Raw genomic sequence first — 72,089 nt, 5'->3', positions numbered from 1 at the left:
TTTTGCAATTAATAAATTAAAATAAAAAAAATCTAAAAATCTAAAATAAATGTATGTTCTTGTATTTATTCTAGGTGATGATAACCTGCAACCGTCTCTCACTTTAACACTATGCACAATGCACGTAACTAAGAGTTAAGACGTAATGCTATCATTTGTTATGCTAAACCAGTATAAGTAGGCACGTTAAAAGTGCCCTAATGACACACGGACGTTATGCCGGCTACACAAATTACAGGTGTAGGTGAAACAGGTATTGTTTATTTATAATGAATTAATAAGATTATGTAACGTAGGAGATAATTTTTTTATATACTTTACGATTCACACTTTATTAGGTAATAAAAAAGTGCAATTTTTGAAGTTTTTGTTTTTGCTAGTGTCCGATCATGAAATCCGCTTTCTCACATGTAATGGGATGGGGATGATGACTACTAGTCCAATCAGCGACTTTTTATCAAATACACAGATGTGACCTCATAAACGTTTGATGCTATTTGACGTACTTTTTTAATTAAACCGATAATTTAAAATGGTTAGCAAACTTAAAGCTTACAGCGGACGTAGATTTTATGAAATTTGAAAACCCTCTATTTAATAGTTCCTAAGAAATAATTTGTTTTTGACAAAGACATCATCTACTAAGTAGAATAATTTTTTTACATGGACTTTTTTACTTTTTTACTTTTTCACGACGCATCCCGAACTGAGTCCCTGTGAAAAAGAACCCCGAATGGGTTCGAAAATTAGTCGACTAAGCAATGGAGTAGGCACAGCCGGATTTAGCTATATATTTTATAAATCTTACATTTACAGAGCGCGGTTTTCTCTAACACAAAACTTATACGTTTTCCTCGCCTATTGGGACAACTAACGTCATTGGTTTATTGTTGGGTTCTGCAAGGTAGTGATACTTCTAATCAGTTCCAAACTAATCACCACCGTGCCATTAGTTCATCACACGTATACAGTACAATATACAATTAAAACCAACGTCATTATACTATTTAAGTGTTGTTTACGAATTCAACTGCGTCACTTTTAATCGTTTGTAGGGTTCCGTAACCTAAGAAAGCCAACGGGAACCTATTATTAAGTAAGTCTCCGCAGTTCGTTCCTTAATCCATCTGTCTGTCTGTCTGTTCTCTGTCCGCAGTCTTTGTTTCATAAACTGTAATAGGTAGAGGGTTGAAATTTTTTCAGAGTTTACACACAACAAATAATAAAAATTCCAAAATGGCTGCGATGTAAATTTTACAAATGTAAAAAATACATATTCTTGTACGATGGTACGGAACCCTTGGTGTGCGAGTCCGACTCGCTGTTGACCGGTTTTTACTGTTTTGGTAACTACTGACTGTTATGGGGAAGGAAATGGAAACTAAAGGGATAGATTAATCAATGTGAAAATGCCTACCGCAGTGGTTGTGTAATGCAAAATCAAAAGAAGAGACCCAAGGAATCTGAATTTTTACAGGAGAGCCGAAAACGATTTCACCACTTTATAGCGTGCTGCCATACCTTGTAGAATATACTTACTAAGGTTTAATGAAACCTGATATTTTGCATGCAGGTAGGTTCTCTCTACCATATAAAGTCCTACAAAGAAAGGATTACAACGGTAGGTATTTTTTGAACCCTCAATCCACCCTGACGAAGCCACAGGCGTAAGCTAGCATTAATGTTCGATCTATGAAGTTATAGACTAAAATTTTACAGAACATAGGAAAAGAATAGTTAGGTAGACACTATTTTTGAAATCTTTCAATAAGTTTATTTTAGAGTCTAGTTGTAAGAGTAGGTCTAGGTATATTTACATCAATTTCTATTTTATTATCATGCCAAAAACCTATAAAAATCAGAGCAAATCACTCTGCGCTGATTGTCTTTTAGTCTTTGTTAAACTTTTTTCCATTATCTAAATAAATATCTGGGAATTTCCACACCAGAATCTTTTCTATTATCTTTATAACTCCCAATTTCTTATCACGCACTACAATTTCATTGTTCCGCTAGAATATAGATAGATTAGAAGCGACGAGCCATTTCTTGGTATTAACCCATCTTGACCTGAGCTTAATTACTTATCGTCGATCAATTATAACTGTCGGCATTGAGTTACAGACTATAGAGACACAGACTCTATACATGAAGCGATTAAAACCACCTCCATATTATTATGACCATATTAAAAGTTATAATGGAGCGAATAAACATTTTGAAGCGAAGTTTCTTGAATAGACGTTTTGACGGATTGAGAGTTTAATGAAGATGAAATGTACTTTCTTCATTATGAGTTGGGCAGCGCGTATGGTTCTCCATTATTAGCGGATAACTCAGCAGAAAAGACTAGAAGGCAGGAAAAGAGCATTTGATGGAATTCATGAATGCATTCCATCCAAGAAAACCTGAGAAGAATGGGTATAAAGAAAATATACAAACTGGAGAATGCAGTTCGCCACAAAGGCCGTCGGATAATGACGATGAGTGAACCAGAGAGAATACAAGAGAAATAAAAATGAAAAAATCGATTGTCTTTTATTTGTCAACATTATTCGATTTATATTTTCATCAATTCTGGACAGCGCTTATTATTCTCCATATTGTGAGTAGTCAAAACATGTAGCTGCACAACTTTGTTTCTCTCGGATATCTCTTCTCCCGGTACCGCACGGCTTTTTTATCTTGTTACTCTTTTACTCTTGGTCTTGCAATTTATAGCCGTATTCACAGTGCGCTCGAACGCATAGTGTAGGTTACACCAATCAGATAACTGTGTCACGTCAATTTACAATGATCTGATTGGTGGAACCTGCACTATGCGTTCGAGTGCACTGTGAAACCTCATAGTAATGATTGTAAATACCGTAAGATACTTTAATATATTTATATTGCCGGGTAAAATAAAAATAGTCATAGCGATAATTTATTTGCAGGCAGGCCATGTCTGTCGCAGAAGCGACGGCCGTTGGGGCAGACGTGTTCTGGAGTGGAGACCGCGTACCGCTCAGCGCAGTGTGGGACGACCTCCAGCCCGCTGGACCGATGACCTGAAGAAGGTAGCGGAGAGCGAGTAGATGAGGAAGGCGGAGGACCGTGTTTGGTGGCGCGCTCTTGGAAAGGCCTATGTCCAGCAGTGGATGCTTACAGGCTGATGGATTGGATTGGATTGGATAAGTTATTTAACGCCACTTTTTGCGAGTCATCATCATCACTGGCTCTAGTTAATGGCAACTCTCTGACTGTTGGTTGTTGTAGGAGGGGTTATGGAACGGACAATTGGAAGGACCTAAAAGGTTTATATTACATGTCGTATGTTTAGAAATTTTAGGATGCAAAATATTTTTGAGTTTAAAAAGGAAGATTACACAAAATAAATATTTACACAAGATTGAAATTGTCTCTACTAGCAACTAGAAAATCAAACAGGTTCCTGTGGTTTTTTTTAAAATCTAAGTTCATGCGGATGAAGTTGCGGGTATCAGCTAGTGGTCAATAAATTACCTAATCCGTTTTTAACCTTTGCGGTACGAAACTCTAAAAATAAACAAATTGGCGTATATAATCCTTATGCCTATTCCGTGTCTATTGAGTTACATTTTGATTGCCATTTTGTTCACACGTTTCTAAAAATACATTCCGATTGCAACAACTTAGCTAAATCGCCTCTGCCTCTTTTATGGTCAAACTAACCTCTAGTCTAGACTAGTCTGTTACGCACAGTGCCATATCAATTTTCCGGCCATTAGATACTTTAAGCGTCTTTAAGGTAAGCGGTTTATACAAAAGTTTTTTAATGCTTTGTTCATCTCATCAACAAAATGTAATGAAATGTTTCATTTTGAAATTCGTCTGTCGTTTGCTAAAAACTTTTTGATAAATAAATAAATCATTTCTATATATTTTTATTTAGGTAACTATCCAATTATCTAATTGACGTTTATACATTTTAACAATACATCGAAAAACAAATACCTTAAAAACAGCACTACACTGGCGCTAACCACCCTATTATCTCCTTGTAGCCGAATGGTTAGGCTTAGGGTAAAGTTCATCAGATTCAGAAGCTACGTAACCAACGGTTGGGTAACCGGCCGGTTACTTCCCAACCGTTGTTTAAATAAATGACAGCTCTTGGGATACCTGACGCATGGATCAGCTATTAGAATTCTTTTTAGATTTTAATATTGCATTTTTTTAACCGACTTCGAAAAAAGGAGGACGTTCTCAATTCGTCAGAATCTTTTTTTTTTTGTATTTTGGAATAGAACATAATATTATTCTTCTTTAACAAGGGCAAATAACTTATTCCCACGGGAATACAGAAATTACACGCGTATGGAGTCGCGGGAAGCAAGTAGGTAGAACGATATAAATTTTCCATAAATTATTTTAAGCGCCTCTAAGACGGACCTATTATTGTAATAAAATTATGTTCGGCAATTAGTTTTCTCTTCCGTGTCGTATCTACGTGTTAGGTTTATTACGTATGAAATTCAAAATTTAGGTAAGCACTTACCACGGCGCCACTGGGTTAATTTGATTAACTACCTAATCCATTTAAACCTGTAGCAATATTATAAATACGAAAGTGTGTCTGTCTATTAGCCATTCAGGTCCATCCGTTTAACCGATTTTGATGGGTACGAGATAACTTGCGTCCCGGAGACGGATGTATTCTATAGGCTACTTTTTATGTCGGAAAATCAATGGGGTTCCACTGGATTTTTAAATAACATAAATCAACGCGGAAGCAGTTGCGGACAGGCATCTTCTAGTGGATTATATTAAACTAGCTGACACCCGCGACTTTGTCCGCGTGGATTCAGGTTTTTCAAAATCCCGTAGCAACTCTTTGATTTTCCGGAATAAAAAGTAGCCTATATATGTATATATCTATCTCCGTTTCAGCCAAATCCATCAAGTAGTATTTGCGTGCAGGAGTAACAAGCACACACACGCACATACATACACACAAACTTTCACCTTTATAATATTAGTGTGATAGTGTGATTAAATATTAATTTTTAGTTTTACTCTATCGTGGCGATTTATTCCTAATGTTCCTAGTGACCTAAATAAGTTCGATAATATTAATTTTCTTCCTCATTTATGGTGTATCACTGGAAGGAAGGGAACTAGATCGAAAATTGAGTAATCTGGAGTTTGACAACTAGTCAAATCAGTGTCTTTTTATCAAACGCCAAAACACACGCTTAGTACGCGAGCTTCTATGAAATACTGGCAAGTGACGTCACAATAATTTAATATGGTTTTAGTTGAATCGATAATTTAAAGGACGTGGATTTTACGTAATTTGGAAGACCCTCTATTATTTTTAAAAAATAGTTTATTTTTGACATAGGTAGGCAAATACCGTACTGTACGAAAAAACGTCCAACCAAAATTAACCTAGAATTACATATGAAAATCGTGAACTGACCGCTACGCCAGAACATCGTTAAAAAGTTTATTTTAATCGAAAATAGTAATAAATACAGATTAGAGGGATTAAACGCGCCATTAGTATAAAATTCAGCTGCCATTATTAGCTACGGTATCGTACCTTTACCTTCGAAATTATAACAAAAAATCGAGCAAATTTATTAAAACGCCATTTCTTGGAAGTGTTTAAGCTGGTGCAGCGCGAATTTATTTTGAAAAGAAAAAAGTAGGTAAAACATCTTCACGACTGATGGGTACTGCGACGTTTCTATGAAACAATATTTACAATGTTGGTCAAAATAATATCAAGATAACACTTTGTCTCAAACCTTATTACTTTCAGTGATAAATTAATGGAAACTAGAAATACACAATACAATACAACTATGAAAATACATATAACACAAAATAATAATAAATTAGCTGGCTAGTGTGAAGGACTATGATCTAACCTTTCTAATTCTGAAAGGAGACCCGTGTTCAGTAGTGAGCCAGCAATGGGTTATTGATGATGATAATTATGATGAATTTTATATCCACGAGATGCAGTGCTTGCCTTAATCATTTGACGAAACGCGATGTGATGTATCAAATATATTGGATAATAAACGGAAATATTCTGCAAATTTAAAATGACACTGACAAAATATCAACGTACCGCCGTATAGTCAAACCGCTGAGTGTAGAAACTTAAGGCTTTGCATGTAGGTTCTATAACATAGACCCTCACAAAGAAAGGATTTTCATTATTTTTTTAATTATCGTGGCTGTCCGTTTCCGAACCCGAACAAAGCTAGGCAGCATAATGAGATTGGCTACCAACATCTAATCTATTGAATCCAATTTCACAAAATAGGCATGGCTCTTCGTCAGTATGGATAAAGGTAACAACCCTGTGTCGCAGTACCCATTAGCCGTGATACGACATATAAGTTGTTTTTTGTCAATCCCATCACGTCCGATTTAATTGTTCGTCTCATAAAGAGACCAAAAGTGCGGTTAATCCTATAATGAAATTCGAAGCGTGGCGCGCTATTCGACGCACGCTATTCAACAGTGGAAGTTTTTATTCGAATCCCGTGTGAATAATAAAGGATTTTATGTCATAAGTTGTTAGGGCCCTCCGTTTGATTTATATGTCTGCTCGCATTAAATGCTTGTATACCTGGCGTTACCTTCTGTGTCGGGCATTCCTTACTTTTTTCTATAAATGACATACTTGTGGTCTGCTACGATCTGGCTTGATTAAGTGATGCAGTCAGTAGGAAAACACTTAGCTAAATTATGTCGTTTTTTGTTCAAGCGAGAATGGGAAAAGCTCTCTTTAGAGCTTTTAATTAAGAAAGTAAGTAAATTAAGAAAGTACCTATGTACTTTCTTAGGCGTTTTTGATTTTTTTTTCCGAATGAAGTGAATTTTATTAATCTGTATTATAAAGGTAAGTCATTAATTTGCTTACCGATATCAACTGATTTAGATAAGTTTTCCAAGTTCCAAAGCATTAAAAAAAAATTCAAAAAGCCTGTTAGTTAAAACTTGTAACATGGGGCATTTTCCTTCCGGGTTTTATTTTTAGGAGCAGTTTTGTGTATTTTCCCGTAGGGTCACTTTCAGGGTGAATTTTAAAAATGTTCCAGCTGCTTTAAGTCATTGAGATTCCAGATTTCATTGCTGAAACTACTATGGTAGAGTGTTGAAATTGCACAACATGAGTTATGTCATAGACCACTCAGGTAGTCTAGCCGTCATAGCTCATAGAAATCTATGAAACAAACTATGCCGGCTGGCCCACCGACGTCATTTGCGTGGACTTAAGTTTTTTAAAGATCCGGTGACAAAATCCTTTCTGATTAGGGTTATCTTCTGTACATAGATCTGTCAGTCAGTCACTTTCTCCATTTATACTGTGTAATGACCTAGCTAGTGTATGATGCCTGCAAATTCGTCCGCGTGGCTTAAGTTTTTATGAATCCCGTGGAAGCTTTTTGATTTTCCGGGATAAAAAGTACGGTAGGTATATTTCTGTGCTTATGTCCGGCTCCGGGGTGTTAGCTATCTGTACATAACAGATGATATCTGCGACTTCATCCACGTGAGTTTAGGTTTTTAAAAACACATGGGTAGGTAGGTACTTCTATATTTTCAAGGATAAAAGTTATCTATGTTCGTCCTCGGGATGCAAGCTATCTTTGAATAAAATTTTGTCAAAATCGGTTAAATGGATGGGTCGTTAAAAGCTAGCCGACAGACATACAGACACACCAAGACACACAGTATCATCATGAATATTGAACAACCCACCGCTGCCCCCTTATTGAGCACATGGTTTCCTCTCAGAATGAGAAGGGTTTAGGCCATAGTCTGCCACGCTCGCTGGCCCAGTGTGGATTGGCAGACTTCATACACCTTTGAGAATATTATGGAGAATTCTAAGGCATGCAGGATATTGTAATTGCTCTAAACGCAAAGCTCCGAAAAGTTAGAGATGCGTGCCCGAGATCAAAACCTTGACCTTCGGAATAGGAACCGGACGTCTTAACCACTAGGTTGCTAGGTAGGTTTGTGATAATATTAAGTATGGATAGGTGAAATTCGTGTAAATATGTACGGAATTCCGAATTAATAAAGCTGGCTCCAGGGTGACGGTTTGTTTTTTTGGGGCGCGGCATTATGCGGGCCTGCGCCGGCGCCGGTCGAACGTGAAACTTCGTTGATCAAAGCGATTGGAGGCGATTAAAGTCGCTTGATATACTGTGGCGGTCTGTACTTATCTACATAAAATCGTTTAAGAACGTTTTGTAGTGTGAACGTTTCCAAAAAAAAAAATGGTTTGAAATGATTTGATTTATATTTTTCTAGTTGATAGATACACATCGACTTATCACGTATGGACTTAAGTACATTATATTCTACAATCTGAAGCCCCCGTCGTCGTCCGCGTGGATTAAAGTTTTTTTAACCCCCGACCCAAAAAGAGGGGTGTTATAAGTTTGACGTGTGTATCTGTGTATCTGTGTGTCTGTGTATCTGTGTATCTGTGTATCTGTCTGTGGCATCGTAGCGCCTAAACGAATGAGCCGATTTTAATTTAGTTTTTTTTGTTTGAAAGGTGGCTTGATCGAGAGTGTTCTTAGCTATAATCCAAAAAAATTGGTTCAGCCGTTTAAGAGTTATCAGCTCTTTTATAGTTTTCTTGTAGGAAAGAAGGTTAGATAACCGTTAGGTTCATAATATTATGTCAATAGACAAATGTCAAGCTGTCAAGATGGACGTTGCCTAAATACATAATTATTTATTTGAAAATGATGTTTTGGAAAACTCAAATACTTTGGATCGTCGGGGGTGTTATAAATTTTTAATTTACACTTGTATAAAGATAGAGCTTGGGTTTGAGAGTAGATTATAGTGATTTGAGATGTTTGGATTGGGTAGTGTTGTTTTCCAATAAGTTCTCCAATTGTTTTTTCAGCAAAAACACCAAGCACAGTAACATGGCAGAACAAGTGAAATGCCGATACTATAGATATAAGACATTGGGCGCCTACCAGTCGCGTTTCATATAGGAATTGACGAATGAGAATGTGCCCACGCTGATTAAAGTAATGACGTCCAATTGTCAATTCGATTATCGATTCGTTAATCGTTTTTTTTTCTATCGATTAATATGATTTACTAACTATGTAGTTGTAATATTTGAAGATTCAAAATCAGTAAATCATCTCAATGATTGAGGTTTTTTAATTTTGAAGGTAGGTAGGTAGGAACGAGCGAGTTTTTCATTTCCTATGATCCCTATGATAATTTTATGTTATCGAAATATTTTTTCGAAAAATATTGTATTGACTAAATAAAAATAATATCCTTTGATTTAAGTCTTTATTTATTTTAACACATAATACTTATTTACTAAAATAATATTAAAAAGGAACTAATAAATAAAATACTGAATCCCTTGACTGTTGTTATTGTATGTTCGAAATAGAGTTGTCTGCAATATCTAATTTAGCGACCTGCACTCTGAACATAATATTTTACTTGTATTTCAACTGCAAGTGGATCAGTAAATTATGGCGTATCTTTTTAATCTAAAAATAAAGTAATCGAGATACGGGTAAAGAACACTTTTTATAGCGTATCAAATGATTTACAATCGTTTTGAGAAATATTTTTGATGTAACGCTCTCTGCAATCGAACAGCGATGGTTCACTTAATTTAGTATCATGGACAATGAGCTAAAGCGGGCTATAGTGGCTGACTCTCGAGATATATAGGACTAGCGACCCGCCCCGGCTTCGCACGGGTGGACACTACCACGAAAAATCCTATCTATTTTCCGGGATAAAATATAGCCTATACGGATTCGGAAGAATCCCTCTAAGTAATGGTAAAAGAAATTTTGAAATCGGTCCAGTAGTTTTTGAGCCTATTCAATACAAACATACAAAAATACAAAGGTTTCCTCTTTATAATATTAGTATAGATATAATAACCAGAACGCTAGCAAAAACTTAGCGATATTATTATACTACCATAACACAATCCAATGCCAATAGTTTTAGTGATTTAGTATTTTTCAAACCTGTATTGTACACCGTGCAAACTCAAGTCAATGTCCCACCCAATGGAATATTTACAGAACGTTCGTTGACCTCCAGCGTAAGTCAGATGTTTTTGACGTGACAACGTCTTATAATTCGATAGAGCCGGCTGCACGCACGAAAAAACATGACTCATGCGGCGTTACCTCGTTCTGAGGCGTTCCATGTAAGGCTTGAAGAGCAAGCGAGAGCGCGGAACGAGCGACAAAGACGCACAATCGGCCTTTGTTGTCACGTTCAACTATCGTCAGTAAACCGACTTTACAGACAACCAATTTTTTTGCAATACATTTTGAACTTTTAAAAAATACAGAATTTAAAAAAAAAATATTTTTACGGTATTATCTTATCAGTAATCATCGGTTCTATCACCTATCTTCGTTTTTTCTAGCGTTCTGGTTACTACACCCTGTATTTATGATATCAGCATTAGGGAAATATGGAAGAGAAACAAAATAACCATATAGCCCAAACAATGAGCAAACTAATGTGGTAGTGAACTGACAGATCATGTCTGTCGCAAAAGCTATGACTGCTGGGGCAGACGCATTAACAGTGCTCTCCAAAGCCACTTCAGCCTTCAAGTCATCAGCGTGAGAGCATACTATTGCAATCAACACTTAGGGGGACTTTTCCAAGAGTAGCGTGATGTGTGAACAACGCGAATCAACGTTTGGCTACGTTAATTTTTTGCAAATTGATTTAGGTATATTTTTTAACCTCCCACCCCAAAAAGACGGGTGTTATAAGTTTGACGTGTGTATCTGTGTATCTGCCTGTTGCACCGTAAAGCTCCTAAACGAATGAAACGATTTTAATTTATTTTTTTTTGTTTGAAAGGTGGCTTGATCGAGAGTGTTCTTAGCTATAATCGAAAAAAATCGGTTCAGCCGTTTGAAAGTTATCAGCTCTTTTCTAGTTTTCTTATAGATGTTTTTGTGTCGATGGTTTTTTAAATTTTGAGTTATAAAAGCTAAAGACCTTTGAAATTAAGTATTACTGCGTAAAACTCCACCATTTCCGTTGGCACTCTTCGGGTACGGATCCCTAAAAAGTAAGTACCCTCTGCTATTCTGTCTGTTCGATAGTGATGTATTTTTAAAGATCGGTCATAAGACAAAAATGGCAAGCATAAGACTGACTCAGTACCTACTTACGGAAGTCCTGGTCGAAGAGGAAATAGGTTAGCCACTTATATCATAATATTCTCATAGTATTTTTGTTTGGCATTCCACTTTTCTACCAATCAAGATAATCTATACCTACTCTAGGAATAACATAGTCTATACCTATATATACTTAATATTGTAGCAACGCAAATCCTAAACCGGTGGACCTAGAGATATTTTGAAATGGATTTTTTTTAAATCTTAGAGCGGCTCAAACCGTGATAGCCTAGTGGATAAGACGTCCGCTTCATATTCTAAAGGTCGGGGGTTCGAACCCAGCCACGCACTTCTAACTTTTAGGAATTATTTAAATATCACTTGCTTTAACGGTGAAGGAAAACATCATGGTGTTTTCCTCATCAATTCCTCCTGCATGTCTGAGAGTTCTCTATAGGTAATATTCTCAAAATGTGTTTCGTCTACCTATCCACACTGGGTCGACTTACTGCCATCTACTTACGGTCCATCATCAGTCATCAACCATCACTTAATGGAACCTAGCGCTATACTAGTTTATAGTAAAAAAATAGATATTTATCGAATAATAAAAATAGATCATGCTTTAAATTATCTCACACACTTCGACATAATCTTGTGCGTTATTTCTCAGAACGGCCGGTCTCTGTGTACTTTGTTAGGAAATGTCAATATACGTAGGTAATATAGGCACAGGCCTAAGAAACGAATTATCTACGGAGTGTTTCAAAATCGATACATAATAGCTTTAATAATGGCTTTAATTAGATATCACAGACGGCATTAGGTAATAAAGTCAGAGTCAAATTACTTATGTGATCTTCTGATCTACAATTATCAGAGTCAATGTAGACATTTTATGGAAGTATTGAACTGAAATCGTTTGAACCCTATGTGGTTTACTTAAGGTTGATAATATTATTGACAGTTAATATTTATTTGTGTGAGTGAGCATGCGAGTGATTCAAAGCATTGCTTGCTGCACGGATTTAGCCTTTAAGCTATGTATGGACTTTCGACGTCGACCGTACACCATGTACCATTGTAGCATTGTACACTTTTTGATTGTCGATTGTTGAATTTGTAAGATAATGATGATGGTGATAATTAATTAAGTAAATTTAAAACTAAGTAACGAGGGTCCCGAACGCGCCCAGGTCTGAGAAGAGTCCACCAAAAACTCAGCCGGGTATAAATATAACAATTCACTATCATTGTAAAATCAAATATTCAAAGTAAACGAATGACTTACTAAATTGTATTCATTGCAACCTGTAGTATAAATTAAAGACTATGAGGGAATGTACGAAATTATATGGCCGGACATGCCATAGCCCTGCCCGTTCTTGGCGTAAAATATATCATGTCTACAAAATACCGCTATAAAGGTTTTTGTAAATAATACCTAACTAACCACTGAATTAAAAGTAACTATAGATCGACTATTTCGAACAAAATTTTCTATTCTACAAAACTATCGAACCAAAATATATTATGCAAAGAACACAACTCGCATTATTTCTTTTGGAATGGTCAATATAAAGCTCCGTCTGAGTCAAAATATCACTGTACATTAACCGATACTAACATTTCGATCGAAAGTAAATCATGATGATATGTAGTTAGTAGACTAGAAAAATAGCAAGATTTAGCTAAGAAATAATAATCTAAAAATTACCGCCTATAGACTCCAAACTATTATAATTATTTATAACTTTTTGGTGTTAGATCAACCTGTAGATTAGATACGTGGGTGACGCAGACGGCACGTCTCTAAAGGGTCCTTTTGACGCTTTTTTTAACTGATCGTGTACAAAACTGGCATGAATGGAAGCCTGATGAATGAAATTCCGATGTCACTTAAGCGCCCCAGAAAAAATGGGCAACTGAATGAACATCCTCTGGCATAGCGCCGCGGAATGTTGCGTTTTACATCAAAAGGATAGAATGGGTGGTTTTATGGGATGGGACTTATTTAAGAATTTTAACGCTTCGATTTAGTTCTGGGTCTAACATGAAAAGGAGGCGCTTATTCGACTGAGCACGTATGATGGTTATTACCTACTTACCTTACAACGGCGGAGCAAAGAAAGGGTATAGGTATTGTATTACATAGTAGAGGTATGCAAGTATAGTTTAACAGCTTGGATATTTCTAATACGTTGTAAGTGATATTGTGAAATGACGATAATAGAATATCTGGCTGAGTTTGTTGTGGGCTCTTCTTAGACCAGAACGCATTTGGAACCCTCGTCGTGAGTTGTTGTTATTTATGAATGGGATAGTACGTTTTCCTTGTAGTTATGAAAAATCCCAAAATGGTGTGTATGACTCATGACTTAAAAACCTTAAAAAAAGCTTTAATCAAATCTAATGCTTAGAAAGTGAAAAATTTTCTTGAACCTGCTAGATTTTTGTTAAAATAATAATAAAAAAATTCTGGTATTCTGTATTTGTGATACTTACTTATTAAAATAACTTAGACTCTTAGAACGAAAGTATTTTTACAATCCCACAGCCAGAGAGTTGCTATACCTAGTATACTTACTAGAGTAGGACCGCATAATTTAATAGGCCTGAACTTGACTGGTAACATGAACATCAGTCGTGCTTTTGTCATTTAGCGAATTGGCGTTGTGCCTGTATTTACTGTAGTCTAACCATTATAACTCTACCAGTGAAGTAACAAGAATAAAAGAAAATAATATAAAGAGTACCTTAACAGAGCTCTCTCCGTCACTTACTCCATACAATCGTAGTTCCCATTTCATTTGAATATAAAGCAACCAAAGTCCATGAAATTTTGCAGACATAGTCTAGAAACTAATATCTGTGTCTGTGGTGTTTTAGATTTTTCAAAAAATATGTAGTTTTAAAATTACAGGGGCTCAAAGATTTGTATTTTTCTTTAAAAAAAGGCCCAACTTTGTGCTCGTTTTTCTAGACAACGAAGCAATTTAATGAAATTTGGAAAAACCACAGACCTAGAAAATTTAATGAATATTATGTAGTAAAAAAATTATCATTATATATTTTATATTGTTATAATTATGTGGGAACTACGAAAACCAGAAATTACACCCAGAAATCTTGAAAATTTCGTGCTGTCTCGATTTGTGCAAGCGGGGTGGTGAAGTGCGGGGGACGACACGTGAAACTGACAGAAACTGACAGTCTAAACACACGGGCCACATAGACTGCACCCAACTCCAAACTTGTCGATAGGTCTAACTAAATACACTGGTACATTTCAACTTGCGTTAGACGTATGCGTTACCTACCGTTATGCGTAGACGTTGCCTGTAGATAAAAATATATCTCATGTTTGCTGGCAATAGCGCATGCATCAAACCCTGCAAGTTGCAACTCTCTTCCAACCTATTCCTCACGCAATACGCACAGCTTTAATATTATAATTTTTGACAATGTATACTATATGTAATGCCATATCACAGGTCACTCTCTGATTTATTGCTAACAATTTACTTCCAAATGCAAAGAAATCTAAGTGTGTTGAATTCACACTGCCCAATACCAGGACCTTAAATGACATAAATTCATTGATAAATAATCATATGTTGAAAATAAAGGAGAACCCCGTGTTTCTCGGTATAATGTTAGATGCAAAGCTTCTATGGAACACCATCTATCAACACTTGATGGTAAACTCAGCTCTGCTGCTTACACTGTTAGAAAAATTCGACAGGTACTGACGTGGAAACTGCAAAAATTGTATATTTTGCTTATTTTCACTGTATTATGTCTTACGGACTCTTGCTATGAGATAAAGCGGTAGATATTGAGAAAAAAATGTATTACAGAAAAGGACAGGACGTGCAATTTATAATTTAAAACCGCGCGCTGCCATACAATAAAAATATAAGGAAATAAGTACCTTATCTATTATCTTATAGTAGCTTCTAAATATATTTACAACTAGCTAATGCCCGCAGCTTCGCTCGCGTGGATTTAGGTTTTTAAAAATCCCGATCCTTTCATTTCCCAGAACAAAAGTTGCCTCTCCGTAATAGCCCGTCCCCGGGATGCAACTTGTTTCTGTATCACGTAAGAATATTTAAACGGATGATCCTTTTCAAATCCCGAGGGATCACCAGGATTTAGGAATGCAATTTCTTACAGCATCAGGGTTGAGGTCAACGACAAAGTGTTTACTTGGTATAGATACCTTCAATATCAATTAATAATCGACACTTTTTAAATCCCATTAGCTTTAGTAGTCAGGTCCCCTGCAACATCAGGGTTGAGGAGTTGGAATCCAAATTTTTTATTGAACAATGTCGCAAACTTTCTTTATCGATTAAAAAAACTACCCAAAATTACGCAGTTAGGTTACCTGCCAAATTTCATGGTTTTGAGTCAACGGGAAGTACCCTAGAGGTTTTCTTGACACACACGACAGACAGAGAGATAGACAACAAAGTGATCCTATAAGAGTTCCGTTTTTCATTTTGAGGTACGAAACCCTAGAAAACGTAGGATCGGCATTCCGAACCAGTGGTAAATTTTTCTGACCATCCAAAAACACTTTGAAGTTTACCTAAAAGTTTACAGGAATAAAAATTTATCATTGTATTCCATTCCATTTCATTCTATTCCATTCTGTTCAAAGATAAATATATAGTAAAAATATTTGTCACCGAAACAATAATTTACGATACATCGACCAATATCAATTTTACTGATGACAATCTGACTATTACCAAAGTGAACGACTACTATAATATCTATTATATACGACTAACATAATATGTATTATAAATTGTGTGCCGTTTGCATTCTCACTAGGTTCTCATTAAGTTTGTTTTATTTGGTTAAACTTTCTGGCATTTATATTGTTATGACGTTTAATTGGCAAACAGTCTGTGTATTGGCTGAAACTCAAAAATTCAGCCAATCACAACAAAGAAAATATTGTAATAATGATTGATGCAGCTTTCTGTAATTGAAAACAAAATATTTGACATTAACTTGAATGTGACAGTGTTTTCCGAATAGGGTTGCCAGAGGCCCCGTATTTTACTGGTTACCCCGTATTTCAGGATACAGAAACCTGTAATTATGAAAATAAAATACGGGGCAAATAAAACTAAATATTTTTAGGGTTCCGTAACTCAAAAGCAAAAAAGAACTCTTATAGGATCACTTCGTTGTCTGTCAGTCTATCAGTCTTTCCGTCTGTCCGTCTGTCCATCTGTCCTTCTATCCGTCTGTCATGTGTTCATGAACAAATATTAGTATTTTCAATTTTCAAAGTAAGATAACTACATATATCAAGTGGGTTATCATATGAAAGGGCTTTACCTGTTCATTCTAAAACAGATTTTTATTTATTTTTATGCATATTTTTTTAATAACAGTTTTTGATTTCTCGAGTAAAATGTCGGAAAAAATACCCGAATACGGAACCCTCGGTGCGTGGGTCTGACTCGCACTTGGCCGGTTTTTTACAAATTCAGCAGGAGCTGGCTGGCGAAATCAAACACTGACGTTATGTCCAGTAGAAAGAATATTTTCCTTTTGCGGCAATGCGTAGCCGAAACCCACTCGATATTGATCATGGTCGTAGCCAAGGCGGCGGGGCTTGGTTTGAGGATGTAAGCCTTTTTTTATACAAGTTAGCCCGTGACTTTAATCTTTTCTAGTGGTAAGTGATGATGCAGTCTAATTTCTTGGCCGTTAGGGCCATACTAACCATATAACTAGCCATGACCGAAGCCTCCCACCAGACCAGAAATTTCGAAATGGCGACTGCGCCTGGGAAGCCGTCAAAAACCTAAGCCTAAAATAATACTTACACTATTTCTTGCATTTGCTTACCAATTTTTTTTTGGAAATATATCAAACATTTCGCGCTCACTTCACTCGCGCTTTGAATTTCTATTACTTGGTGTAAACCCCGCAATTTCGTTTGCATGAATTTAGATTTTTAAAAATTCCGTGGGGGATTTTCCGGGCTAAAAAGCCGCCTAAAAAAAATGTCTGGGATGCAAGTTACCTCTGAATAGTAAGTACCAAAATTTTGGTAAAGAAGATGGGCCGTGAAAGGTTAACAAATAGATAGGCAAATAGATATACTGTCGTATTCGTAATATTAGTATGGATAGGAAGCTTTAAAAATAAAATCTTGCTATGGCTACACTCGTTTCCCTTTCATTTTAATTTTTTCTGTATTGAACCAAAAACACTTACGCTCACTGCGCTCGCGCTTTTTTATTGTTGTATTTTATCTCACTGTCAAATTGAAAGGCGAAATTCCACTAACCAGGTAATTAACCCATAAAGTTGAGCGAATGTTTTTTTCCTCATGACAGGATTCAGTTCCGGCCCTAATAAAACCTCTCCCGCAATCGATTCCTGGCTACGGCCATAGTATTGATACTGTGAAGGTGGAATTACAAATTAAATGTAATTTTAAGTTGAAATGAGAAGATTGTATGCATGAAATGTATAACATTTTGCTTTACAACACTAAGAGTTTTTAAAAGCTATTTAAATAAATAAATATTTTATTTAAAACCACATTGCAAACACAGTTCACCAATCAAGATACGGCAACATACAGAGAAAAAATACAAAACTTATAAATAAAATGAAATATCTAAATAGGCTTTCCATGCATTTCAGAGAGAAACACCGCCTATATATATATTCTTCAAATACTTCAAAATTTCAAATTTCTTCAAATCTAAACCCCGTATTTTTGATGGTGGTCGCCTGTAAATCAAAAAGAGCCAGGTGGCAACCCTACTTCGACCTAGATAGAATGAAAAATTGTTTTCATTACTCGGTATGCCTACTGCCATAGTGTGACAGAAAGTGTGACGATAGTTGTGACCTCTGATTGGCCGACTCTCTTTCACTATTTGCTAAAATTGATGATTGCAACAACAATTTTTTCTTTTTTGTAATCGAAAACAGAACACGGACGTCAAACAGGTTGACTAATTGCAATCATTTCTGACCGGCTAACATTGTTCCGCTAGTGGCTCAAACTCACTGTCGCAGCAAGAACATGGTAAATTCAGCCAATCACAGCAATTTGAAATTTGGTTATCACAAATGTACCGATCTAGGAACCGAGAATGCACGAACCAGGGCAGATAGAGATAAGAACAATAATATCATACGTAGGAAATCGACGGGGGATCGTTGGCAAGGATAGCCTTAAGAGATAAGATACTTGTAAACTTTGAAACACTGATAATGACGTAAACTGTCCTTGTGGTCGATTCCCTTACTTACTTAATGCTTAACTTGCATCAGAATCAAAAGAATTGTTCTGCTATGCTAAGCTAAGCTTTTTCGACACCTGATGTAATGTGAGGTTTGTATATCTAAGGTATACAACTCAATGCCCACAATAAACAATCTTACCAAGCATTTATCGAAAGATAAGTATCTCTATACCAATAAAGGGCAATAAAAATAAGTAATGTTAATACAATCACGTTCGATGTAAAAAAAACAAGCGCGCTAATAAAGTATAATCGTATCGCAATAACTTAGCTTCATAAATAGTGACTATGTATTTATTTATGCATACCTATATTAATGTTACATAAAGCCGGTAAAGATTAAAGGGACTTCTAAAGTTTACTGGAATCGTGGTTCTCTGTAATATCTTCTCTACTTTGATAAAATTGTAATCTAGTTTGTCCGTCTATTTACGAAAAACCGGTCAAATGCGAGTCAGACACGCGCACCGAGGGTTCCGTTCTCGGGTAATTTTTCCGACATTTTGTACGATAAATCATAAACTATCTTGCATAAAATAAATAAAAATCTGTTTTAGAATATACAGGTAAAGCCCTTTCATATGATACCCCATTTGGTAGAGTTATCTTACTTTGAAAATTGAAACTCATTTTAATTTTTTTTTAAACTAGCTGACGCCCGCGACTTCGTCCGCGTGGATTTAGGTTTTTCGAAATCCCGTGGGAACTCTTGGGTTTTCCGGGATAAAAAGTAGCCTATGTGTTAATCCAGGATATTATCTATCTCCATTCCGAATTTCAGCCAAATCCGTCCAGTAGTTTTTGCGAGAAGGAGTAACAAACATACACACACACACACACACACACACACATACACACACACACACACATACAAACTTTCGCCTTTATAATATTAGTGTGATGATGTGCTGCACCCGCTGCACTGGTGAACATCTGACCAGCTTATTTTTAGACCCTTGCGGCCGAAACCGTGAGCAAAAGCATAGGTAGTAATATTATTTCCATACATAATAATATTTCCTTAAACCGTGGAAAATTGCGGGATTGTTTTCAAGTACGTTTTAATTTATTACCTGTTAATCATCTAATTATTTATATAAATAAAATTATTATTGAATAAACTTAAACACTTTGAGTAAACTTCTTGAAGGAAAAAGTCATCTCATTTCTATTAAATAACAAAATTGAAAGAGTTGAGCCGTACTGTACTTACCTGTGAAATATTGGGAGGATTTTTTATTTTATTTAAAGGAAATTAAGTAAGTACCTTTTCTGAAACTGTTAAATAAACCATACTAATACCTATACTTACGTACAAAAATACCGAAGGTATCTCTGTCTGTCCATCTGTCCCTGTCACAAACATGGCTCGGTATTTGGAATTTGGTACAAGGATAGCTTTCATCCCGGAGACAGATATAAGCTACTTTTTATCCCGAAAAATCAATTCCTTGCGGGAACAGATCGGATGAAGATGCGTTCATCATTACTACAGTCTGTCTGTCTATTTGTCTGTTAGTGGGTTGTATCTCTGAACCATAATAGGCAGAGAGTTGAAATATTCACTAGTGTATCCCTATTGCCTCTATAACAACAAATAATAAAAACGACGGCTATGTAAATTAAAAATAAATAAATAGTACGATGATACGGTACCCTTTATGTGCGAATCCAACTCGCGCTTGACCTGCTTGTTTCTTAAAAGTTTTTTAATGCACCTATACAAGTTATGTAATTTATCACGTAAACGCTTATTATAAAGTACCTAGCTTTGATGGTTCGTTAAAAACTCGATTGTGCTATGCACCCACATAGCGCCTACGTTTCGCAGAAGGCTTTGGATGGCACATACAGGTTTCTATGGGCTTTGTGGGAAGCACAAATGGGCGGAAACGTGTAGATTTGGAGAATGGAGACTTACCACTAGTACGAGTTTTTACAAGTTTAGAAAACGAAATTCAATATCGAATTCTTTTCCATGTCTACAGCCAAAAGCACAAACTTTGTGAAATAAAAAATAGTTGCTTACCCAATTTTAAAACAAGAATCTTAGGGTCATCATCATCATTATTAGCATCAACCCATCGCCAGCTCACTACAGAACGGTCCGCTCTTAGAATAAGAAGGTGGTCCATGGACCACCACGCTGGCCAAGTGTGAATCGGCAGACTTCATATACCTTTGAGAACATTATGGAGAACTCTCAGGCATGCAAATTTCCTATGATGTTTTCCTTCACCTTTAAATCAAGTGATGTTTAATTGCATAAAATTCACGTAACTCCGAAAAGGTCGAACCCCGGTCCTCCGAATAGGAGGCCGAGGTTTTAATCCCTAGGCTACCATCGTTTTATGGTTCATTTGCTTTGATGGTATATTATCGAAATTCACCAAAATTATCAAAGTATTCGTGATGCTCCAGATTGTACTAGGGATACTGGTGTTGGGACTTGGGCACCATCTGCCGTGGCGCCTATGCGCGGCGAAACGTCGCTTTTGCGCCGGCGCCCGGCGATAGGTGAGAAAATATCCCCGACTTCCCTGTCAAAGAATAAGAAGTGACCGGTTGTGTTGTGTGTGCCTAATTTCATAAAAACTCTGTGAGTCTGCAAAATGTAAGAGTTGTTATTTTTACATTTGCCAATAAGGCTGTAAGTTCACTGACGCTGAGATCTATAGAGTGCGCCGCGCCTACTTTATGAAATTAAAAATTTATTGTGAAATTAAAAATAGATAGTAATTTTTGATTAAAAGAAAAAACAATATTTTTAAAGATTTTGTTACTAAAATAAAAAGTTCAAGTGTAGATTCTTTTTGTTATTTTAGAATGTAGAAAAGATTCTACTTACATATTTTTATGCAGGTATATATACTGTATATAGTGTATAATACATATTATAATATTATATACCCATAATATTTAAGATACTTTTAAGACGAATGCTTATTAAATTTACTTTACCCACAATTTTTTTTTAATGATTTGACAGAAATGTAGAGAAAGATGCGTTTTAAGAATTAAAGATTATTACATTTGACTGCCTGCGAGAATGAGTAGGTAGGTATATTCTATGTTTACCTTAACATTGAAATGTTAACTTTTTCTTATCAGTAAAGAATGTACCTACTTAATCGTATTATTTGCAAATGGGTTTTATCACGGCAAACAATAATAAAGGGGCTTACAACCATTCTGTATGTTTAGTGTCCACAAGTGCAGGGTAATCCAAAACACATGTTCCAAGTGTCGTGTCTGTAACTGAAGCTGATAGTAACGGTTCTATGGCGGAGGCGCGGTGCGTGACTCATCTAGACTCGTTCATTGAGCACTGGTCCATTGAGAGGCGCTCGCGCTCATTACTGCTCCGCCGGCCCGGCCTGCGCACACGCATAGCGCGCTGCTCGCGAACGGACTATACACCGACGCACTGCCTACGTTATGTTGCCTCTCGCCTCTCGATACAATGTAAGTTAACGTTTAAGCCGACGACTTCCTGTCCCACCTGAGCCCACAGTATTAATACGAACGCGTATTCATTTATTTACTCACAAGTGTTTTACTCTATTACAGATGGAGAGCTTTTCGAAATCGTGCATCTGGCTCGTTGCAGCGGCACTTTTGGCCGCGTGCGGCGTGAGTGCCGGCGTTGGAAGTAAAAGGCCGTTTACGCCCACCGATTCGATCTTAGATATCATCGATACGGAGCAGGTCGAGAGAATGCTCGCGGCGAGAAGACGGGCCGAGGAAGCCACGGCGTCACCGACTTCCTACTTGCAGAGAAACGAACTCGGCGAAGGCAGTTCCGAAACGATGGTCGTGTCTGCCCCCGACCAGGAGGATGTCACCGAAATGCCCCGTGGCGCAGCCTTCCGGAACATCCTCAAGTCCTCGAAGAACGCGTTGATCGTCACCAAAAAGGAGTATCTCAAAGAGGATTGGTGTAAAACGGAAAAGTTGATCCAAAAAATCCGCGAACCCGGATGTTTACAGGCGACAGTGATAAACAATTTTTGTTACGGCCAGTGCAACTCGTTTTATATCCCGAAGGGGCCGCGGCGGCGCGAAGGAAACGACGAGCGGCCTCCGCCTGCGTTTAAGTCGTGTTCGTTTTGCAAACCGAAAAAGTTCACCTGGATCACTGTTACGCTTCGGTGCCCGGGGCAGAACCCTCCGTTTAGGCGCAAGCGTTTACAAAAGATCAAACAGTGCAAGTGTCTTCCGGTGGGAGTGAACTGATGTTGGTTTTCGACAGACCCTCCTCACAGAGGCGGACAATCGTCCAGCTCAATCGGTGGATCGCATCCGAAGTATGTGCTGAGCGCGCAAAGGTTAGGAGATGAAAAAGGGAAGAACACTGAAGGATGCAATCATAAAGTGTGACGTAAGGCGATTTGTAATGACATTGTTACCTGATGTTTTGATTAGTAACTATGCCTCGCTTATTGGGGCGAGTGCGGAGTGGACTGTTGAACATAATTATTCGGATCGCGTGCTCTCATACGTCAATAGAGATGACGTAATGTGATGCAGTGTAATAACTTGTAATAGAGCGGCTTCCACTGCAAGCTGTGAAGCGAGAGCTTTAATTGTCTGTAGTGATACTGATTAGTTGGCTGATGTTAGAAAACTAGTGACAGGTGACCTTGCGATCGTTTAAGGATTATTTAGTACAAACGTGGCGCTGGAAAAATCTGTGCTTGTTACGTAATTAACGGAAAATATGGTGCTCGCACCGCAATTAAAGAAGAATCTACACGTTTCTATTGCTACAGAATAAGTGTGATATTAGTTGTAGAAAAATCTGTAGGCGATATTCACAAGAACGCAACCATGTTATTTATTTTAATATAATTTTATATCATGGTAATAATAAAATAGTAGATGTAGATACCAAAATACGCTTATACGACATAATTTAATGATAACTGTATAAAATCGTCTTGTTAAAGGAGATACAGAGTAAATGTAATTACTTAGTATGAGTTAGAGATAATTCAAATAATATGATCTCTGTTTGCTCTCCAGTCTTCGCATTTGTTTATTTAATAACAATTTACATAATATTGTATTCTGTTAAACGATGTTTGACAAGTGTAAAACATATCTTGCAAGAGATATCGTTGAGCAAACTTCGTATTTATTCAGTCTTTCACTGCAAAACAAATTTGCGGTTTATGAAAGGGCCAGGAATGAATGCCAGTAGAGAATTCTGTTTTTTGATTTGTTGTATCATACCTATCCCATCATATTTTTGGTTGAATTATAACATAAATAAAACAAACGAAAAATTAACAAATTCAAACGATAGTTATGTATTTGTTGCTATTTATTTTTATTAATACAATATTTCTCATTTACCTTTAGGTATCTCGTTAATTTCTATGTGTTAGTGAACTGAAATTCTTTGACTGTATGATACACCTATTTTTGTTGTAAACTATTTATATGTACGTTTATATAGCTATGTGAAAATTATAACAATAAAGGCAGTTATAATTATGTGCCTACATGGTATACCGGTAGTACTTAGTATGTGTTACACATATTGCACATTTACTTTACATTTGCTTAGAGTGGCCGCACACATAAGTCTGACGCAATAATATTTTCTATAGCAAGACTTTAACATAAGTTCTATGGGTGTTATTCTCATGATTTCGATCTTTAGAAACTTAATAGGTACTTACCTAATATTTGAAACTAAATTAAAAAAACAACATTAAAGCACCGTTGTTGTATTGTTAGTCGTATTCGAAACGAGTCTGGCATATACCGACAAAATTAGATCTAAATACAGCCGTTATGTATTCAATCATCAAAACCTTTCAGTATTCGAATTCCACAATATTAATTGTAAATTGATAATTATAATTAAAATAATGAATGCATGACAGAACTTATACCAATTTTAAGACAAGTTATTATTCTTCTTTACACTATTAACTTTTGGCTAAAGTTAGTCAGTTGGGTAAAGAGAGTTAAATAATATTTTTATACCATCCATACCTCAAAAGGAAAAACGGAACCCTTATAGGATCACTTTGTTGTCTGTCTTTATGTCTGTGTGTCAGTCCGTCCGCCCGTCTGGTCTGTCAAGAAAACCTATAGGGTACTTCCCGTTGACCTAGAATCATGAAATTTGGCAGGTAGCTAGATTGTTTTCAGTGGAATGAACACCTTGGTAATTTTGTTATAGCCAATTTTGTTGTAAATTTTGTGTTCAGTGAGGACAGATAAAAAGTCTTATTTGGAAATAATAGTCTTCCTGTGTATAGTCACTCTTTAGTAATGCGAAAACATCTATCATTTTATAATATAAATGCAGTAATGTGAATGTTGGTTCTCTTGCCATTATTCAACCTAATTGAATGCAGCATAAAGAAATTAAAATGTTATGTTTTACTTTACAAAACGCGTAAATATATTTTGAAACTGTAATAAAAAGTATTTTGAATTTACGTTGTTTTTGATAAAGTTACCTATTACCTAATGATAAAGAAGAGATGATCGAATTTAAGACCAGTTTCCACTAAGGCGAAAATGAGCGGAGATGACACGTTAAAGAATAGACTGAGAGAATATTAAGATTAAAATAGTGAGATTAGGATTGGTCCTTTGAACACCTGCGTCGTTCAGCTGACCAAACTGATTACTTAGGTTCACTTACTAAAACCCGTCTATGAGTTAAATTTTCTACAAACTTAGATTTCTAGTTTCTTTTATTATGCTCGCATGACTTCATACATATACTTACATTTTACACATGTAAAAACAAAAAATATTTTTTACTTTTTATTGTTTGTGGTTTTTGAAGTCGGTTTTTTTTTTTGAAATTTTATGCTGGAAAATCAAAGAGTCCTACGGAATTTTGAAAACCTAAATCCAAGCGGACGAATTCGTGGGCATCGCGTATCTGGGTAAAAGGGTCAACACAGTTCGGGTGGCACGCTGCGCTTGCTTGCTGCCCTTATCCAATTCGAATGACCTTTACCAGGACTTATTAGAATTAGATATGTGAATGATGTCAGTGATGATGCAGTCCTAAAGGCTTGGGCATACGCAGCGATGCACGACGGCTACAGCATGATTGACGCCATACAAAATGCGCGCGTACGTGCTTACGATTTGTAATAGAAGGAAATGACGCACTGCTCTATGCGTAGAGGCCGGTACAATGAATAACTTTTCAAGTTCATGACAGTTTACTACGCAAAGATAGGGGTTTATCCAAAAACTATCTCAGAAAAATCATAATGATTTTCAAATATAAATATTTAACAAGGCAAGACCCTATCACTTGAGGGGGTAAACCAGTTTTTTTTCGGCTCTCGCTTTTCATGAAGGAGGTTCCTACTACCTACTCGCACCTACCTACTAATTTGCGTACCTAGTTACCTCGGAACATGAAAAGCGAGATATAGCTAATAATTATAGTAAACGAGTATAAGTAGGAATCTACTAGATAAGTACCTACCTACTTATACCGTTTTTTTTAGAAATATGCTTCTGTTTCGAGGTGACAGATTTCTATGTAAGTATAACTGCTTAATTTCAACTTTACAGTTGAAGTTTATTTTAAAAAGGCATGTATTTAAATGATCATTTTAATTTTGCAAAAGTATCATCCTTTTTAATGATTAATCCTCTTTTTCAATGATTGATCAGCTTTCGTGTAGATTATTTTTTAAATATTTTTAGATTATATTTACCCAATAGAACCTTAGTGCCCGGTCTGCGGCCAGGCACATGACTATTTATGTTGTAATAATAACCTAACCTATGCTAAGATTTTGACCGGACAAATGGCCGATCATGTCTTAATAAATCATTTATTTTTAAAAAGGGCTCATTTATAATAGACCAATTAGTATATTAGAGGATCAACAGTATTCCTTTTGAAAATGGCTATTACACAAAAATAGACGGAAGGACTATGTATACAAAACTTTTCTTCCTTTATGTACCCTAAAAACTACCCTATAAACCCTATATCTACCCTAAAAACCATAATAACGCATCAAGTTGCATCTACTCTCCCGTAATGTGCCTTATACCTTGTACCTAAACTGTGAAATGTGAATATTTATTACTATGACGTAATTCTATCAAACAGTTCACCAATATAATTATTATTCAAGTCCTGTTGCAGTATTGCGATACGTTGTCACTATCAATATTGTATTTTTTTTAACCGTCTTATGTCATCGGTTGTGTCCTATGGGCTGATGGATTGAGGCTTGCAATCCAATCCAGCAGCATATTAGCGTCAACTGCTCGATAACGGCCTTTCATAGAGATTTAGCAAATTATAGCAATCTATTCATTATCATTTAATTATTATATTAATTATTACTATATTTGCATGCCAGAAATGGTTGAATACTTTGGACTCATTGTATGCTCTTTGTACCACCTTTTCTACCTGTACTCAGCAAATCACACTAATATTATAAAGGTAAAAGTTTGTATGTGTGTGTGTGTATGTTTGTTACTCCTTACGCAAAAACCACTTGACGGATTTGGCTGAAATTCAGAATGGAGATAGATAATATCCTGGATTAGCACATAGGATACTTTTTATCCCGGAAAATCAAAGAGTTCCCACGGGATTTCAAAAAAACCTAAATCCACGCGGACGAAGTCGCGGGCGTCAGCTAGTAAAGAATATGATTATTATGATTATTATGATTATCGTCATTATCAACCGATAGACAACCTCTGTTGTGTTTTATAGTAACGATGTTGACTTTATGCCTTCTTAAAAAAAATTACATTTAGCTCTAGAGTATAGACTAACAAAATTACTTAATTGAAATTTTTAAGAATGATAGGAATTTATGTTTTAAACATATCTGTAAGATATGATATTATGAAGGTTGATAAAAAACGTAAAGTGTCTTTGCCTGCTAATTTTGATAAAAATTAAAAACAAATCTTACGTCATATACTGAAATCGGAGGTCATTTACATAGTTCACTCTAAGACTTACGCATAAAGATGCTTTCACACTCATGGTAAACGTCACTCAATGTCTTCTTTTATTGGAGTGTATAAAGGTACTAAGTGCCTTTACCTGGAACAAGACCAAAGCACGTAGTGCCTTTTTACCCGACTGCGGCAAACCCAAAAGGAAGGGTTATGATTTTAGCAGTCTATGTATGTATGTGTGTATGGGTGTATGTTTGTATCCAGATTCTGTGTGTTCCACCGTAGCGCCTAAACTACTGGGCCAATTTTGATGAATGAGGTGTCAATCGATTCGTCGTAAAAGTTCGGCTACATTTGATACGAAAAAATTGACCTAACGGATATTACATGAAAATAAGTGTCTCCAAATTTTTTTTTTTCTATTGTATCGAGTGGGTAATCTGAGTTCATAAAAATAAATGTACTACAAAATTAAAATATACCAAGCGACAGAAAAACAATTTTACTATAATATTTCAGCGTTTATTAAGACGATCGCAGACGGGTTTTAGTCTTCAACTTTATCTTGTTACACTCATACGCTTGCCAACATTTGCTGACGGAGTGATGTTCTCCATGAGCACTTATATGTATATGTAGGAGGAATCTAGTGGCAATGAGCCGGAACGCATCATAATGCATGTGCTACAAAGTTACATATAGGCTCAAAATCAAAAACGCTAGAACGTAGTGCCGTAAAATGTATTGATGTGTAAAGCCAGTTATGGAAATAAAGTGCGTAGTCACTTTTACAGGTAGTTACTAAAAGACGCCGTTTTAAATTTGCATTAAGTTTATTTTTTGTCGTGCTAAGTATGAGTAATTCAAGTGATGAAGTGCCATAATACATAATGGAATTAGCAACGTTCGACATTTTAAATCAGGCGCAAATTGCGCCAAATGGTCTTTTGATACGAAAATCTCGAAACAGGTACTATGGCGTACCTGAGAAATGTTTTTAGTAATTATTCTAGTTTATTCACATGTTTCTCAACAAATCTATCAAAAATATCGTGCGTAAGATTACAAACAGACAAAGATAATTACTTGCCTGCGGCTCAGGTTTACGAACGTCAGCTTTTTTGTTAAAACCTACTGGCTACTTACCACCCTTATAACGTGCTATTTTCAAATAACTATGACCACCCATAAGACGGCATTTGAAAAATTCTAACCCCAATCATATTTTGGGAACTCTGTAAAATGTTCTATTAGTATTTTATGTGTAAAAAACGTTCTTTCGTTGGTCTTAATAATTCTTAAACGCATTAACAGGTACACAAAGCCATATTTTGAGAGCGGTATTTCACGGAGAGTAATTCAAAAGTATATTACTTAATATAATAACTAATAAATAATCCTGACTTAGAGGAATTTGGTCAAATGATCCAAGGCATCTATTAAAAAAAGCTGAAATCAAAAATGGATAAATCCGTAGAAGAACCAGAGTAACTGACATTACTCAACGAGTTGTGAAGTCAAAATGACAATTATCGGGGCACAGAAAGAACTGATAGACTTTGGGTTCTTACGGTGCTGGAATGACAAGCTCGCAATAGAAAGTGTAGCAGACAGCCTTGCAGGCCGACAGATGACATCAAATGAGTCACAGAGAGTCAGGTGGCTGGAAGCTGGCGCAAGATCATGGAATATGGAAGCTCCTAAAGAGACCCATGCCCAGAAGGATATCTTTATCGGTTGACGACAGCGATAATGATGATAAAGAACCAGGCTTCAGCTGATTTTCGTCTCGTCACAATATTATCACTGTCCTGATAGGTAAGGATGAAAGGAGCAAGCTGTGTTTTGATAATTAAGTACGAATCGTTTGCATCTTGGCTATCAACAAGACCGTCGAGACGTATAGGCCAAGAGACATTGTTAAAAACAGTTTCAGTATAGTTCACTGACGCAGACATCCGAGCATTTTTTCACTCTTCTCTTGAGAGGATACCTACTTCGAAAACCTTGCCTTTATGTTTATCTTATCTTATCTTATCTTTACTATGTCCGTAAAGCTGTTCTATTTTTTTTAATAAATAATAATTATTATTAAAAGATGAGGTTACGGACGACGACGAAGTGTTTGTGAAAACATGCCCTCAAATATAATATTATGACTAGGGGCATAATTTAGTCGATTTATACTTTAAAATCATTATTATTTCCTGAATAAAGATATTTTTTACAATACAAAAGCCCTCAATTTATTTGGTTCTGTAAATAAAAACAAAATAAAATGAAAGCAATTTTTTTTGTCACATTTTGTAATAACTACGTAACTTGTCATAAAAGTGGCATATTTTACCCAAATTGTCTTCAATAAAAGCTTCGAAATATTTAAATTACTCATCGACAAGTATTTGTAGAGTGTCTCCTGGAGTAGAAGGCCGCCTACACACTAGCGTTTGTTTTCAGCGTGGGAGTAACTTTAAACATACAGGTACGTAAATTATCAAGCGTTCTGTATACGTAAAGCAATACTCCCACTTTTACTCAACACGATAACTAATATTAATCTGTACACGGCGTGGCGTACTTGTACTTTAGCGTTGTTCGCTAGCATATTTTTTTGCGTATAATTTTACCAACGCGCTTTGCACAAGTTTAAAGCTTCTCTCTGTATTTGACTGAGGCATCTTAGCTCTCAACGGATGAACCGATTTCAATTTGATTTTTTCTCGTCTTTAATTGGTGTAGTGAATACAGGGGGTGCTGACGACGGCAGCTCTTCATTTCTTTACAAATCGTACACGTGTACACGCACGCTTAGACGTGCTGTGCTTTATTTGTGTATGAGGAGCACGGAACTAGGCCATAGTTGCGTGCGTAGATTGCGATTGTTAATCAACTTTGACCCAAGTCGGGTAATATAAGTGACTGACTTTGGAGGCTTTTTCCGTGCCTCGGAGGGCATGTTAAGCCGTATATCAAAGTCAAGTAAATGTAAAATCTAACAGTCAAAATCTCGTTCTCTTAATCGAGTTATTTGCAAAAGGATCTAGAATCTGCATAATTATTATTTTCAGAGAATTCCTAAGATTACTTATATGATAAAAGGAAAAGGGTCACTACCCTCACCAATGAGGAATACAACTATAAAGAAGAAAAAGCCGTGTATACTTATTTTTCGCCATGCATTGTTTGTGTTTCAGATTTAAACGTAAATTAAGACGATTCATTCATCTCTTTCCTCACTCGTATGAGATGAGACAAGTGTATAAGTTTACATTTACTAAGTTTTTCGATCGTTAATATTGCTATGAGCGAGAAACAATTAAGGCCACCTACACAGTGGCGTTTGCTGATTGTAGGCTTTGGTTAAACGTGGTTTCACCGGTGTGTACGTGACTTTAGAGTGATTTATGTTGGCCCATTGGTATTTAAACTGTTGACAAATTGTTTATTATTGTCAGTATATCCGATTGCTTATATTATGTATTCTACAACTGAACAACAAAGTATTGTTGCAGGTACAATGTATTTATATGGGTTCGAACCTGCTTCTCCCTGGGTATCGCGCTATAGGGGTCCATTGCGCTCTGAGAGCGTTACTCAGAGAGACCCAGGTTATTACTGTATTTTTGTAGATTATTTTATTTAATTATATATTTTTTTAATTGTAATCAACAGCGTTAGAGGTGATATAATTTTACATTTAAGACTTAATACAAATTATCTTATTTTTATCTTAAATTAATTAAGATAAAAAAATTATTGTGGCGGAAAATGTATACCTACTCGGTGGGTAGGTAAACATTTTTACTGTGAATAATTTTACTATAGTGTTTTTTCCTGCAATATTTCTCAAGAAAAACTTATGAGTTATGAAAAAATACTATGTTACTTAAATTTTATGGCTTGGATTGTAAGATTTAATATCAGTTTAGCTAAAGTTCAAATTCAAATTCAAATTATTTTTATTCAATTACACTTTTACAAGCGCTTTTGAATCGTCAGAATAATCTACCACTGGTTCGGAATTCTGTTCCTACCGAGAAGAACCAGCAAGAAACAAGCAAGTTAGTGTATTAGGTATTGAAAAACTCGAGTGATACTATTAAAATCCTTGGCTGCGGCTTGGTTTTTAAACTCACATTCGTGTTTTTAACCCCCGACCCAAAAAGAGGGGTGTTATAAGTTTGACGTGTGTATCTGTGTATCTGTGTGTCTGTGTATCTGTGTATCTGTGTATCTGTCTGTGGCATCGTAGCGCCTAAACGAATGAACCGATTTTAATTTACTTTTTTTTGTTTGAAAGGTGGCTTGATCGAGAGTGTTCTTAGCTATAATCCAAAAAAATTGGTTCAGCCGTTTAAGAGTTATCAGCTCTTTTCTAGTTTTCTTGTAGAAAAGAAGGTTAGATAACCGTTAGGTTCATAATATTATGTCAATTGACAAATGTCAAGCTGTCAAGATGGACGTTGCCTAGATACATAATTATTTATTTGAAAATGATGTTTTGGAAAACTCAGATACTTTGTCGGGGGTGTTATAAATTTTTAATTTACACTTGTAATTACTCTGATTATGCAACCGATATAAACGATCGGAGCGAGCACTCTGTGCCTGGAAGCTACTATTTATTAAGTAATTTGTCGTTTTACTTTAGTAAAACAAAGAGTATGGAGTTGCAAATGTTTACCGTTTGTTTGCCATTTAAATTGAGAAAATGAAATAGAGATAAAAAATAGCCAAAAGTAAAAAGTTATATTTCATTTATTTTTGAGTCACATTTAAACATTATATTTAATACTTAATCATCCATAAATTAAAGGGTTAATTACACAAAATAAAACTACAATTACACCGAATATAGGCTTTATTTGAATAGAAATTTGATTCAGTAAGTCTATTGCAACCTCATAATATCGTTCCTACGACCATAAAATCCATCTAATAACTACATACTCAAGTTCAATCACTTTATGTGATAAATGTATATTTAAAGCAATCTCTAGCAATATGCAATTCTTTTCATAGGTATAAGTAATCTTGAAATTTTAACTGAAACTAGGACATTTCCCTTCGTGGACTCCTTATAATCCAAATTTTTCGGTTAAAGCGCGTGGATTCTTTTTATAATGCCGCAGATTCAAATCGCGGCTTTCTTTTATGACTCGAGGTGGGCCAATTTTTTTGATTTAATTCTTTTGTTTTTTTGATTTAATTCTTGTTTAAATTAGATGCGCTTTTCAAACTGAAAAATTAATCAAACAAAACATTTCATTTTCAACCGAACTCGATAAACTGCTCGATAGTTTCCATTACTCATAAAATTTAAATATACCTAATAATGAATGGTAACTCTACATGCATATTATTAGAGAATGCTCCGATGAAATGAACAGTTTACAAAACAATTGGAAAATTAAATAAATTAATATTAATTTGACTGTGCTAATGTGTGCGCGTCCTTATAATCCTTATTCCGGGTAGTTGCGAATGTAATCGGTGTTCTTGGTTCTTGTCACGACATAATATGCCCTCAAGTTAAAGGGTATATAATATTAACAAGCCTAGAACATGACAAGGACCCTGCATAAAACTAAGTTGCCTACGAGTACAATCTTCGCAACTTGAGTACAGACGACCCTTTTATAATAATTTAGATAAGCATGATAAAACCTTAATAATATTGTCTAAACCGAAACTTAGCTACCTAATGATGGTGCATATACTGTGTGATCGGTGGTGTTGGGCCGTTGAAGACCAACATTTTACGGTCTTCGGTGTAACCAGGTATACCAACACGAACGCTTCCGTGCTTACGAAAAAGACGGCTTTTTAGGACCCGAAGGGTGCCATGGAGTCCCTATATTATACTAAGGTTTTGCTGTCCGTCCGTCTGATGTCTGTCAGCGAGCTATACAGATCTCATGGACCGTAATAGATAGAGAGAAATTTTCACAAAATATGTATTTGTATTGCCGCTAAAACAACAAATAATAAAAAAAATCAAAATGGACGCTATGAAAATTTAAAAAAAATTAAAAAGTGTCATTTCTTGTGCAATGGTACGGAACCCCAGAGTACGACTCGCACTTGGCCAGTTTTTTGAACATTCTAATACTAGAGCTGCATCTGTATGAAAATCTCTGCCTACGTACGTTGCTAGTTTTTTTCAATAATATGCTTCCGTTTTTGAGACGATTACGACCGTTACGTATCCTGCTCCAGATGCAAGACTAAGTAGTCTTAAATGCAGTTTTAGCAAAGCATCAAAAAGTTGCCTTTTTCGTTAGCACAGCAAAACGAATGTGTTTCGTATGTGTTCGTTGATCGTTGCACAGTGTGTATGCACCATAGTCAAGTCTAATACCTATATACTTTTCTAATAAAAAATGTTCTTTGAACATTCTTAATTAAAACTTAGGTTTGAATCTAATGAATTTTTATATATATATTATCATTTATTATTATAATTATATACTCTCGCCCGTGCAGGGGAAACCAGATGGCCGGGGGTCAGGGGACAAGTTGAGAAAACGGCGGACTATCCTAGTTTAGTCTAGCAACACCGCTTTTTGCATCCTGGCTGCGAGCGAGTTATTTTTATTATTATTAGAAATAATCTAAAGTTGATATTAAAAACTATCTAAGCTGCTCAATATTCACCTCAGTAAAGGTATGAAAACCTTAACGTTATCTAATTTACTAACTGTTTTGTAGTATGTCACTCCTTCACATTTTCTTCAATATACATTGGCTTAGAACTAAATATTTAATAGGGTATTCTCCGTCACTCGCTCCATGCAAACGTACCTAGTTTCTCATTGAAATTTTGTAGACATTTTTTTTTAACCTTTAATTTAGGAAGTTTTTTCCTTTGGGAACATGTCAGTCCGTATGGCATCTACATTTATTAAATTACCTACTTTCGGAAGGCCTTCTTGTTCAACTGTAACAGAGCCCTAGCCTCATCCGACAGAGGTTGGGATAGGGCGCCGTTACAGCCGCCAATCTGGCGAAGCATGGGAAATTGTGTGAATACCTCCCATCTCTCCGCCTCATGTTCTAAAAACTAATATCTGTGTCTGTGGTTTGCTAGGTTTCCGTAAAAATATGTACTTTCGAAGTTGCACGGGCCCAAAATTTGTATGTAAGCTCTTAAAACTGAGTAACTTTGAAACTATATTTTAACGAGAATCTAGAAAACTACAGACAAAGATATAACATAACTAGTAACTACACACCAAAATGAGGAGATTCTGGCGGAAGATTGCTAAAGTGGCAGTGGAAACGGCAGGGGACGTATAAAGGAAACCACCACTAGGTGAACAGACGACATCAAACGATTCGCAGGGAGCCGCTGGATTCAGGCGGCGCAAGAAGTCTACATCCAGCAGTGACATCTATCGGTTGATATGATGATGATGATGATGATGATAATGATGATGGAATATTAGTTCCTAGAACGTATCTGCATTTGTTAGGAGTTTCCCTGAGGGATAAGATCTACAATTAGGAGATCCGCAAGAGAATCAAGGTCGCTGACATAGCCTAAACTATTAGCAAGCTAAAGTGGAAGTGGGCAGGCCATGCCTGTCATAGAGGCGATGGCCGCAGGAGGCGGAAAGTCCTTGAGTGGAGACCACGTATAAGCAAGCGTACTGTGGGACGCCCTCCAGCACGATGGACCGACGATATAAAGAGGCTGACGGGAAGTGGCTGGATGAGGAAGGCTGAGGACCGGGTGTCGTGGCACAATAGTGAACGTCCACAGGCTGATGATGATGGTGATGATTTACAAAATTTGATTGCATTGGATAGGTTAGTAGTCAAATTAGAGCCAAATTACGTCGGACCGAAGCCTGTGACAGAGAGACTCCTCTTAAACTAAAATATGACAATTTAGTAGCAATTTTATGTAAGTAGTTCTTCGGCAAGTACAAGCCAGCACTGAATTTATCTTAATTTTATATGTCTATGACTTAATAGTTATGACTAGAATTATTATATTAGGAGACCAAATGTAATTTAAAAAATATCGGTTCCCTAAAACCAACTGATACTGCTGGAAAGATGAGTATCCATAGTACAGCTACAGCTTACAACTAGTTTACAAGATTCTGCTTTTCATCAATTTAGTAGATAATCTAAAAATATAGATAATCTTTAACAACTTTACATAATTACTAATTAGCTATAATAATAATTTACCTAAAGATAATATTTTCATTCTTAAGCTTCTTAAGTCCTATTTAATAAGAATCATATATATAAATCATAAAACTTCTTTTACTTAGATACTTTAAGCACTTTTTTAACTTTAAACCTTTTAAGTATTCCAAAGTGTTACAAGTCTGAAATTCGTTTTACTTCCTTGAAACAGTAGGTTTTATAGATTTAGAGAAATTGCATTACAGTCCAGGCTTGAAATAAAACAATTGATGGCTGATCAATATTGGAAGGGTGAGGCGAAGTCGAGTTACTAGTAGTTACTTATTTCTGAAAAAGTGAAACCAGCAGACAAATTAAAAAAAGAACGTTTTACTAGGACTGATCTGATTATAATCAGACAACAGATAGACACGGGAAACCACAATCTGATGTCCACACTACATAACGCCTCGCCGAAGGAACTTGATGGAATCGGTGTGCTCTGGATGCTCTTTGACATGTTAAATTAATAAACATATCATTAAAAAGAAAAAAAAAAAGTTAAAAAGAGAGAGAGTATTTAACGACATAATCTTAGACTTCAACAATTAGTCACGTACGCACTGTGTTCGTCGGTGCTCGCTGATCCAGCCACAAAGTACCAAGGAAGGCGAACAAAAACCCTTTGTATGACGTATTTGTTCCGACGAACTATTAAAAGTCTAATATCTAATCTAACAGTCCTAATAAGAAGTTTCCTTTGGACATAACGAAAATACAGGTTCGCTTATAATTTAGTATCATATCACATATCACTAATCTAAAGTTTATATTACAAAGCCTGATCAATATTGCAGCTACACCACGTAGGCATAAAGACCGTTACGTGTGACTACCTAATACATAATATACTAAATGTTTCGCGGTCGCTCCTTTATATTTTCTTCAATGTACATTTTCTTAGAACTATAAGTTAAAAATAAGTTACACATACAAAGTTGCTCTTATGGCAAGTAAAAGCCAGTGCTGAATTTACTTATAATGACTAGTATGACTAGAATTATACCCAAATTAATGTACAAAAATATCGGTTCCCTAAAACCAACTGACACATAATCAAAGAAGTCTAAATAGCACAGCAGCGTTTACAAGTAATTCTGCTTTGCATGCGTGTAAGTAGTAAATATTTTTATATAACAACTTTACCTTTCCCTTCTAAAATAAATAATATCTGTATGATATTATGTATGGCAACATTCATAATATTTTCCTTCTCAGGTACTCTCCCAAATTCCTATTTAAGTTTTCACTCCTTTAATAAGTACTTTCGGCCACAGATTTCAATCTAAAATTCTCAATTAGTTAATTAATAAATCAATAAATATTTTAGCGTTAAAATTATACTATCGTCACGTCATATTATGATCATGAAATGCATTATTACCAATTTGCTATTTATAATATTATACGGTATGCGTAAAAAATGAAGTGAAGTTAGGGCAGAATTTTTAAACGATACGATCTAGAAACATTAAGCTTAAAACATTTATTTTTTGAATATCAATAATAATAATAACTATCGAATCCCAAACAATAAATAAGATTTCTCAATAACTACAACTTACTCTATGTCCGTTATACCTATTTCTTTACTGAAAACAAAATGAAGTTGTGAGTTTTTGTGACCAAAAACCTCCGATAAAACTTACGACTTTACTTGGATTTAGTGCAAAATTTGCAACTTGAGTATAGTAGAACCTTTTTTATATAGATCAGTATAGTAAATATTTAATAATAGTATAGCGCAAACCAAGAACCTAATAATATTATGATGTTACAAGGTGGTAGTTGGTGTTGGACACCTAACGGCCTTCGAGCTTCGGTGTTACGCTTACTGTGTTCGCCGGCGTAACGACCAAACGCCAACGAAACCTCTTCGTACCTTTTGCTACACAGTGTGTATGGACCATAATAAAAGTCTAGTACGCATCGAATAAGAAATGTTCTTTGAACATAGCGAAATGGCAGGTTCGCTAATAATTTTAAATGTAATGCCCACGTATCTACATATCTAAAGTTTATATATGTATATCATAAAGCATGCTCAATATTGTAGTAACACCACCGTTGGTATAAATACCTAATTAAAGAAGTACTTAACTGTTTCGGTACGCTTCTTCATAATTTCTTCACATTTGCTTAGAATTACTTACTTATTGTTAAAGAAAATACCTACAATCACGTAGTTCTTGTGGCGTGGTAAATAAAAGCTATCTTAATTCTATATCGAGAACTTAGTTATTATTATGAGTTATGACTATTGTCGGTTCCCTAAAACCAATTGTTACTCTAGGAAAGAAGAGTATGCGCAAGAGCAACTATTTTCTAATAATTTATTTCCAAATAATTCTGCTTTTCGCCTATGTAGAAACTTTATTTTTCTTTATTCTTTATTTTGCATTCATTTTACTTTTCATCATACCTATTAACTACAGCGTTAAACACATTTTTCTTTCTTATCCTTTCTTATTCATATTTTGATATTATCATAATTTTAAGTACTTTTGTCCACAATTTTCATTCATTTTATAATATGTATCTGCCTTCTCTAAATTATAATGTAATGTAAAGTATAAATAATTCTTTACAAGACAAAGGTGAATGCGAACTTTTATGTCATGAAGGAATAAGTTCATTACGATTTGTTTTTGCTTTTTTATTTGAAAAATACCTACTAAAATCACTGGGATAAGATGAAGAAGTATTTTAAAGAGAACTTTGATTTAAAACTTTGGATCTTGAGGTAGGTACCTAAGTAGTTTAAGTAGTACAAGAATTGAGGTTCGCTTATCTTTTGAGGTAATTATTGCAGTTTAATGCTAGTAGTATAAGCAGTAGTCCAATAGGAGAGGTTTGCTGAAAGCGGCCATAGCATGCAAAGCGGCCACGCTTCATTTTTCGGTTATTTGCATAATAATAACCCCTCCCCCCTCTAAAATATAAATATTTTATAAAATAACAAAAGTCTGGCTATCGCGGTCCATAAGCTAATCAATTTTTAACCCACTTTGGCAACGAAGTTTGATTCATAATTAAATTTTATTAACCTATTAAACTCAATGTTTTGTGGCACTGATTAATTTCTAGAATGTGTCTATAATTGTCTTATTTATTGCATGGCAAAAATAATACAGATAAGTGCCTTAACTTACATAAAATGTAGCGTGCAAAGACGATCTTATCGCTAAAGCAAAAGAGTGGGAGAGATCCCACAGAGACAGAGAACTTTGGCTAAAGGAATTTGGAATAATTAATTTAGACAGCATTCAATTTAGAAAAAAAACTAGTTAGTTTCATTCGTTAATAACTTCCATCGAGCACTCTCCTTTTACTACCAAAAAGCGGAATTTACGTTACGAAATTAGTGGTGCAAAATTAGTTTCACGACATTAATTTCATTATCAATTATTATTGCACGTGTAAACGTCTAATTTCGTAATGCACATTTACACGTGCAATTGATAGTGAAATTAATATATATCATTTAACTAATTTCGTGCCACTAATTTCGTAATGTAAATTCCGCTTAAGCCTTTCTGAATATTACTTAACACTTTTTCCTTACATTCAAAATTTCAAAATTGCACACCTGTTCCGCCCGCCCTATCAAGAAATATTTTTAGCGTAACGTCCACTTAATTTAATCGAAGATTGATTGGATTACTGCTTGTATTTATAATATTGTGGTATATGTTAGCCTATGGTAACTTACATTGATATGGCTCTATCACAAAACTACAATCACGGTTCTCAAACTATCAGCCTCAAATATAATATTATAATTAATTTTTCGCATACGTATCTGTAAATAACTAAATCAAAAATCTTTTATGTACGAAAATAGAGTAAGAACAAAAGGAAACAATGGTTCAATTGAAAAATTTTGTAATGCAGCTCTAAGATATTTAAATAATATTATTATTGTTATCAAGAAAAATTGTTTAAAATGCTAGAAAAACCACTGAATTCCGTCTTACGTTTTTAAGGCAATAGTGAATAGGCACCTTCTAACAGGATCAACTCCTTTTCAATAATCTCTATACAATACAATACAACTGATCTAGTGAGTTCAGAAATTGTAGTTCTATGACAAGACCAAGCTGTAATAATGATGTAAAACTTTATTTTTATATATTAAAATGTATTAATAATAATTTCAATATTAATACCGTGTTATAGTGCGAAAACTGTGTGCCTATTATTTTATCACTAAATAAAAAACTTAGTTATATCTTATTTACCTAACTTTGCTTTCTTGCGCCCCCTCTTAGTTTAGATTTATATCATGAAAAGGTTTTTTAGTGACGACAGTACAAAATTATTACAAGGATTTTTAAATAAATAATATTCCAACAAAATAGACAAAACAAATTCCGTCCAAAAAATTAAAACCGTTCATTATTTTGACAAACCATTAACTTATGTAATTCGTTTCGGAAAATATGCGTCAAGTCATATTTTTCGAAATTCTTAATTAGAATAACTATTTCAAGTTCTTAACACCTTAAATCAATTAATACTTTAAATGAAATGATTTTTGCCAATAGGCATTATGTGATGTTGAATAGTCAATATTATAAACAGATAGGATAGTATTGATTATGGTGTAGTTTTAGTAGTTTTATATGGCTATTCTTTACCGGGCTATGAAGAGATATCGGCATCTGCCACTATGAAGTCTGCTATTTTGTATTAAAAATGGCAGATGGTGACTCGCCGCTCATAGTAAGGTACCCTTTAAAGTTTAGCCCTCGAAAAAGAGGTACCATGATATGAACCGCTGAAAGGTGTTAAGGGGTGTACGGCTTTATTGCTTTTAAATCTTTTGACACAATTTGTTGGCGTTGTTGCCTGTGCAGATTGACCGTAGAAGCACGATAATAACCATACAACACTGTCAAATATCTGGCTGGCGTGAACGCTACGCACCGAGAGTCGTCACCTCGGTGCATATGGGTTACTGTCTCCTGGAAGCCCCAACAGGTCAACAGCAACCCACACTACATATACAATCGTGTACATACGGTCAATATGATTTGGGTTTAACAGCGACAAATCGTGTTATCAAGCACCCACTTCACACCTTTGGAGCTGATGTTCTGCTCTTGCGAACTCCACTCCGTGCTTGCCGGCTACACCAAGCACGGAGGCAGGGGCCCTCTTTCGCAGTCCCCATGGAGCACTCGGGTCCGTGGTGTCGCCACTCACCAACAGCTTCGCCACAAGCTGCCCTGCGGAAATAATTTACTCCCATTGCTCACTATACATTTAAACCTGCAGTAAGTTTGCTGTAGGATACCACCTTATGACATGGACTTATAGAAGGGGGGGGGGACAGCTTCTTGTTGCTAAGAAAGGATCGAAGCACTGCAATGGCGGTGGTGCAAGGCGAAAACTGAATTGCTAAGCTTTTTAAAAAGTTATTTGACATTAATAATAATTATTATTATTTGTTATAAGTACATTATTAAATAGAAAATGATGTTAAATCACATATTAATATCTACAAATTATTTCAGAATTGTAACACAATTAATTATTATTTATGTTTAACATTGAGATTAGCTTATTTACGCTCCACTTTAATAAATTTATCAAGCGGAACAAAATAAAAATAAAGTAGATTTGTAGAATAAAAATGCGAACAATAGCAATATTATTATAGGCTTTATAAGCATGTATAAAAATATAGTATGTATATGTTTTTTTTTTAATTTTTGATTTATATAAAAATACTTACAATTAGCAACGTATGCAGTTAGAAAGGTAAGTGAAATAGGGTAATTTATATAAGTAAGTTATATGTCTACAATAAATATAAGTAGGTACCTATTTAAAATTATATACGTAGGTACTTAAATAACGAGGGATGAAAGACATTCCTAACAAAAATACAGCCCTTATTTAAATTTAAAATTTAAAACTCAAATCGATGGCCTTAGATGTTTATTTACCATTGGCCATTTTAGCCACTTTTAACTTTTCGTTATCATGCGAAACCTACACAAAATATTTATAAAGGGTACTTAACAAATTAGGTTACGTAAATTAATGTAGGTAATAATATGTGTTATGCAGGATAAACAATTTGTGTTTTCTTTTTTTTTTTAGTTTTACTAAATTTTAATAATTACATAAATTTATAATTATATACCTTCTTAAAAATAAACCACATTTAAATTAAAAAAATGTCTTGGGAACTGGGAAAATTACACATTTTCAAAGTGAAAACTTCTTAAGGTACGTTAGGCGGTTTGTGGATGGATAAAAACTTCAGGATTGCATCAACGACATGCTAACAGACAGAGAGAAAGTTTGTGTGTGCGAGACCTTCATTATTTTATAAAAGCTGAAAGTTTATCTTCGTATCATATCCAACACAGGGAGGAGCGATCAGCGACTATGAAGTTTGGATCATGACAAAGTCTTAAAGTTTAAGGATATCTGGCAACTGTTTGCCACAATACCGTGTCTGGCATTGCATGTCGTGATTTCTAATAGGTACTATTCCGAACAAAATATATAAAAAAATAGACTTTATACTTTGACCTAAGACTTTTTAGACCTTTGTAACCAGTTACAACTTCATAGTCGCTGATCGTTCCTCCCTGTGTTGGGGAAAATATGCAGAAAATCAGCTTTTATTAAATAACGAAGGTCTGGCACGCGCTAACTCTTAGTCCATAATGTTAAAATAGTGTTCAAAGTGCCGATAGATGTGAAAATTAAAATAATGTTTTGTATAAAATCGTATCAATTTATACATTATGATATTTTAATTATTGATACTACAATGATTTTTAAATCCAGTAAATAACCACTGTTATTTCATAGTTTTAAGTTTTCACTTCTCTGTCGACAGTCTGGTTGCCAATTTTTAATTACTTGAAACCGGGTGGGTTAAGAACGATTAATTAATAAGGTTTACCAGCCTAGAAATATCTAGCCACGACCGAAGTTTTTTCATAGTTAGAATCGAGATACAAACACAAGTGAATTATTTATTACAGGAGGGATCTGTTTTTAGGTTAGGTATTTGTGCGTGTTTGCCTTTTTCCGAATTTATCCACAGCGCGATTTTAATGTACTTAAGCATGATAACAGTTTAGTAAAATACTTATAAGAGATATACTTTTGGTCGTTCAGCCCTCGCAAATTAAAAATCTTTGGTTTTCTAGCTTTTGTTGAGGCTTTTTCGATATTATATGTACAATACCTTAAACTAACTACAACAGCTATAGTATTTTTATAATTTTATTTTTTTATAAATAAAAGCTACATTATAATTTACAGTTTCAGCGGCAAGATTCGCATTGTGATATTTATATTTCACTTATAATTATAATTTTATCCTAATTTTAAGCGAAAAGCTGCCTAATGGCATTTTTTTAAATTATTATCAATGATTACGCAATTTTAAACTTTCTTTATATTATTTTATAATGTTTAATTAAACTAACCATTAATTATATTATAGTATTATTATTATTATATATAATTATTATATTATTATTTGCTGTCGTAGAGGTATTGTGGTTTAGGAGAATGATCAAACACAATTTTTCCGTTCGGCGGTGAATGCGATGGAAAGTCGAAATATGAAAAGTAGCTAATATTTAGAATAATTTGTTCTACTTAACTAGTGCATAGACCAGTATGGTAGCTCAGATTTTAAATAAGGTGATCTACGTAAGTAGTGCATAGACCAGTATAGTAGCTCAGATTTAGAATAATATGATCTACGTAACTAGTGCATAGACCAGTACAGTAGCTCAGATTTAGAATAATGTGATAGACGAACTAGAGTAAAGACAAGTATAGCAACTCAGATGTAGAATAGTTTAGTATTCTTAAAATTATTATTTTAACTTCCTGTAAGTATGTAACAGACTACTGTTTTTTGAGTTTTTTTCCAATCCTTGCAGTTTCTGTTCTAAACTTATAATATTGATTTAAATTTAAGTTTCAAGCTCAAATAGTTTGATAATAATCAACATTGACTAATGAAAGATCGAGCGGATAAACAAGCAATTCAGAATACTTTTATTATCTCGTACAGTTTAATGTTTTTGTGTTAATTTACTGTAATATGACGATAATATTATTCACGATGTCGGAAGAAATCAAACTGACAGAGAGTTTTCATCGGAAATACTGTTTTAATCTTTTGCAATAATAAAACGAAATATAACGTATGATGGAATTATCCCTCTTTATTAGGACTATAATATAATTATACGGATAACTTTCTTTACCATTTTAATGTTGAATAATATAGAAATTATGTGGCGTTTGGAAAGCTATTAAGTATTAATCACTTCACACTGATACCACACTAGTAGTTTCATTGCCACTGTGCGAAGCATGGTTGGAAGCATGATGGTTACTTTGTCCTCTTTATATTTATATATAACTATTATTATTTATATATTATTATTATTTTATGATATTTTAAATATTTATAGCTACTATATTCAACATCGAGTGTTGGGCTTTCTGTGATATTATGTACTTGTCTAAGAGGTATATTACCTTAAATATTATATTATAGACAGTTACTTCATGCCGATCTTAATATACTTAGTAGAGGTTTTGGAAAATCGAAGAAAATATTTTTCAAAATAATTTTATACAATATCTTATTACATTGTTGTATATTATACTCGTTTACATCAATACTCTGTTCGTGTGTTATATATTATTAATTATATTACCTATATCTATAATGTTAAGCTGGATCTCTACACAGATACAGGTTCGACTGGCAAGCTTTATAATTATTTATTACTAGAGACTGATTATAATTTACAACATAGCAATATTTGCAACAAAGTTGCAGCCATCTACATAATAATAATATATATGCGAATTTGCTTTGAATGAACCTTAAAATTTCGAGCATTAGTAAACACTACTTTGGAATACTCGTAAATATGATAATAGACTAAAATCATTCGAGCAAAAATATTAAGGAAATTAATGAATACTTTCCTTATTATTTTTAAATTTACAAATACTTTATTTATATAACGAAGTATAATACTTACTTAATATTTACCTTTACGAAACTCCAATGGTAGTGAGTACTTAGACTATGTACCTATACCAGGTGATCCCATAATGGCCTGGCCTGATATTATAGTTCTATGCAATCTAAAGGTTTTCTCCTGCTTTAGCATTAGTTTTGTATATTCGGGATTCCTAATGATAGTTCGTGAGTGCGCAAAGATCACTGCCCGTACCTATACTTTGGTAGAGTCCCATTTGATTACTATTTATTTTCTTTTCCTAAATCTGAAGCAGGATTTGAGGATTGAACATTTTCAAGTGATGAAAATTGCAAACAGCCGTTTTAATTCATTGTCAACACAAAGGTTATCCATACTTTCAAAGGGAAAGAGGAAGGTTGATATTACAAAAGAGACTATTGAAAAATAACAATTTCGTTTCCTTTAGTAATTCATATTTACGGCATTGTATTATGGGGCCACCCACGCATTTAGTTGGTAAACGTTAGATACAAAAATGACTGATTACGTAAGTTCATTTTTTTATGAAAAACATTGATTTAAATTTCTTCATACGTAACAAAAAAATGATAGTTAATTGTTGTCAAAAACTACACGCAAGGATGCATATAGAGAGAGAGTATTCGTAGAGGTTAACCTTTAGGATTAGCATTAGATTTTACAAGCTCCATTTTACTTTGTCGTTAAAGTATTTCGACCTCAGTCGACGCTATCAATGGAGACGTAAAATCTCATCTAACCCTGTAAGTTAATCTGCACAAAATATCGTAGGCTTGATTATAGTATACCTACTTAGTGGTCGAATTAAAAAAAATTGGCATAATATCGCTAAAACATTTTATATAGGACCTCGCTGTTTATTATTTTGTAGGTACACAAATATCATAAGTTGTCAGTTGTATAGTGAGAATCAAACAAGTAGTATAATCAGAACACGAGGAGTGTGAACTGTCCAATGCGCTGCGCAGTCGTGTAAAACAGGTCTCAGCTGGCATCATTTAGAATTTTGCCACTTTGATAGTAAGAGGGGTCTCTCCGTCACTCACTCCATACAAACGTACTTCCAATTTGATTTGAATATTAAGCAACCAAAGTCCATGAAATTTTGCATACATATTCTAGAAACTAATATCTATGTCTGTGATTTTCCAGAATACTGTTAAAATATTCGGTTTCAAAGTTACGCGGTCTTAAAAATTTACATACAAATCTTTGAGCCCCTGTAATTTTAAAGCTACATATTTTTAGAAAAATCTAAAACACCACAGACACAGATATTAGTTTCTAGAATATGTCTGCAAAATTTCATGGACTTTGGTTGCTTAATATTCAAATGAAATTGGAACTACGATTGTATGAAGTAAGTGACGGAGAGAGCCCTGTTAAGCGTGCGATATTATGTGTATGTCCTGAAAACTTGTCCAGTTATGAAACATACATGATCTAGCGGAATTTACATGTTTACACGCAATTGATAGTGAAATTAATGTCGTCACACTAATTTCGTAATGTAAATTCCGCTTTACTCTTGCACAGTTTAAATGTAGCTGCAAAGGTAAAAAATCTGTGTATATTCTTATTTATTAATCAGTTCAAACTAGGAACTAGGTGACTCTGATATATTTTTAACTGTACCGAAAGGTTTTCGATAAATACAAAAATACTCTTAAAATATCCTGTGGTTGTAACTTGTAACCTACAGTAACGTACTTAGGTTATTTTGTTTTAAGTAAAAGATTATTACAACGATTTATAGTAAGTAATAAAAAATGTGGGAAATAAATAATATTGAAATGGTTCTAGATGACAAGAAACGCATTTGTACAAGACTCTCCTCTATTACGATTAAAAATATAAATGTAATGAATATAATACAATAATACATAGTACTTATAATTTGGCTAGAACTACTGAAACGGGCTTGTCCACAAACAACAAAACTACAAAATCCTATAAATACTAATAGCTTGACAATCCTACAAAATCTCAACATCCCTAGTGTCCCTAATACAATAGAGGTCCAAACTAAACTTGATATTAATACTTTGGGAAAAAATAACCTAAACTTCTCATTATTGCTTAGTGGCAATAATAATTATTATTACAGTATATGTAAGTTATACCCATAGATAGTTATACCTAATTCAAAATTTCACTTGCCTTATATATTATTTACAAACTACTTATTTTTATGGTGATTTTGTTCTCAAATGACACATTACTTGATATAAAAATATGTAAGTACTATGTATATTCAAAATATATCTGTACATATATTTACTATATTATTATATTTACCTACTATGTACAGGCTACTGTGTGTGACTAGATGCGTTCTTCATTGATTTCAATATTTTTACAGCTTACTAATCCTAAAATATGTTGCTTATTTTCAAATAGATACTTATTCCTAAAATATTATACTCCAAAGAGTCTCTAACATACTTATTATAATATAACAAAAACGACTTTTAGTAATAAATAATACAATATATTAAACATAACGATAACTAATTTAAAAAAAATGGTATAATAAAACTATAAGCTGTGATAGGAGGCATTTGTACAATAAAACTAAAGAAGTCCAGAATTGAATTATTAGATTTTATTCAAAGCATTTTCAACAAAGTTTTTTTAAAATACCTACTCATTTTGTTGGTGTAAGTAATAGTTTTTTCAATATTATTTACAAATTGTATTTAATTAAATTAATTAATTATAATTTAAATAACTGTTTAGTATTTTATATGTAACGACTAAGGAAGACTTTTGGGAATGTCAATCAATAAATACATTTATTTTTACAAAGTAAACACAAATAAATATTTTCGAATTAATCACTTTTTGATAATATAATTATATTTATGTTCATGAAAATGCACCAAAGCAGCTATCTATCTATTAGTTTGTTCGTCTGCTATTAATTAATATTAATATCTGTAACTCGCTTCCGTAAAAATAAAAATATTTCATTGAAGGTAGTTATAAGATAACTACCCGTTTTAGATTTATTTTTTCAAAATCTATTACTAAAAATTTAGCATGATATTATTTGCATTATTCATCCAAGCAGTTCATCTCTAGGGCACTTTATTTCGTTTTATCATTCCACTAAATATGTTAGCTATTTAAACAGTTGATTAATATGATGAACATTATCAACCACTGATCCACTGTTTAACCTAATGATTGGCTTAGGCGTTTCTTAATAATCGCTATTACTAGATTCACTGGATTTTGACGTACCTTATCAACCATATACCTACTTATTCAGTGGTAGCCGCCCCATAGTATTTTTTTTCATATTTCAGCATATTTTTCTCCATGGCTCACAGATCCGCTTTAAAATACCATTTGTTTTTGATTATCGAATGTATGAACTACTGAATTATTAATTTGAAACTATTTATTTATTAAACTGCACAAGTTATTAGTAGTTATGAATGTGTTATTAATTTTGTTTCACTTAATTTTCCTTTCAACGGGCAGTTGAAATATTTTTACAGTTGTGATATTCCTTCTTAATAGTCTATGAGGTAAATTTCGTTTTTCTGCTATTACAGTTTATTTACACTACTACTCTTTTGAAAGGAGCCCAGACTTCTTCATCGGGGGGAACTATATTTACAAAGTCCCTGATTAACAATATAACTATAGTACCATAGCCATCTTATTTGCTTATATTACAACACAATGTTATATTATTACTTTATTCTGTAACAATTTTTTTTTGTTTGAGATCACAAAACATAAAATTTAAGGTTTGGTTTGGGCGTTTTGTTAGTCGCAATAATATTATTTGCCATACATATGAATTTTTTAAAATATATAATATTATATAAAAACATATCGCTGAAATAATCTTAGAAGCTAGTTGAAGCAACTGAAGATGACGACAGCTTGCAAAACTTTAAAAAGGAACTAACATACAATTTATTATTATGTCAACCATTTATAAAAGACAGACATCCTCGCAACAGATTATTATAAATACCGTTTAAAGATGTTAACATTATTATAATCTTCGCTTTGGAGCTTTTAGATTAGTCCGTAGTTTGATTTTGAATAATGATTTAAATTGCTTGTTCTTTTTCTTCCTATCCTTTTCTTACACTCGCTTCTGTCCATCAACGCATTATCCATCTCTTTTACACAAAAATCCTGTTTCATGCAATTCACCAATTGTTTTTGTGATCTTCCTCTCCACTTTTTTCTTTCCACGTGTATATCTAACATTCTTCTAGTGATATGAACTACTACTGGTGATACTTTCAAACTTTTTCGCGTGGATTTAGGTTATTTGCCGGAGTAAAAAGTAGTTTATGTGTTAATCCAGGGTATAATCTATCTCCATTCCAAATTTCAGCTAAATCTGTCCAGCTCTTTTTGCGTGAAAGGGTAACAAACATACACACGCACACACATACATACACTAACTTTCGCCTTTATAATATTAGTGTGAAGTGTGAAGTGTAATAGTGTGAAGTGTGATATATTTTGACTCATCTTCCCACATTCTTGTCACACTACTCTTCTCAACATTCGCGTTTTGGTCGCATCCTATCATCCGTCTCGTTTAGCGCCCAATATTCTGAACCATAAAATGTAACAGATCTAACGACTGTTTTATAGATTTTCCCATTTTTCTCTTAACAATCGTTAAATATTAGAATTAATATACATACCTAAGTAATATACGATTTCGAGCCCTTCGTCTTTTCTTGCATTCTTATCCTATTAAAGAAATGTGTATTTAAAGGCAGTTAAAAATATTTTATTGAAATTAATTGAATCCAAACAGCAATGTTAATTCGAAAACCTACAGCTATTATAACTGGTATACAGAAAGCCTACAGCTATTATAGCTGGTATTAATATTATTACATGTATTATATTAAAAGGTTATCGGGGTTTTTCTCATTAAGATATTCTTCACAATGTTTTAGTCACGCCCGTATTTTCCTACTTCCTACAATCGTCTTTTTTGTGATTCGCTGATGTACATAATATTACCATACAAGTCAGAATATTATAATATACAACTTATAGTAGGTATAATTCTGAATATATTATTTATCATATTATTCAAATGCTTATAAATGTAATTTTTGATACATTTTTAAAAATATGGGTTCAATGGTAATAATATAAGAATTATTTTATGAAACTACCTAAGTAATCTAAGTATGTAGGTATATTATTGGGTCAAAATAATAATAAATAATTTTCCGTGCTAGTACAACTTATTGATAATATAAAAATAAAGAAACTTAGATTCAGTTGCCATAATAATATTATAATAACTAAACATTCGCTAGCGTCAAAATTAATTAAAAATATTCACATCAAGTGATTCCATTTCATGATCTTCATACAAATTACTACAACTTGACTCAATATCAAAGCTCACTTATTCATGAGGTTGCAATAGATTAAAAAAGTTTACACAAATATATTCCTATCATCTTCAAGATAGTTTAATAAAATCTAAAATCTTAAAGTATGCTGTAAGACTACTAATAAGGTAACATTTAATAAATATGTACGTCGAATCCTTTTTTGGCTGCTATAGGTAGGCGTTCACCCAGTAGATACGGGTTTTCCACCTAAAATTGCAATCATCAAGATAAAAAGCATGATCTTAAAGTGTTACGCCATCCATAACCAATGATGATTTACTTAATTTTGCAACGACAATTATAAAAGAGAACCTTAATTTCATTACTATCGCTACATAATATAAAAATGACCAAATATCATTAGAAATTGTAAGGGTAGATCTCTCAGAAATTATTACTAATACCAACAGCAAAAATAGTTGATCATAAGCTTGTGATATGTTCTGGTTATTATTGTAGAACGTGAAAAAGACTTAACTTGAATAATAATATTACTGATTGATAATAGAAAATAAATGATTTTAATAAAAGCAACAATAGTTTTGTTTAAAACTTAACAGTAGCAAACACTTTCTGATGATTTAAATTAAGCGATATTGCTGCACTTACTGAAAACAAAAAAAATGATTCTTTAGATTCAAAAGCAGCGAATAAGTAAAAGACGCTAAAGAATTTTCAGATGTAATAATTATGTAATACTAACGTCATTCTTGTACTTTTTTGCAACAAGATTCTTGTGGTGGTCGGGGAAACGCATGTCAAGCTCCGAAGGTGGTTCTGGTGGGCAGCTGAACATATGTTCTCCATCACACATGCATCGCTGTGAAAGCTGGTACTCACGGCTGAAGGCAGCCGTGTTCTCAAAATCACTGATGCAACCTTGTTCTTCTGGAAGGTGAAATGGTGGATCAATCCTTCTTCTTAAGATATGGAACTACTATATAGGCTTTTTATGAAAGTTCTTGCGTTAATTCAACTTCAGATCGGAACAAGATATTTCCAAGCAAAATTTTTAGGACCTATTAGTTTCTAGCCAAAAATTTGAAATTATTCACTTACCAGTGTAGCCGACTGGACAAGGGTTGGGAGGGTTACAATAAGCTGGGAGGACTGCGTCGGTTTTGACCATCTGCCTATTGGGCATAAGTCCAGAGGGCTGAAGACGCTGCTCACCCTCGCCCGCTCCACCGGTCACGTATTGATGGCCCCACAACGAACTGCGAATAATGAGGAAGCATACAAATAACGAAGTGGTGTTATAGCCTATGTTATAGGGGGAAGGGGGGGGGGGGGGGGAGCTTTGGGTTTACGTTCGTTTTATCATTTGCTTTAATAACGTGAGAAAACCGGACAAGCTTTGTTGATGTTACATTGTGGCCAAATGCTTCTGATCCCCCGAGGAGACCCGTTCTTAAGAGTGTTGAACCGGCATAAGCTATTTTTAAGCCATTTTGCCCCCCTATATTTTATTAAACACTGTATTTATGTAAAACGTGTATATACTACTTTGTAGAATATTTCCTGTTTTATTAAATTGACAGACAACATTTTGCAATTTATTCATAGTTTATCTTTTATTGCCTAAAATACCAAAAGACTATTACTGAATTTTGGATTTCGTGTCATCTTTGACGTTCACTACATCAAAAGTTACTTGGTCGATTCTCACAAAGAGATATATTTACCAAAGAAAAGGTCCTGAACTAATAAGATGACAGAACCAAATCTTTCGTTTGGCATTTTTTACATTATAAAAATTCAAACAAAAAAGTCATAATTTCATAAAATTACAGACACATAAAACTGTCATTTAGGTGGGTTATTTTTCTTCATTTATAAATAAAACTAAGTACTCATTAAAGAAGAACATATTTGCAATATAAACAGAAAAAAAAATTAAATTTAATTAATATTTGTTTCCAAAAAAATAATCTTGAAACACACTACAAAACCGTGCAACAAGCAATAGTAAATTGAACTAGGAAATTAGTATCGGCCGAGGCCTCTCCGAGAACGGACGTAACGCTTGTTTGCTTAGCAATTGTTATCGGATTATTTACGGTTTACCTGAAATTGTAGTGCGACTATCACTTCTCAATACTAGGTATTTTTAATACTTGCTATTTTTTCTTAAAGATTAAAACTTTTTGTATATTTTTAAATTGTGTTTATATGATGCTGTAAGGAATTGCATTCCTAAATCCTGGTGATCCCTCGGGATTTTTAAAAGGATCATCCGTTTAGATATTTTTTACGTGGTACAGAAATGCGTTGCATCCCGGGGACGGGCTGTTACGGATAGGCTACTTTTGTCCTGGAAAATCAAAAGTTCCCACGAGATTTTTAGAAACCTAAATCCACGCGGGCGAAGCTGCGGGCATCAGCTAGTTAATAAATAAGTATTGCCTCGAGCAAATAGCTGCATTGGTATCTATTGTTCCCTTTCATCGAAAGGGAACAATTTAATTTTCAAAATTTGAAAAGATTGTAAAACGCGATTTCGGTAGAGAATAGATCAATGCCTATCAGAGCAGTGGCATTGATTTTTATTTTTAATAATTTCTAAAAAATAAATTTTTAACTGTTTAAATTTTACATGGGTTTCACATTTATTTCAAGAGCTTTTATAAATATGTAAAACTCAATACTCAAGGTTTCATTATACCGTTTGTGATAAGGAAAACCATGTTTTTTAAATAAACGGAAAGTTGAATTTTGTATAATTAGTTATTGACTAGAATTACAATTTTTCAGAATTAAATATTCTTAAAGGCTTATACAGTTATAACCGGCTGATAATGCTATATCCCAATAGCCTTGCTATTTGTCCTAGCCGCTAAATAAAATTTTGATGATTCATCGTCCTTTTATGGCATTAGCGCGGTTTCATGTATTCCATTATGATTTCTTTTTTTTCATTTGCATAATAGCATTAGTTTATTGTCTTTTACAGCATTAGTACGGTATTTTGTATTTAGATTTTGGTTGTATACATTGTACACTCTACCATAACACCTGAAACAATAGGATAATTACTATCATTTGCACGTGGTCATCCCTCGTGGATCTTTATGATGGTTTTATTTTTGAACTAGCTATTACCCGCGGCTTCGCTCGCGTGATTCAAGGTTTTAATAATAACTAGCTATTACCCGCGGCTTCGCTCGTGTGATTCAAGGTTTTAATAATAACTAGCTATTACCCGCGGCTTCGCTCGCGTGATTCAAGGTTTTAATAATAATTGAGGTTTGTTACAATATTTTATGCAATGCCTAAGTTATTTTATCATGTGTTTTAGCATGCTATCCTGCGGGAACTATTTGTTTTTTTTGAAAGGAAAAGTAGTCTATAATACTTTTCCTCGACTATGCCTATGCAAAACAACCGGCCAAGTGCGAGTCACACTCGCGCACTAAGAGTTCCGTACTCGGCTATTTTTTCCAACATTTTGCACGATAAATCAAAAACTATTATGCATAAAAATAAATAAAAACCTGTTTTAGAATGTACAGGTAAAGCCCTTTCATATGATTCATAACTATACCCCCACTTGGTATAGTTACCTTAGTTTGAAAATTGAAACATATTTTTTTTAAATTCGCAGTTTTCAGATTTATTCCTGTACTTGTGCTGTAAGACCTACCTACCTGCCAAATTTCATGATTCTAAGTCAACGGGAAGTACCCTATAGGTTTCTTGACAGACACGACGGAAAGACAGACAGACAACAAAGTGATCCTATAAGGGTTCCGTTTTTGCTTGAATCCTAAAAAAATGACGTCAATTCATAGCTCTGTTGTGGCGTTATTGAATGACAAATGCGTGAAAAACAGTATGCTATCCCGCGAGAAGCGTTCATATAATATTTTTCGGGAGAAAAAGTTGCATTTATTACTTATTAGGTTCTCAGCTATGTCTTTGCAAAAAAAAAGCGTCAATCCGTAGCTCTGTTGCGGCGTTATTGTACGACAAATGCGTGAAAAATAGTATGCTATCCCGCGGGAAGTGTTCATATTTTTCGGGAAAAAAGTAGCTTATATAACTTGCTAGGTCTTCAACTATGTCTATGCAAAAAATGCCGTCAATCCGTAGCTCTGTTGCGGAGTTATTGAACGACAAATGTGTGAAAGATAGCGTGCTGTCCCTCGGGAACTGTTTGTTTATTTTGGAAAAAAAGTAGTCTGTATCACTTGTTATGTCTTCAATTATGTCTGTGCAAAAAATGCCGTCAAACCGTAGCTCTGTTGCGGCGTTATTGAACGACAAAAGCGTGAAACATAGCGTGCTATCCCGGGGGAACTGTTTGTTTTTCCGGGATAAAAGTAGCCTATGTCCTTTCCCGGAAAATATCCTAAGTTGGTACCAAATTTCATTAAAATCGGTTCAGCGGTTGAGCCGTGAAAGCGTAGCAGACAGACAGACAGACAGACAGACAGACAGACAGACAGATAGACAGACAGACAGACAGACAGACAGACAGACACACTTTCGCATTTATAATATTAGTATGGATGGATAAAACAATTCTTTATCCAACTAAGGGAGGACTGATTTTTCGGCAGCTATGTATAGTACGTGACAGGTCGAGATGGCGATCGAGGTATGAGACGGGGGTCGTTCTGCACACCCGCACGTCACCCGCGCTATCCCGCACCGGATTAGCCCAGGGATTGTGTGGGTGTGCGGGGCGTCCCCACCCTGATTGCCATCACAACCTGTCACGTGTTGTGTTGCGTGTTTGTTTGTTTATTGGTTCATCGATTCACTTATTACTGCCAAACTGCACATTAAATTTTGATAAATGAGATTTCTCTTTGGCTTCGCTTTACCATTCCGTGTGTTAGAGGTTATATTGTCATATGTCATAAAATTTTCCGATAAGTCATAAAAGAACTTATCATAATCAAAACGAATGTAAGAGATATAACCTACAGAACCCAAAAAGTATATTGAAATTGGTTTACCTACACATGACATGAAAAAGAAATGTATATCAAGAAAAAATAAACTTGAAATAGATGGATCGAGTTTGATATCAAATCATAGCAGTTACTATGAAAATTTCGAATACATGTATATAATCATTTATACATCACACTAATATTATAAAGGCGAAAGTTTGTATGTGTGTGTGTGTGTGTGTGTGTGTGTGTATGTGTGTGTGTGTGTGTATGTTTGTTACTCCTTCACGCAAAAACTACTGAACGGATTTGGCTGAAATTTAGAATGGAGATAGATAATATCCTAGATTAGCACATAGGCTACTTTTTATCTCGGAAAATCAAAGAGTTCCCACGGGATTTCAAAAAACCTAAATCCACGCGGACGAAGTCGCGGGCATCGGCTAGTATTCAAATATAAATCAATCATCTGCGGTGAAGTCTTCAAAACTTTTAGTTTTGAACTTTATCTTATTTTGTTTTTGTATCCCTAGCTTACTCGTGTAGCAATGCATTTATTTTTGATGAATAAATACCTACTCAAGTGTAACATCTGCATTTTTGTACCTGTTAATCCCTTTCATTGTACTGTCCATTGTTTTGCGCTTTCGGTAAGTACGATTTAGTACTAACAATAAAATTTGAAAAGATTGTAAAGGACCATAAATAAAAAAAAATGCTCAATCTCTTTATGAGTATTAGCATTGCATTATATTTTTGATAATATTGCAAATTAAATATTTAGGACTGTTTAAATTTTAGACGGATTTCACATTTATTTTAGCCTTTATAAATATATATGTGAAAATTATTATAGTAGGTGTAACTATTTATACTGTGCATGATAAGGGAACCATATTTTCGTAAAAAGTTGAAAGTTGAATTTTGTATAATTTCTTGACTCTCTTATACTTACACAAGTATATAAAAGATTAGTATTAAGTACTGACTACAATAATTATAAGTTTTATTCACTCGTACTTAATCTATAAAGACAATACACTGTTTTAAAAAACATCACTGTTTTGAAAAAAACGACAAACTAACACCACATACTTAAAAATATTGAAAAAATAATCCGTTTGAAAATCGTCTAGGATCAAAACGGTTTGTTATAAACTAAACTGCACTGAGTACGTCCGTTCACGGAAACAAACAAAGAACCTCGGGTAAATACCTAAACTTGTGCTCCAGGCTCATGCTTCAACGCTCTTAATAATATAATAGTGCTATCACAAAGCCAAAAAAGTACAAACTATATACAGACAGACAAAGTTAAGTACATAGAACTAAGACCTAGGCTTTAGCAGTAATCATTATAAGTTTGGACAAAATCTGTGACAATTTGATATAGAAATTGGTCATAGTGTTTTTCCTCTAATAATGCGCTATTTGGTGGAAATTTTAATTTTAATTCTGTTGTATTTCTTTCGATCTGTGATTACCTAATGCTGAAAATCATTTGGTCGAATTTTATTGCCTTAAACTGACTGTATTGTATACTTTCATCTTTTTTGTGCCAACGTTTTTGCAAATAAATGATTTTTTTAATGAATAAAGAAACAGCATAAAGTCACTTAGGTTCTAACATCAGTAATTTTTGGTGGTTATGACATCTTGATGCAATTCGATAAACAAGTGTAACTTCAAAATTTATAACATCCCCGACAAGTGAAGGTTACAGTAACTAGAAAAGACCTTCAGTAACAGAAAGAGTTACAGTAACTTTCAAACGGCTGAACCGATTTTTTTGGATTATAAGTTAGGAACACTTTCGATCAAGCCACCTTTCACACAAAAAAAATTAAATTAAAATCGGTTCATTAGTTTAGGAGCTATGATGCCACAGACAGATACACAGATAGACGCGTCAAACTTATAACAAACCCCTTTTTTTGGGTGGGGGTTAAAAATCGAGAGACGCATCGCTTTTTAATATCGGCAACAAAACAATCGTTCAATAGAAACTCTTCAATTAATAAAAAGAAGCAGTTTGGTATCCATCAAGCAATCCAAACCTGTGGAAATACCAAGTTTAATCGTTCTCCTTAAGTGGCTAATTTTGACTTCAGTGATAGAACTTCTAAGCAAGGCGCGACTATAAGTACCTAGACAGCAATATCACGAATAATATTTGTATAGGCTTAGATATATTCTTTTATATAAAGGGCTTCGTAGGACGATAGCAAGTGGGCCGAGTATTGACACTGCCTCGTTAAAACCCACACTATGATGCTTAATTATTTTAAGTGCTTGACTTTTATGTAACTTCTGCAAACATTTTAATATTCTAAGTATTATTTACTGGACCCGTTTATATAGCTTAGTCATTGTGTTGGGAGTTATTTACTGCAAAAATATTAGTACACGTACTACTACTACCTATACTTACTACTCCTTAAAGATGGAGAAAATGTTAAAATGAAAAAAAAAAACTTTTCATGAAGCTCAACTCAAGTTTAATTAAGCACAGAGACCTGTAATCGTGTAAAGTACGGAAAATACTAGCTTTATGCATTGAATCCGGTAGATCGCCTTGCTAGAAGACAAAAGTGAATAGAAATCTTCTAGACAAATGCCATCCTACTCACTAGGTTACTCTCACTAGGTAAGGATGTATACTCCCTAGATATGATTTTTTTATAGTAAACTTCTAGTTTACTATCCTCGACTTCAAAATCTCGTGGGAACTCTTTGATTTTCCGTGATAAAAAGTTACCTATGTCCTTCCCCGGGTTATAAGCTGTCTGGGTCTGTACCAAACGTCAGAATCGGTTTAACTGTTGAGCCATGAAAAGGTAGCAGACAGACAGACAGACAGACACACTTTCGCATTTATAATGCTATTAGTATAGTATGGATGGATTGCTTATCCAAATAACATCATCATCAACCAATAGACGTCCACTGTTGGGCAAAGCTCTCTTGTAGGACTTCCACACGCCACGGTCTTGCGCCACCTGAATCCAGCGGCTCTTTGCAACGTGTTTCGTTTGATGCCATCTTTCCCGCTAGTGGGAGGTCTTCCAACGGTCGTTGAAGTCAATAATGCAGGTGAGCATTACCTGTGCTGCAGGTACTCTTGGTCGCGCAGGCTGGGGCTGGGGTTGCCGTCGATCAGCGAGTCGTAGTCGAGCTGCTCGTGCTCCAGCTCTTTGTTGGCTCGGGCCATCAGCGCGAGGTGCCTCTCGTTCGACGGGAACTCGAGGTACGATGACGCTGCGTCGTTGAAGTCCTTGCCCATACGCTCGACAACCTCACGAAGCAAAGCTTCCGTTAAAATAGGCTCCTGGAAAAATTGGCTCCGTTAAGCATTCTCTTGTAACGGTGGATCCACGCATATTACCGGATTCAACCCGCCGGTATGTGTGGGTGTGGATTCACCATTACAAAAAGTAGTATGTAAGGTAAGTGCTATTTGGTACCGTGTAGGTACATCATATGAAGAGCCAGAGTCCACGAAAGTGTTCAATAATTGTAATCAGCTAGTTCCCTATGCAGATACAACCTTTTCGAGCAAGTTTCGTGGGTTTTACCAGTTTTGTCTTTACATCTGTTCATTTTAATTTGCTTGAATTGAATCGAAAAGCAACTTACATTTTCTATTGATAGCTTTTGGAAGTAAGTGCTATATATAATTACTTAGTAGGTACTTAGGTAGTTATGCTGACAGTAGTGTATCTATTCTATTTTTAAATTATTTTAACAAGGAATAATATATAACTAAGGAACTAAGGAATAATAATTAGTTAAACAGGTTACATAATACATGGACACAAACCTTTTCCCCAATAGAACCATGGGGGATATAGCCCATCGCCCCGACGATGCTTATTGCCATAACCAAAAGTCCTTGATGGCCCATGGCGGATCTATTAACAGAAATTAACTATGATCAATGTTAATATTCTATAGGTACAGTTTGCTATAATTTATATAGGTAGGTATGTAGGTTTTCCTCAGAAATCAGCATGTTTTTCTTTACGTCGGCCGTCTTGAAAAAGTAGTTTTATTTCCATCATCATTTATATGAAGACACAGTTCACGACAGTAACTTTTAACTGTATCTGTGTATCTGTCTGTGGCATCGTAGTTCCTAATAAACTGATGAACCGATTTTAATTTAGTTTTTTTGTTTGAAAGGTGGCGTGATCGAGAGTGTTCTTAGCTATAATCCAAGAAAATCGGTTGAGCTATTTGAAAGTTATCAGCTCTTTTGTAGTTACTGTAACCTTCACTTGTCGGGGGTGTTATAAATTTTAGTTTTCACTTGTGCCATTTAATTGCAAAAAATTAGTGACCAATCTGACGGTTCGTAAATTGGTCGATATTATAAATGAGGAACTGAAGCATTCGAATGCATTGTCAATAAATTTTAAAGTTCCCAATTCGCAATGCGCACTGTTTTATCAGGGGGCACGGCAGTGCCCCCGCCAAGACGAGCCAAACGGCGGCCGGGGCGCTACGTACCTTTTTCTCGAAGTGTTTCGCCGTATTTTCGACCCATCATAACTTCGGTCTGGATGACGCTAGAAAGCTGAAATTTTCAATATAAGGTGTCCTCAGCAAATTTACCAAATATACCAAGTATCAAATATCTAGCTTTTATAGTTACAGATTTATTGATACCTAAAATACGCCGATTTCGTCCCTCACTGATGATCATCAAAACCTCTACTCAAAACCTCTAAGGTACTTCCCGAAGTCCTAGAAGACTGAAATTTGGTATGTAGACTAGAAATTGCATACAAACTACAGGAAAATTAAGAAATTGGAAATTGCCCCCCCTCTACGCCTCTTATGGGAAAAGCAAATCTGTAAATTCTGTCGCTAGAATGCTGATATTTTCAGGATAAGATGTCCTTGGCAGATTTATTAAACGCACTGAGTATCAATTGTCTAGCTTTTATAGTTTCAGATTTATTGACAGTCAAAACTTCTAGTCTGTAATTCTAGGGTACTTCCCGAAGTGCTAGAAGACTGAAATTTGGTATGTAGACTAGAAATTGCATACAAACTACAGGAAAATTAAGAAATTGGAAATTGCCCCCCCTCTACGCCTCTTATGAGAAAAGCAAATCTGTAAATTCTGTCGCTAGAATGCTGATATTTTCAGGATAAGATGTCCTTGGCAGATTTATTAAATGCACTGAGTATCAATTGTCTAGCTTTTATAGTTTCAGATTTATTGACAGTCAAAACTTCTAGTCTGTAATTCTAGGGTACTTCCCGAAGTGCTAGAAGACTGAAATTTGGTATGTAGACTAGAAATTGCATACAAACTACAGGAAAATTAAGAAATTGGAAATTGCCCCCCTTCTACGCCTCTTATGGGAAAAGCAAATCTGTAAATTCTGTTGCTAGAATGCTAATATTTTCAGGATAAGATGTCCTTGGCAGATTTATTAAACGCACTGAGTATCAATTGTCTAGCTTTTATAGTTTCAGATTTATTGACAGTCAAAACTTCTAGTCTGTAATTCTAGGGTACTTCCCGAAGTCCTAGAAGACTCAAATTTGGTATGTAGACTAGAAATTGCATAAAACTACAGGAAAATTAAGAAATTGGAAATTTCCCCCCCTCTACGCCTCTTATGGGGGAAGCAAATCTGTAAATTCTGTCGCTAGAATGCTGATATATTTTCAGGATAAGATGTCTTTGGCAGATTTATTAAACGCATTGACTATCAATTGTCTAACTTTTATAGTTTCAGATTTATTGACAGTCAAAACTTCTAGTCACAAATTCTAGGGTACTTTCTGAAGTCCTAGAAGACTGAAATTTGGCATTAAGCAGGAATTTCAAGAATTATGAACAACAGATAAATTAAGAAATCGGGTCCCCCTTCATCCCTTCGTATATGAGATGCATGTCTGTAAAATCTGTTACTCGAATACTAAAGTTTTCAAGATAAGATGTCCGTGGCAGATTTATCAAACGTACCAAGTATCTATGTTTCCTGAAGTCCTAAAAGACTGAAGTTTGGTATATCTGCTTCAAAATTGAGTTGCAAGATTCCACCCGAACAAACATATTTACATACGAGTACATTGCAAGTTGAATAAAAGCTTTTAAAAAAAGAGGTAACGATAGAGAGTGGGCCATGTAAATGATGTACCTACAAGAAATAGATCCAAAAAAAATCTAGGGCACCTGCCAAAAAGAAATGAAATCCCACCAAAAACATTTCATGTAAAAAGGTAGCCAAGACTCACAAGTTCATAATGTTTTCACTGTTAAAAAGTTATGAGATCTCTAGTAGAGCCAAGCCCCTACCTGAGCTTAGATTTGTGCTGGCCATGGGAGCTATCCCAAGTCCAAAGTATATAGCTTTTAAATGTTCTTGACTATATGACATTTATAACAATAAATAACAAATCACTCTACTTACAAGCTCTGATTCTACAAACCCTATAAAAGTACGGCTTGGCCGTTTACAGTTCGTGGATTTTTTATCTGAAATAACATTTAAGCCCGGAATAGCTTCTGCGACCATCACGAAGTACAATACAAATTAGTAATTGTCGAACAAACTATTCCTTATGGCCTTAAAATATGTTATGTCATGTATTAGTTTTACGAACATTAAACGGCCAAGCCGTGCTTTTATAGGGTTTGTAGAATCAGAGCTTGTAAGTAGAGTGATTTGTTATTTATTGTTATAAATGTCATATAGTCAAGAACATTTAAAAGCTATATACTTTGGACTTGGGATAGCTCCCATGGCCAGCACAAATCTAAGCTCAGGTAGGGGCTTGGCTCTACTAGAGATCTCATAACTTTTTAACAGTGAAAACATTATGAACTTGTGAGTCTTGGCTACCTTTTTACATGAAATGTTTTTGGTGGGATTATTATGACCCCGTCAATTACGAATTTTATTAATGGAACTAATCGTAAGCATTTGTCATAATAAAATAATCGTCGACAAAAAAAGTCTGGCAAAAAAACAATGCTCCGCGATTATTCATTGTTGCCTTAGAAACATGAGCAATTGTTCAGTTTTTTGTTAAGATTTTTTATTAGTAGTTACCATTTTATTAGCGTACAATGATGCAAATCAATCAAGCTCTACAAGTTACATGACATAACATTATTGTGAGATGTTTTTCTTTATAAAAACTATCAAGTTACAAGTGGGAGTCTGATTGGAGCCATGTATATCACGTACAAAATCTTGAAGCTAATTAGCCATGAACATATACAGGGTGTTATTTTGAGTTAAACTACAGCTGTTATCATCAACTACTGAGCTACTGGCCCACTAAGTACATAGCATAGGTCTCCCCTCAAATGAGAAGGGTTTAGGCTATAATCCGCCACGCTGGCCAAGTGCACATCACACCTCTTAGAGAACATTATAAGGAACTCTATGCAGATTTCCTTACGATATATTTTCCTTCACTAAAATCAACACACTCAATTATGGCTTAAAACAAAATTTACTGGGAAACGTTAGAGATGCATGCCCGGGATCGAACCCCCGACCACCCGAATAGCAGGCGGACGTCTTAACCACTACGCTATCACGGCTTTTATTTCTTTTAGGTCTATGAAATCTAAGTAAGGACCCCTGATTCTGCTTCAATCGAACGTAACTTCTCGTAGGTGTAGCGATTAAGATGCTATCAAAATGTTTTGGTGTTCGCCTAGGTCGGCTTCCTTTGAGACGTTTATATTTGCATTATAATTGATTCGTATTAATTAGAACATAAAAAACCTATATTGTTCTTTTACGATCGCTATAAACCTTCATTTGGAACTCGCTCGGGACGGTAAGGTTGTGAAAAAGTAACAAAATAGAAAATGTATAAAAAAAATTATTCAAAAAAACTGTTACAAGACTAAATCGTCAAATAATTTACCACTGGTTCGGAATACTCTGTGGAAGTCCCTAAAATAGACCGATGTCCAGCTGTGGATGTCTATAGGATGATGACGATAACGATGAAGATAGTATACCGGACACGCTTGCTCTAGCAGATCTGTACTTAGTAGTACAACCACATTCTGTGGTAGCTAAGCTAGTAGTAGTAAGTACCTACTGCCACATTTATCTGGTAGCTGGCTTATATAGCTACAGATCATGAGGTCCCGGGCTCGAGTCCTTGGTTGAAACAAAAAAATTGGTTGTCTGTAAAGTCGGTTTACTGACGATAGTTGAACGTGACAACAAAGGCCGATTGTGCTTCTTTGTCGCTCGTTCCGCGCTCTCGCTTGCACTTCAAGCCTTACATGGAACGCCTCAGAGCGAGGTAACGCCGCATGAGTCATGTTTTTTCGTGCGTGCAGCCGGCTCTATCGAATTATAAGACGTTGTCACGTCAAAAATACATAGGATCTTCTTCCTGTTATGAAATACTCAGTGGCAACCCGTGGGTAAAAAGTTAGGGGTGTTACCAATGTTACAATTCCGTACCTCGGAGAGTATGTCCTTCGCCTGATCTCTCTCCAGTTATTGCCATTCCATCGGCCTTTGGAGTGAGGGAATAGAGAGTGGGAATAATATCTCCTACGTAGTTGGCAAGTCACTTTTGTTGGCTACTGTTCACAAAATTCGGTCAGGAAAACATAATATTTAAAGTCTTAAGTACTTATTCTTAAAAGTCTTTCTATAAAAGTTTCTACACTTTTAACGATAGATAGTAAAGTTTACTTTTATGTGTTAAGTAATACAATTTATTTTTAATGAAGATGTAAAAATGGGCAGTATACAAGCAATATACATAATAGTGTTGACAACAGTCGCGCGGGCGGAGGACGCACGGCTACCGCCCACGGGCGGCGCCCGCGCATCTTTCACAGACTAACTATATACAGAACTTTTATACACTTAGGGCAGCTTGCACCAAAATAACTTGAAAGGCTCCCACATAATCGAAGTTACATAAAAAGAATATGACGGCAATAATACAAGGAAGCATAAGATGAGAGCGTAGAATCTCACTTTTTGTTTAAAAAAGAAAAATAAATTGTATTAAGTATTCAACTCATCATTTTTTTTGGTGAAGATTACAGATTATAATTTGGGTCTGTATAAATGAAAAACCTCTACCTATCGATATAAGTAAATGGCCAGTTACCGCGGTCAGCAAATTAGTCTGGCCATTAAACGAGGTAACGCAGCCAGCGTTCTTGGGCATCTTGCCACGTTATAACCTTGGTATAGGTATAATATTTTTGATTTGTAATTTTATATGTTTATTTATTTTAAATGTTTGAATTGTGGTTTAAATTAAGCTAAAAATGATTAAACAATGGTATTACTTAGTTATTAGGTAAGTATAGTTTTAATCATGATTTTCGTGATCGGGATCTCGATTTTTGTTCGTCTACCTGTCGGTTAGCGGGCTGTAGCTCATGAATCGTAATAGTTAGAGGGTTGAAATTTTTAATAGAGTGTATATTTCTATTGCCGCTTTAAAAACAAAATAAAAAAACCAAGATTTTAAAATGCCATCATGAAAAAAAAAGTAGTTAAAGTTATCTTGTACGAGTGTAAGGAACCCTTCGTCTTTATATGTTTTTATTTGGATTTCAGTTCGCTTCTTGACCGAGCTATTGAGGCTTCGGCATTTTAAATATTTTTCTCTGACATTATCTAATCTATCCGTAGAAAGTTTGAATGAACGCTAGTGAATGGATAGCGCCATTGCAACGATCGTTTTAGCTCACGAGCAATACAAACCGGTCCTATCTTATCGCTAAAGCCTCATTCAATGGAGTGACATTGGCAAAACTCGACTTTACGTCTTTTGATAAATTTAATATTACGCCTTCGGGTAAAGGATCTAGTACACAATGGCCTTAATCCGTTTGTCAAGTGTCGGCCAATGTACACACGATGTTACAGAAATGCTCCAAGATAATATTTTAATGTTTGTACATAAAACTGGCCAAGTGCGAGTCGGGCTTCGTTCTTTTAGGGTTCCCAGCTTTAGGTGCCCTATAGTCGTAATACGTTCTAAACGGATGTTGCGTTTAATTGGTTAATATTTAAAATAATGAGAGCCAAACTACATTTGTATGAAGAGCGCTGGAGAGCCTTCTCTTGTCTGGAAGAACTGGGCCGATCAGGTACGTCATGCTGTCCTACCTACCTTATACCTACCTACTAGCAATTTATTATTTCTATTAGTAATACGAGTAAATTTAATGCTCTCTAATTGAATTTACGTGGGGTGATTATCCATTAATATTCATGAATAACAATAAAGACGAAACCGTCATGTCTGTACGTTACGTTCACAGCATCACGGACAACGGTGGCTACTTTAATTTTCTCAAATACACGTTAGGTATTCAAAGACTCTCCCAAGAATTCCCTTTAAGTAATCAAGCAAGTATGAGCCGCTGGATTCAGGCGCGGTAGCGTGAAGTTTTCTACAAGAGACCTCCGTCGAGTTGTGGACGTCTATCGGTTTACGACAACCACGGTGATTCCAAGAGAGAATGGAGACTGTGAACAAGAGAGCATAGCGAGGGGCGCTCTCCCGTACGATGGACTATATAACGATAAAGAGAGTGGCAAAAAGCGACTGGATGGGGAAAGTTGAGGAGTTGTGGCGCTCACTAATATACGCGTAGGATAAGCTAAAAGATCAAGAACTCTCCCTATTTTTTAAGTTGCAGTTTGAAAATAAAACGTAGACAAGTTCGCATGTTCTTCTTAAGTTATGTAAAATATATCTCACACCTAATCTGTCAAATTAAAATTGAATTAAACATTGACAGTCGCTCCGTCATCATTAATAGCGAAGGCGGAGTTAATTATTATAGGGGCTTTACACACTGTTTACTAGCGAATATCCAGCGTCAATGCACGCGAGCTTGCTCGAGCACCTTCACTTTAGTATAATTACCTATATACCTAGCATCCTTTTTCACTGTCCAATAATACAATTATTAATACATAATATAAAAAGAAAAATCCTGACTCTCTCACTCACTGAGTCCTCAACGCCCAGTCTAAGAATGCTGAGACACAGAGGTTCCGTTTACAATGTAAACAAGAAGTAAGGTCAGATTTTTTGGGATTCCTGTGGGATACGAAATATAGATTTATATTTTCGCCGAGCGAATCCACGGGCGTTTGCTTATTTCTAATGAAGTTGATAAGGAACGCAACACACAAGTTGCGGGAAAATAATACATCTTTTACCTACGTTTTAGTGCGCGAAAGAAAATTCCAGGACAAAGGAAAACAGAAAAAGAAACAAATCAAATATGGTTAAAGATCGGGAGAGTGACATATATGTTACTTTTCATACCGGAAAATCAAAGAGATCCCACGGGATTTTTAAAAACCTACATCCACGCGGACGAAGTCGCGGGCATCAGCCAGTACGTAATTAAAGTTGTTCAATGATAATAAAGAGAACGAACACATCAATCAATGACTTTCTAAGCATGGACACATCGTGGCATACAACACAAGAGCCCAAACATGGCACACGTTTCTAAATTCACCCTATGTAGCTTCAACTGCTCCATTTATACATTCCCGCTAACATTCAAGTCCTGTAAACTAACCCTAGTGATTAAGCCGCAATGTAAATCGATTTTTGCACTCGAAGCTGAATAAGGTGATTTTAGAAGCAAACTTGAACAAAAAATGGAATGGAGTAGTGTAGCACTATTAATTTTTGTTATTTCTTTGAGAGATTTTTCGTTTTTGTAAATATGAAACTATTATACTATATCTATACTATATACTATTCTGCTCGTGCTGATTCACTAACTGACTGACTGACTGACTGACTCATTTGATCACCTCTTCTGTAAAATTTTGTATGTTTTTTTTTACCGATGGTTTCGTATAGAGGACAAAAAATGATTCGGAGGAAAAATATGGATAGAGCTGATGATTGAGGATTTCGGTGAGGAGCACGGCCAGGGTATTGAAGATAGGTGGGGGGTGCTCGAACAAATGTCACTCAGAACTTCATCCAATTGACAGGGAGCTGAAAAATAAAACCAAAATGGCGGATTCAAGATGGGCCTTGAATCAAGATGGCCAAAGGCCTCCCACCAGCCGACCTAAACCAATTAAGAAAATCTCAATCGGCCCAGCCGGGAATCGAACCCGGGACCCTCGTCATACAAATCCACCGCGCTACCACTGCGCACCGGAGGTCGTCAAAAGATCTATCTATACATATAATAAAGTTGTAGAAAAGTGGTGTCTGTACAATGGAAATATATAAAAAAAAAGTAGCAGGGGTTGTTAATAATAACAACCCCTGCTACTTTTTTTTTATCGATGCCAAACCCGAAATTGTAATTAATTATTTTTTTGTCTGTTTGTCTGTGTGTTTGTGCACGCTAATATCAGAAACGGCTTATTCGATTTAGATACGGTTGTCACTAATATATTGTAGTAAGCTTCACTTAACATTTAGTGTTTATTTCATGTCAATCGGTTCATAAATAAAAAAGTTATGTCAATTTAAAGAATCGCGGCGAACATTTTTAACGTACAGATACACGCCTCGCGCCTGAGCGTTCGTGGCTATATAAAGCGCGCTGAGAGCTATTCCACGCGAACGAAGTCGCGGGCACAGCTAGTAATAAAATAAATGTGATACAATAATGGCCAATAGATTTTACATTGAACAAAAAAAAGCTACTCCACAGTTTTGTTTTTCCGACATTCGTGACGCGCCCTTCCATCTGTCTCTTTCCGATGTGCGTGAGAGAAAGGAATGGGAACATTGTAAATAATTTTAGATATTTCTAGTGTTTTCAATGGTTTTACTAAGTATTTTACACTTTTTCGCATGTTATCTTACGTAAATAAAATTAACTTACCGGTGGTAAGTCACACCATCTCTTTTCTGCGTCGTTAACGTATTATTTCGGCACTTTTTGATCGCGCATTTAGGCGTCTTGACAGCTTTGCAGTCAACATGCGACTAATGAAGAAAGTGTGCTTACACCGAGTATAAGCACACTTACTTGGTCCCTTGTTATGCGCGCCAGTGCGATGTCCTTGCTTAGAAAGTCATTGACATCAATCAATAAACTCGTTTGCATCGGGCGCAGAATCAGTTAGCCAAGATTTACCTGGAAAGGGATGGGACCTACCCTCCAGGGCCTGAGCAAAGGGGGATGTAGGGTGCAATCGATACAGTGTTGCATTCGCTAGCCTTGTCACCCCTTTGCATGTTAACAGAGTAGTCCTTCCACCCCATTTTCCTCCCTAGGAGGGGGTGAACTTGCAGCTCTCGTATTTTGATGTATATAGATAGGTATAACTTTGCCCGGACGACCTTGAGACAGTAGATGAATTCTTGATAGTCAAAATCGATTTGATGTTATTGTGAGTCACAAAATTTTATTTAGACCTACTAAAGGCAGCTTACCATTGGCTATACTGAGAATATATTAATTATATTACCAATCTTTAGGTAAGTAGTTTCTCCGTAAATAAACTCCCGAATTTGATAAGTTTCATGCTAAGCTGACTTTTAATGTTCCCTGAATAAGGTCAGCTCTAAGGGATCGGACAGAAATTCGAAAGATTCTTCATACGCGTGGCTAAGGCTTGGAACATTCTTCCGCGATATGTGATTCCTAACAATTATCGCGTAAACGCGCCCCTTCTTAGGTCACATCATCACTTTCCATCAGGTGCTATTGCGGTCAAGTCAAGCGTATGTCAATAGTGAATTTATTAAAAAAAAATGATTAGTTTCAAATCCTACCCCAAGCCTAAGCTTTAGTTCTGTTACTTTTAAAATAAATTAAAGTAGACATACGATCTCAAGAACGTATTCTAGTCCATGCGTTCAGATGAATGACTGAAGTTTGAAGCGACGACAACTTGTTTGATTTCAGACTTTGTTTGGGCCCGGGCAAACCTAGGTCACAGCTCAGCTCCCAAACATCAATAAACGGAGATGCAAGGCGCAGGTGCACAGTCGACCTATAGTGTATTACGTCGAATACGATTCCATATAAAATTAAAACGGTATCACTTTTTTGAAATATTTACGTATCTATTATACAAATAGTGCTAAAATCATAACCCTTCCTTTCGGCTTTGCCGTAGTCGGGTAAAAACTAGTGCTTGTTAACCATACAAGTTAGTCTTGATGTGGCCTAAATTAGAGCGCTCCTAAAGTAGAGTGACTCTTGGTTTATAGGAAGGTACCTCATTTAATACGTGTGATGCAGAAAACAGACCTCCGAAGGGCATTCCATATTTTAGAAGTGTAGAACAGAATCAAGGACGCAGATCGATTCGTATCTATACAGAGTAAGGATTTTTATACTGTGGCTATGAATAACAATTTTGGTAGTTCACTCTGACTTTGGCACCAACGTGTTTATGAAATGTCAACTAAGTACGGGATTCAGATCTTACGATGCCTTGCGGTTTGATGATATAAAAGTAATCAAGGAACTAGGTCGAATAATTCTTAAGCATCTTCTAGGCTCATGTGTAGAAGATGTCTATTCACTCTTGCCTTGAAGATAGGTACTTAAGGTAATAAATTATACGTGGAAGGATTTGCTTCACAATTATCAGTGGCAACAGGTATAAAGATAACATCAGGATTTTGTATGTCACGTATCGCTGACGCCAAACAGAGCTTTTATCAAGATCGATACTATAGTGGTATTACCATAAAGGTTTAAGCTTAAAAAAATGTCGAATGACTAAACTGATAAACTCAGCTACCTTGAAAATATTATCATCATGAGATTTAATTAAAATGTCTAGCAATAAGATGATACCAAAAGAATTTCGGTTTTAGAGCAGTTAGTAGGTACCAAATAGCATAGACATAATAGTTTTGTTCAAACATCAATTTCAATCAGTGTCTCTCTGAGAAGATAGGTGATAGTTATCGGTATGTTCTATGTAGGGGAGACCGGTTATGGAAGTCACACTTTTTTTCTTGTGCATTTTTAGTAGTCATTTCCTTGACTTAGCAATGACATTTTATTTATATCCCAATGAATATATTTATTCTAGTTTAAAAAGAAATAAAGAGTTTTTTGTAACAATATCTGTTGGGGAAATATTTTATTTTGTGTGAAAAAAGAAAGTCTCCCCTAATGGGCACGTGTAAGTTAGCAAGTAACAAGATTAAATGTTGTAGGTGCTCATACCTAAAACCAAGTGCGCATTAAAAGTAGTTAATTTCAAATATGATTACGTAATAAAATAGTTAATTGGAGTGAGCAAATCGAAAAATATTGGTACAACGCATGAGGCTCTACTGCGCAGACTCCAACCTGTTGCGCCCCTATGGCTCCGACTAAAAATAGCTAAAATTTTCCGCACATATTACGTAACATTATTCATTCAATATAATAATATCAAAATAGCAAATCGCATATAGCAGGCAAAATAAAGAAAGTAAAGATTACATGGATACGAAAACACAGGTAATAAAATACAGTAGTACCAAATATAGAATACATAATATAAATTTATATCAAAATAGATGTATATGATAAAGAAATTAAAGAGTATGGGGATAGTAATAATATAGAGACTCTTACGTTTTCAAAAATACGAAGGGTGGCTGCGTCACAGAACTAAGCAGTGACGCCAGGCGACGCGTGGCTAAGGTCACCTTCGCCGGTACCACCAAAACAAAAACAAATAAAACCACGGTCACAACACTAAATATATAAAACAAAGTGTATTTACGTATAATATAACATACAATTACTTACATAAGTCAGAAATTGTGTTGGAAGAATAGATAAAAAGCGTCCATTTGATAATATTCAAAATCCGACTTACTTGCAGTCTGACCAAACTCGCTATTATAATAATCAACGCCACGGCAAGGTACATGCACTTGTTTTTTGACTATTTTTCCCGGGGCACTATTTGGTTTAAAATATGTACTCACCGGAAGGTTAACACCAGCGGAGTGGGCCACTGTGGCAGGTCCTGGCGGATCGATGGCCCAGCGCATGCGTCCGTAGGGATTCTACGCAGGAGTATTCCGAAACTCACTAGTCATTCAAGCCACTTTGACATTTACGTGCAGCCTTTGGTTCGAGTTGATTTATGATGGTGCTACCCCATCCAACCCCCATTCTGGGAACCCACCACATTATTATCCCAAGAGAACTCCTATCATTATAAGATTAATGAAAAAGGGTCACGACCCTCAGTAATGAGGAATACGACTATAGATAGAGAGAGAGAGAAAGACTCCGTCCAAATATTATGCTTATAGCCAAGACAGCTTCTGCTAATGTTGGGAAAAAGCAGGCGTTACTTTGCGGAAGTCCATTAAAACACACAAGAAACAACAATCTTAATTGATTATAACCCTCCAAAGCATGGTGCAAAGCAAATATGCGGTGCAATGTACAGGATACGATATTACCGCCCGCCCTCCCACTACTAAATATGCAGGCAAAAGAAGCAAGCCATACGCATAAATCTTCTTAAACACAATCTGGAGTTTTTGCATGGATTATGGCGGATTAAGCTTGTTCCTTGAGATTCTGCTAATTTTATTCACAAATAAAAATAATATTGACTACATTAACGAGTGGTGAGTGAGGAAGCTGTCTGGGTCACCGTATAAGTTTTAGGATGGGATATTAACTAAACTTTATTGTTGGTTAAGTAAGATCCATGCAATGATATTTTCGAAATTTCCAAAGATGATTTTGTACGAATGGCTCTGCTTAGACCTTATTAGCCTTACCGAATAACATTTTATAATTTCATCATAAAAATCTGATCAGTGCCATCTATTTCGTATAAGAAATACTTCACATAAACACATATACGAAGTTGACGTTATTTAAAAGCTCTAGTAATTCCACTTGTTACACTTGCTTCGTCGTAGTACCACGTATAATCATGAGATGGTGCTGGAAACAAAATAAACTCTACTAACATCAATATTTTTAACCCCCGACCCAAAAAGAGGGGTGTTATAAGTTTGACGTGTGTATCTGTGTGTCTGTGTATCTGTCTGTGGCATCGTAGCTCCTAAACTAATGAACCGATTTTAATTTAGTTTTCTTTTGTTTGAAAGGTGGCTTGATCGAGAGTGTTTTTAGCTATAATCCAAGAAAATCGGTTTAGCCGTTAGAAAGTTATCAGCTCTTTTCTAGTTACTGTAACCTTCACTTGTCGGGGGTATTATAAATTTTTAA

The 72,089-nt window shown here is 35.1% G+C and overlaps 2 protein-coding genes across 9 annotated transcripts; one reads left to right on the top strand and one right to left on the bottom strand.

Annotated features, from left to right (window-relative positions):
- The first annotated feature begins 21,738 nt into the window (after nucleotides 1–21,738).
- On the top strand, nucleotides 21,739–24,890 carry LOC123869461 (gremlin-1-like). The gene is made up of 2 exons (XM_045912385.1): nucleotides 21,739–21,910; nucleotides 22,016–24,890. The coding sequence occupies exons 1-2, from the start codon at nucleotides 21,884–21,886 to the stop codon at nucleotides 22,679–22,681; spliced, it is 693 nt and encodes a 230-aa protein (XP_045768341.1). The 5' UTR covers nucleotides 21,739–21,883; the 3' UTR covers nucleotides 22,682–24,890.
- A 24,986-nt stretch (nucleotides 24,891–49,876) lies between these two features.
- Nucleotides 49,877–70,842, bottom strand: LOC123869292 (neuroendocrine protein 7B2). 8 transcript variants are annotated; one of them, XM_045912149.1, is made up of 7 exons: nucleotides 70,820–70,837; nucleotides 70,461–70,534; nucleotides 58,725–58,815; nucleotides 58,009–58,232; nucleotides 51,063–51,220; nucleotides 50,707–50,891; nucleotides 49,877–50,210 (listed from the first exon to the last, which is right to left on the bottom strand). In XM_045912149.1, the coding sequence occupies exons 3-7, from the start codon at nucleotides 58,806–58,808 to the stop codon at nucleotides 50,136–50,138; spliced, it is 726 nt and encodes a 241-aa protein (XP_045768105.1). In that variant the 5' UTR covers nucleotides 58,809–58,815; nucleotides 70,461–70,534; nucleotides 70,820–70,837; the 3' UTR covers nucleotides 49,877–50,135. The 8 variants fall into 8 exon arrangements, with proteins under 8 accessions (XP_045768105.1, XP_045768099.1, XP_045768100.1 ...); XM_045912143.1 differs by having other exon boundaries at nucleotides 70,461–70,549; nucleotides 70,708–70,835; XM_045912144.1 differs by having other exon boundaries at nucleotides 70,461–70,540; nucleotides 70,708–70,835.
- Between the last annotated feature and the right edge of the window lie 1,247 nt (nucleotides 70,843–72,089).

The sequence above is a fragment of the Maniola jurtina genome, chromosome 11, assembly GCF_905333055.1.
Source record: "Maniola jurtina chromosome 11, ilManJurt1.1, whole genome shotgun sequence".
NCBI lineage: Eukaryota > Metazoa > Arthropoda > Insecta > Lepidoptera > Nymphalidae > Maniola > Maniola jurtina.
Note: the sequence above shows the minus strand (reverse complement) of the source record. Positions and strands in the feature narration are given on the sequence as shown.

Excerpts from the sequence above, each read along its gene's own strand:
- LOC123869461 (XM_045912385.1), top strand. The coding sequence starts at position 21,884 with ATGTTGCCTCTCGCCTCTCGATACAAT. Across the intron at positions 21,911-22,015 it reads CTCTCGCCTCTCGATACAAT|ATGGAGAGCTTTTCGAAATC; the intron begins GTAAGTTAACGT and ends ACTCTATTACAG.
- LOC123869292 (XM_045912143.1), bottom strand. The coding sequence starts at position 70,761 with ATGTACCTTGCCGTGGCGTTGATTATTATAATAGCGAGTTTGGTCAGA. Across the intron at positions 58,233-58,724 it reads ATGGTTCTATTGGGGAAAAG|GAGCCTATTTTAACGGAAGC; the intron begins GTTTGTGTCCAT and ends CAATTTTTCCAG. Across the intron at positions 50,892-51,062 it reads TTGTCCAGTCGGCTACACTG|AAGAACAAGGTTGCATCAGT; the intron begins GTAAGTGAATAA and ends TTCACCTTCCAG.